The sequence below is a fragment of the Rosa chinensis genome, chromosome 4 (assembly GCF_002994745.2).
Source record: "Rosa chinensis cultivar Old Blush chromosome 4, RchiOBHm-V2, whole genome shotgun sequence".
Classification (NCBI taxonomy): Eukaryota; Viridiplantae; Streptophyta; class Magnoliopsida; order Rosales; family Rosaceae; genus Rosa; species Rosa chinensis.
In genome coordinates this window covers 32,982,110-33,054,198 of record NC_037091.1, presented here as the reverse complement: position 1 = coordinate 33,054,198, position 72,089 = coordinate 32,982,110, and the positions used below count along the sequence as shown (strand labels likewise).

The 72,089-nt window shown below is 40.7% G+C and overlaps 1 protein-coding gene and 4 long non-coding RNA genes across 6 annotated transcripts; 2 read left to right on the top strand and 3 right to left on the bottom strand.

Moving 5' to 3' along the window:
• Positions 1-8,927: 8,927 nt before the first annotated feature.
• Positions 8,928-10,361, bottom strand: LOC121052436. Its single transcript, XR_005809070.1, has 3 exons — positions 10,178-10,361; positions 9,432-9,824; positions 8,928-9,034 (listed from the first exon to the last, which is right to left on the bottom strand). It is a non-coding gene; the product is annotated as an uncharacterized LOC121052436 (long non-coding RNA).
• A 1,902-nt stretch (positions 10,362-12,263) lies between these two features.
• LOC112196175 lies at positions 12,264-13,825 on the bottom strand. The gene is made up of 4 exons (XR_002935018.2): positions 13,701-13,825; positions 13,444-13,484; positions 12,923-12,972; positions 12,264-12,332 (listed from the first exon to the last, which is right to left on the bottom strand). It is a non-coding gene; the product is annotated as an uncharacterized LOC112196175 (long non-coding RNA).
• Positions 13,826-23,039: 9,214 nt separating this feature from the next.
• On the top strand, positions 23,040-24,709 carry LOC112196579. The gene is made up of 4 exons (XR_002935278.2): positions 23,040-23,364; positions 23,439-23,723; positions 23,820-24,057; positions 24,332-24,709. It is a non-coding gene; the product is annotated as an uncharacterized LOC112196579 (long non-coding RNA).
• Positions 24,710-25,758: 1,049 nt separating this feature from the next.
• Positions 25,759-28,173, bottom strand: LOC112197726 (chitinase-like protein 1). Its single transcript, XM_024338529.2, has 3 exons — positions 27,672-28,173; positions 26,967-27,126; positions 25,759-26,553 (listed from the first exon to the last, which is right to left on the bottom strand). Exons 1-3 carry the CDS (start codon positions 28,066-28,068, stop codon positions 26,145-26,147), a joined length of 966 nt encoding a protein of 321 aa, XP_024194297.1. The 5' UTR covers positions 28,069-28,173; the 3' UTR covers positions 25,759-26,144.
• A 14,652-nt stretch (positions 28,174-42,825) lies between these two features.
• LOC112201023 lies at positions 42,826-44,211 on the top strand. 2 transcript variants are annotated; one of them, XR_005810529.1, is made up of 4 exons: positions 42,826-43,013; positions 43,133-43,164; positions 43,235-43,285; positions 44,093-44,211. It is a non-coding gene; the product is annotated as an uncharacterized LOC112201023 (long non-coding RNA). The 2 variants fall into 2 exon arrangements; XR_002936546.2 differs by lacking the exon at positions 44,093-44,211 and having other exon boundaries at positions 43,235-44,064.
• The last annotated feature ends 27,878 nt before the right edge of the window (positions 44,212-72,089 follow it).

The following is a 72,089-nucleotide window of genomic DNA, read 5'->3' as shown; positions in this document are numbered from 1 at the left end:
GCTTCCGGGCTCCAGAACTGATTTTACCATGGAGCGAGCGAAGAGGCATGGAGCTTATAGCTTCTCCCATGCTCCTGATGCTATGGATGCTCAAAATTGGCTGAACAAAATGGAGAGGGCCTTTACTCAGATTCATTGCCCAGAGGACCGAAAAGTGGGTTTAGTAGTGGACTTTCTTGATGGTGTGGCTTTTGATTGGTGGGCTTTTACTAGCAGGGAATTAGGGAATGATGGCCCAATCACTTGGGAACAGTTCAAGGAACATTTTACTGGGCGGTATTATGGTACAGCTATCCGTGACAGAATGAAGTATGATTTCCTACATTTAGAGAAAGGGGACATGACTTTTAATGAGTTTGAGCAGCGGTTCACCCAGTTAGCTCAGTTTGTACCTGATCTGGTTGTCACTAAGAGCGAGCGGATCTACAGGTTTGTTGATGGATTGGGAGGTAATTATCGTGTGCAGTTGACAGTAGTGCCATTTAATACTTACCCTGAGGCAGTTAATGCTGCTCTGCTACTTGAGACCATGTTTCTATCTGGTGTCCAACCTCGAGATTTGGGTGGCCCCAGTCAGGGTCCATCCAAGAAGGCTGCTTCTACCTCTGGGTCCGGATCTTCAGTAGGCAGTGGACAGAGTAGTGGATCTAGTGCCGGATCTCGTTTTAGACGCGGGGGGCGTATCAGGAGATTCACTCGGGGACAGTCTAGTGGACGCCAGTTTGGGCAGAGCAGGGCTGGTTTTAGTAGTCAGCACAGGACTCCAGCTAGTCAGCCAGCCCATTTTGGGCAATACCAGCCAGTTGGGTGCTTTGAGTGTGGACAGCGGGACCACTTTAGGAGGGATTGCCCTCTATTGACCCAGAGAGTTGCATCTACCCCTTTTCCGACCGCTGGTCAGTCATCTGCCGGTACATCTACTGGTGGTACCGTTGCTTCTACTAGCGGTACCCGTATCAGTTCAGCAGCTCGTGGCAACCCGCAGCGAGGTAAGGGTCAGAGAGGACGTCCCACCACTCATGCTAGGTTGCATGCCATGACTCAGCAGGAGGGTTGCGACTCATCTGATGTTATTATTGGTACGTTGTCTGTTTTTGGTCAGCCTGCTTATACTTTAATTGATCCTGGTGCTTCGCATTCTTTTATGTCAAGTAGATTTGCATGTTTTGCAAATGTGCCATCATCGCTTCTTGTTGGTGAATGGTATGTATTATTGCCTGCGGGAGCATCGTTTAAGATAGAGTGGGTTTTTAGAGGTTGTGGTGTTTTGATTGAGGGTGTTAATTTGGAAGTTGATTTAATTCCTTTAGATCTTGTTGAATTTGATGTAATCTTGGGGATGGAGTTTTTAGCGACTCACCGGGCCAATATTGATTGCTTTCGTAAGATTGTGGTCTTTCAAAGTCCAGGGAAGCCAATAATTACCTTTCAGGGTGATCATAATGTTCTAGCTTCTTGTATGATTTCCGCTTTGACCGCTGAGAAGCTGTTGAATAAGGGGAGTCAGGCTTATTTGGCACATGTAGTGGATACCAGCAGGGGGGAGTTGAGTATTAGAGAGATACCGGTGGTTAGGAAATTTCCAGATGTATTTCCTGACGAATTACCTGGTTTACCCCCTATTAGGGAGATAGATTTTACTATTGATTTGCTCCCTGGCACCACACCCATATCTTTGGCACCATACCGGATGGCCCCAGCTGAATTAAAAGAGTTGAAGACTCAGTTATAAGAACTAGTGGATAAGGGATTCATCCAATCTAGTGTGTCCCCTTAGGGTGCCCCGGTTTTATTTGTTAAGAAGAAGGATGGCTCTTTAAGGTTGTGCATTGATTATCGGAAGTTGAATAGGGTTACTGTGAAGAATAAATACCCTTTGCCTTGTATAGACGATCTCTTTGATCAGTTGAGGGGAGCCAAGGTCTTTTCTAAAATCGATTTGAGATCAGGTTATCATCAGTTGTGGATAAGGGAGTCTGATATACCCAAGACTGCTTTTCGATCACGTTATGGCCACTATGAATTCAGAGTAATGTCGTTTGGGTTAACTAATGCTCCTGCAGCTTTTATAGACCTCATGAATCGAGTGTTCCGTCCTTACCTTGATCATTTCGTGATTGTGTTCATCGATGACATCTTGGTGTACTCTAAGGACGATAGTCAACATGCCAAACATCTAAGAATTGTATTGTGAACCTTGAGGGAGGCCCAGTTGTATGCGAAGTTCAATAAATGTGAATTTTGGCTTAACAGCATAGGATTCTTGGGTCATGTTGTTTCTGCAGAAGGTATTAGTGTGGACCCTCAGAAGGTAGAGGCGGTGTTAAATTGGGAAAGACATACTACCATGACAGAGATACGCAGTTTCTTGGGTTTGGCAGGTTATTACCGGCGATTCGTACAAGATTTCTCAAGAATTGCAACTCCTCTTACTAGGTTGACTAGGAAGGGTGTGAAGTTTGTTTGGTCAGAAGAGTGAGCAAAGTTTTCAAGAGCTCAAGAGGCGTTTAACTAGTGCTCCGATCCTAGCTTTGCCTGATGATAGTGGGGAGTATGTGGTATACAGTGACGCCTCAAGGCAAGGCTTGAGTTGTGTTCTGATGCAACATGGAAAAGTGATTACCTATGCCTCGAGACAATTGAAGCCGCATGAGGTAAATTACCCGACACATGATCTTGAATTAGCTGCAGTTGTACTTGCACTTAAACTTTGGAGGCACTATTTATATGGAGCTCGATGTCAAATCTTTACGGACCACAAGAGTCTTCAATATTTACTTACACAAAAAGAGATAAATCTGAGGCAAAGAAGATGGTTGGAGTTGATTAAGGATTATGATTGTACGATCGAGTATCATCCAGGAAGGGCCAATGTGGTAGTTGACGCTCTTAGTAGGAAATCATATCCTTCCCTGTTACCCTCCCCTTCCTTGTCACATTTGAGAATAGTCCGGGTTCCACTTCTTTATGAATTGCGAGCTACAGGAGTTAATTTGGAAGTGACTAATGAATCTGCAGCCTTAATAGCCAGTTTCCATGTGAGGCCAATCCTCATTGACAAAGTACGAGAGGCGCAACTGCATGATGAAGCTCTACAAGAATTGAGAGAGGTAGTGGAGAATGGAGCTAGAGAAGATTTCATTGTCAGAGGGGATGGAGCTTTAATGTGCGGGAATAGAATCTGTGTACCCGATCAGGATGATCTTAAGCAGGAGATACTAGAGGAGGCTCATAGTTCTGCTTATGCCATGCATCCTGGTGGAACCAAAATGTATCGGACTCTTAAGGAATACTACTTGTGGCCTAACATGAAGAGGGAGATTGCAGCTTATGTAAGAAGATGTCTAGTGTGTCAACAAGTGAAGGCAGAAAGACAAAAGCCCTCAGGTTTATTACAGCCATTACCGATACCAGAATGGAAGTGGGAGCACATTACTATGGACTTCGTATCAGGGTTACCACGTACTCGTAATGGTCATGATAGCATTTGGGTAATTGTGGACCGACTTACTAAATCTGCACATTTCTTACCTGTCAGCAAGACTTATAAAATGGATAAATATGCAGAGTTATACATGAATGAGATTGTGAAACTCCACGGCACACCCGTCTCTATTACTTCTAACCGAGACCCTCGCTTCACTTCACTAGGCCAATAACCTCAACATACAACACTTTTGCACAACGAAAAAAAAAAAAATTGTTGTGTGATGAGGGAAAGTGAATCATACAACATGTTTTAAAAACTTGTGTTGTATAAGGTTGTTAAAATTCTGAAGTTTTTAACTAGAAGGTCTTTACACAACACTTACAAGAATAATTTGTTGTGTGAATGAAAAAACAAATAGCGGCAGATTTGCCTCCTAACTTGACTCAAATTTCGCTCAAAATTAGTACCACATAGTACAACAGAATAGTTATATCTGTTGTATGAAAGTTGCATGCAACATATCATACAACAGTTTTTTACTCTATGTTGTATGATCAAGAGGGAAAGGTTTGGATGTGCGCGCTTATATTCCCAAAATAGCACTCATTCCCCCCAAAACCTACAAATTTTGATTGAAATATCAAATATAGCTGGTGGTGATTGATGATCCCACAACTAAATGACTTGTTTGTGTTGTATGAATGAGTAATGCCTAACCTAGAGCCAAAACTGAAACTTTGATTTCACATAAGCGGGAACATTTAGAAGGCTGTGCCTTCATTCCATCACTTGAAAAAAAAACAGAAAAGAAAAGAAAGAAGGGGTCATTGAACTCTCACGTTCTACTCTCTCTCTCTCTCTCTCCAGATCACTCCTCTCCCTGTCTCACTCTGAGTCTTCTCTCACTCTCTTCTTTACCCAGAAATCATAGTCTTCCTCTCTCTTTCATTCTGAAATCCCAAATAGGGAAACCCCCAATCTCAGATTCCCCAAAATCAACCAAATCTCTATTGGTCGAACCCTCAATCTGAAACCCAAATTTCATTGACCTAACTCTCGTCTCCACAATTAGAGGATATACACCGACAAATAAGATGAAATTCATGGAAATCCTACTTCGGCTGCTCTAGCTCCTTCCTGGGTTCACGCACATCAATTTTAATTCCTCATGGTAAGACTACTTTGAATTGCCGATAATCTTTGGCAAGGCTTCTTCTTTTAGGTTTTTTTGTTTAATTCAGATTCTTTAGCTCCGGTTAAAACAAATTCACTCACTGCGTATGGGTAATTCTTTCTCATTCCTGATCTGTCTCCCACTTTTTGTTCCGGCAGATCTGTATGCTTTTGGTTCTGGGTAACAGTTGTTGGCACCGGTTCATAACTCTCCTCTGGCTTGCTTTCACTAGTATTTTTAAATTAGTGAAAGTTGGCCGCTGCCTCTACATCTCTCTATTTCACCCAAACCCTCGTTTTCTCCCATAACCCCTCTCTTTTTCTCTTCGATCTCGATCTCACCCACCAAACTGCGATTCGAAAAATTTGGTGGCCACTGGATTGACTTGGATCAGTGATTTTTTTTTTTTTTTGGGAACCATATTCAACGGCACGGTCACTGGTGTTGAGCTAATTCCTCTATGCTTTCTTGTTCTGCAAGCTGGGCATCTTGCTAAGTTTTATGAGTATTGCAAGGGCTTGAATCTTGCTAGAACTTTTCAGTTTCCAAGATATGGATCTCAGCCCCAGGTCTGAAATCTTAAGTTCGGCAAGTATGCGGAGCGTGTCAGCGTCGGAGCTCCGGTGTATCTCTCTGCCGTCCTTCAATACCTGGCTGTTGTGGTGAGTTTTGATTTTTCTTAATTTTCTTAAATACTTCCTCAATTGGAGTGTTGTTTGTGGATTCAGTGTGAGAAATTTGGGTTTTGGGAATTTGGGGATCTAGAATCTAGGGATTTTGTCTCTGTGTTGAATTAATGGATTTTCAAATTGCGAATTTGAGTTTCAAATTGATTTGGATATTTATCACTAAGATTTGAAATTTGAGGGGGTCTCAAGGTTTTGTTTTGCATTTCAGGGGTCTTTACTGATTGAGCTTATTCAGCAGATGCAAGTACAAGGTGTGCATGTATGGTTTATTTGATGCCTCTCTTGTTGGTCCTTTTCTTGCTGCTGTTTGAGATTCATTAAAGAGAGGTAAAAAAGATGACTTTGCCCTTTGAATTATTTAGGTAGAATGATATTGTTCACGTTGTTGAGATGATCAAGTGGAATATGTGAAATCTAACTTGGTTTAGTTTACATTTGAATTGTTATCTGGTATGTTATTCATGATGTGATTTGTTCATATGCTTGTTGAACTGTTTTGGTTGCTTTTCTACTTTGATTTCTGGGCTTTTGGCCTTCATGAAGCCGAAGCAATGTTAATATGACATTTGGCTATATGTAGGCATCAATGGCATCTAGGAAGTGATCGAAAGAAGAGAGGGGAAATTGTCAATATTAGTTATAATGCAGCTCACTTTCCTTCTTTGCCTCTATACACTCTTTATTCTACGATCAAAGCGTGAGTTTTCTTAACTATCATTTAATTTGGTTCATGCATATTTTCCTTCTTGGATTAAAAATCTCTTATCAGTATGCTACTTAACTTTCTAGTGTTTGGCTATGAGAGATCTGGTTTGGCATTGGTTGATGAGAAATGTGAGGAAGTGTATGAGTTACTGTAAAGTTAGTGGGTTTTAGGTAGTGTTAGTGTTAGTGTTTGGCTTAGTTAATTGAATTGTGTGATAGTTGCTTTCAGCCAAATTATTGGCTTAGTTTTTCGATAGTTGCTTTGAGTTGTGTGATGCTTAATTGGTTTTGTGAGGGGTGAACAATGCTGATTATGGTGTCATTGGTTGCTGAGAAATGTGAGAAACTGGACATATACTGTTAAGTTTTTGGGTTTAGATACTGCTAATATTTGGTTGAGTTGATTGAGTTTTGGAACATGTGCTTTGTGCCAAATTATTGGCTAAAGATTTCAGAAGTATCTGTTCTACCTGCTCCTTGTTTTTAGTTTTTTTTTTTTTTTTTTCAAAGTGTATTCTGTTAGAGAAGTGGGTTCTTGCTCCCTATTTTTAGTTTTTTCAAAGTGTAATTCTATAACTTTGCAAACTGAATTAAAAGTGGGTTCCTATAATTGGGATTTAATTGTTTATTTTTTTAAGAATCGTTTAGTGTATAATTTAATTGTGATTCATGATTATAGGTTAGGTTTCCTATAATTTCCTTACAGGGGCTAGATGCCCATAATTGGGGAGCTGTCACCGGTAAACATCAAATATCGGTGATTTGGGTATGGTCAATCCTTCATACCTTTTTGTTTTCAACATTATAAGAAATCATGAGTGTGTTTTGTGTATTTTATGGTTATATTTAGTAGCTTTACTGACTGCTTTTGGCTACTCAAAACTTGTGAATGTGTTTGTTGATGATCTTTGTTTCTTACATTTTAAACAGAGATAGAAATGAGTTGGGTGCTCTTAGTTTGCTTACCACTTAGTGGAGTTGCATATACGGATTTGGAATAGTCAATTGTTCTTGATTTGCATAGTTTGTGAATTTGGTTTCCCACTATATATATAGTTGGCAATTGCATAACTCTCAGTATGTGAGTGAGATTCTCTACAAACAAAAATAAATTAAAACTTGTTTATGGTCATGAAAGTTGAAAACTTTGGTACTAAACTAGGTGAACTCTTGTTTATGTTACTTCCCCATTTCATTGAGAGCTTAGCCTAGGATTGTGGGTAAAGTCCCTAATGCGATCTCAGTTGTATAGAAAGATTTTTTTTTTTTCCTTAATCAGTACAGCTTAAGGTTCTGGATAGGGAAAAGAAAGCTAAACCTCTATGAGGTTGATTGTAACTCGCTGTTGGTGGTGGGGTTATTTGGTTAGAATAAAATAGCAGGACTCTTGAAGATTACAAATGGCCAGTAGTGGAGGTGCTTTGAGAAAGAATCAGATTATGCTTCACTATTTGGACTTTGGTTTCTATAGATTTGAGGATTTTCTTTTCCTGCTATATGTTATAAACAGCAAGCTGCTATCTATTTATGTTTAAATGGGTGGTTCCTAGCTTCTATTAAGAGTGGAAACTAGTTATGTTGATCTTTAGTAGTTTCTTCCACTATAAAAATGCAGTTTGATTTTGTGTGTGTGTTTTTTTTTTTTGAATAAATTTGATTTTGTGTTTAGGTTTATGTAGACTAGTGATGGAGTTTCAAATTGCAATTTAGAGTACATTTTTAGTTTCCTGTGGAGTAGTGCAATACTGCAATATATATAATTAGTGAAAGTCTTTATTCAAATGATGTGGAACTTGATATGTGCAAGTTAGGCACACCCTTACTGATGTTTTTTAAAAGGACCATCCTTGGCTAATTAAAATGTTTGTAGTAGCATGGCAAACACTTGGTTTATGAACTATGTGAACTCTTGTTTATGTTACTTCCCCATTTCATTGAGAGCTTAGCCTAGATTTATGTGAAACTTGGTTTCTGGGTTCATTAGTTCCATGAATTATTGCCTAACTAGCTTTTAAATATAGCTTTTAATTCACTATGCCAGAAAAGCAATCAGACGACAGAGGATATCTGTCGTCTGATTAAAAAAATTTCTGTTGTCTAGTACGGTGCCGTCTCTTGGGGCATCAGACGACAGATTTCCTCTGTCGTCTTATTTATCAGACGACATAAATTTGTTAGGTCTTCTGTTGTCTGATGAAATCGAGACATGAGGCTAGTGAATTCAAACGACAGATAAATGTGATGTGATCTGAAAACAAATAACAGTTCCTTGTAATTTCTATGATCTAATGCTTATTCCAAAGACAGAAAAATGTGGTTTGAATGCTCCAAAGTAGAAGATATGAAATCTTATCTGTTGTCTAAATGGACATATAATAACATTTTAGTGTTGTTTTATTCACATTCCAATAACAGTTAACTGTCATTAGTATTCAGTTTAGATTACATTGATCTATCGTCGTTAGTAGCCTACAATAACATTTACATGTTGTTTGAGTGCACATGTAACAACATATTTTTTCTTGTTTATGTTGTTCTTAGATATGTCCAACAACATATTTGGATTTTATTTTGTTGTTGCTTTTTATTTCAGATGACAATTTTTTGTTGTTTGAATGCACAAGTAACAACATATTTTTCCTTGTTTCTGTTGTTCTTAGATATGTCGAACAACATATTTGGATTTCATTTTGTTGTTGCTTTCTAATTCAGATGACATATTTGTATTCTCATTGTGCCACAACTATGTAAATCTGGAAACTACCCAATGCATTCATCAAATATGGAATCCATTCATAAAAATACCAATATTTGATTAATCTGTTACTGCAGCTATACATACATCCAAAAAATGAACTCAGCAAAAGAAAGTTGAATTTGGGCTAAAAAGAAAACTTTGTTCTAACTGCAGTTAGTACATTCAAATGAATCCCCAAACATCTTCACATGCTTTGCCGAAAAACAAAATTCACGGTGAAAAAGTCTTTGAATAAGGGGGCTAGTGTGGGACTACTTCTGTGGTTGAGGGGCAATCATCTGCAAAATAGAAAGAACCATTTAGTTATATCAGCATACCTGAAGAAGAACAACCAAAGTCCACAACCACTTCAATAATCAAAATCAAAACTTTTAATAATGATACACATATCAGAAAATGCGCATATACTTAGGATTGTGTATAAATCAAAGCTTACAAGCCGATCTATCAACTTAATATATAGAGACCCACTTGCCTATCTCCATAACCTCTCTTCTTCTTATAGCTAGCTTTTATAGAGAAAAAGAAATATAAATAGCAGTTAAGAAGTTTTATAGTTGAGAAACTATCACATAGTTACAAACAAAATGTCTAACACCTGAAGGAGCATTTGACTTCGCGGCATCTACAACAAAAGACAGAAAATTAAAAAAAATATGTAAAAAACTTGCTCACCTTAGTAAAGGGAACATTATCGCCCAATATATTTCCAAGCATCACCATACGATCAGCAACCCAGAAAAACAGAATATCGTGCCTAGTTTCAACAACTGAATTTGGATAAAAAGTTCTTAATCCGGCCAGCCCAATACCGACAATGGGAAAAGACCAGACGAAAACCACCTGTCAAGCACATCTGAGTCCTGTTCTAATCGAAACTTCTTTCCCTCATATTTTTGATCAGCCAATGCTTGAGCCTCTTCCTCACTTCCTGCAACCACCCATCGCTCAAATTTTTTTCCAAATTCTTCGTTGTTATCACCCTAAAAAACAACATACCGTGCCAGAACACGGTGACTCCACCAAAGTTGCCTCGAGACACACCAATCACTAATGTTACGAAGTCATCTGTAATTATAGAGAGCAAAACAAGTAAACATGTTCACATTTCCATTTTTTGAGTAAATATCCCCTAAAACAAAAAAGGCACTCAAATAAAGAATAACAACTGAAGTTAGAACAAGAACAAACTTAATGCAATATAAAAATTGGACACACAAGGTGCATGAAAAAAACCCTAAATACATCAGCAATTCCTCCTTTCTCATGGTAAAAGGATTACAACTAAAGGTAGATTGTAGAGACCTCTAGATACTAGGATTACAACTAAAGTCACTGTAAACTGGTTCAAATCCTTTACGTTCTTGGCAATGCATATAAACTAGAAATTTCATACAGCACAATAAGGAAAAAATGAGCACCTCTTCCATTCAGCAGTATACTGTCTTGGGATAATCTCCAGCTTCCTATTTTCATCATCAGCGACAGCATTGAGAGCTTCATTTCCCATATCGCTGCATTTAATGTACCGCTCAGGCTTTATGATAGGCTCCACAACATCTTTACTTCTAGAGCAAATTCTAAGACACATCTCATTGGTCTTAGTTTCTTTGAAGAGGCCCTAAATGCAAAGAAAACAATGTTGATGAAACAGAGACGGTGTTATTGCATATGCAAGTGATGACGTTTATAAGTGAAACAATGACAAGTAGATGATCTTAAACTTCTGTTACGTGCCTGGCTCTGGAATGAAGGGCATGCAGGGTCTCAATCAGCATGCAAGAATTGTAATTGGTCTAGTTATTGCAGTGATTTGATATATAAGTCAATGATGAATAACTAATGAAGCCTTACTTTAAGGTGTTACAAAACACAGATGAAACGAAGCAAGAAAAATTGATTTGCATACAAGGATCTGAGCATTTACCTTATTAAAGGGATGCATTCTTTCTTCCATCCAATTCAGCAATGCTATAACAAGCAACAACACAAATCTGAATCCTTGAATTCATAAACCACAGCACCAAATCCATAAATTCAAAAACAACAAATTTCACTACCAAGACAAAACCCGAACACCTTAATCTATTTCAATATCCCCCAACCCAAATCAAAGAAAGACACCTAACAACTAAATGGAATTTTAGGAAACCCCAAATCAATTTCTAGAAAAAAACCCTAAAATAGAAGATTGAACCCAACCAAAAATCCATGCTCGCATACAATCTCCTTGATAAAAATTGTAGACTTAAAAATTCTATTGCTAATTTCACAAAGAAACTCATATAAAACAACAAAATCGCAACAGCCATACCTAAAAGTTAACAATGCTTTCCGCTACGATACTCAAACATTTCCTGCAAAAGCAACATAAGAACAAACATAAATTACAAACCAAGCCAAAGTAGACAGGAAGACCCACCTTACCAAATGAAAGTGAGCAGAAATACCATAATACAGAAAGCAGTGACCATAATACCATAACACTTTCTAAATCTTATGTTTATCTGTCTGCAACATCCATTGCACACAAAGGTTTTCAATAAGCTTTGAACTTTCTCAAAGTTATCGCACTCATTCAAGCCATAAAACGTAGAAGCCAAAATCTAAAAAACATAAGAACCTACATACCGAGATTACCTTTTAATTCAAATATTGCAGCCGCTATTGCAGTGTTGGGCTCCAAGATCCACAAACATAAACTGATAAAGACACCCAGATTTGCCCAAATCCGCACTCTAATCATGAGAAGAAGAAAGAATCGCAAAAACATTAACTCAGAACAAAAACAAAAGCATCACCAATAATTAAAAAGATGAAAATCAAAATAAGTTGGTCTTATTTTGAATAGGTAATGTAACATCTAGAAGTTCAAAACATAAAAATGCAATAAGTTTTGACATTTCAGATAACTAAACAAATTCTCAACTCTCTAATATCATGTAGCACTTTACGTGTGTTCTAGAGCGGGTGAATAGGACTTGACATTTGTTTTACTGAACCTACTTCTTTTACTCTTTTAAACCTACACCACTAGTTTTTAACCCTCTTTCTTTTGAATCAGCCTTTTGTAGTTAACTCTCAGTTGGTGCTATCAAATATGAAGGATCTACTCAAAATTTCCTGTTTTTCTTGGAGTATCAATTTACTCAATTAGAGATGATAATAAATTTCCAAGTGAGCATTTACTGTACAGTGGTTTCTAGTTGATCAGTATATAAAATGCATCTCAAATTGGAAAAGAAATCAATTTTCACATACACATTATGCACTTATGCTTATCGAAAATTCCACATCCGTCACGCTTTTGCTCACTTCTCTGAATGTAGGTACTGGAATAACCACTGCTCTCCATATTTCCTTTGTAAAAGCTCTCATACTCATCAACTTCCTAGTAAGGATTTATCTTAATCAGAAAATTAAGATTTTGAAACTCCAAACATGCTGACATTACGAGGAAAGAGGGAGGTAACTTATGCAGAAAATAAGAAAAGAAAAGAAAGAAAACCTGTAGGCAGAGAATCGACTCCAAGGTTCTTGAGAACACTCAAAATTGCCTGCGAGCGGGCTTTCCACCTATGGTAAGCATAATTAACACCATGTAGTAGGGAAACACAGTAATTTGGCATTACAAGTGGGTAGGCAAAAACACAGACCAGGTGTTATATACAAGAAATTGAACCCAACTTTCTACCTTATAATAGGTCTCACTTATTATTGCAGGGGCATAGGGTTGATTATGTGCAATGTATAACTACAACTCAAGTTAACTAATATTACATGTAATGTCACGTTGAAATCAGTTTCACTCAGCTGCACAATTCATCAGATAACCATAAGGTAAAAACTGCACATTTGGCAGAGGTTTTGAGCTCCATATTGAGTTGTGAATCGGGGTTTGAGGTGGAGGAGTTATCTTCAATGTCAGAGTTTTTGGAACGAGTTCTTTTAGTACTTTCCAGACCAGATTAAAGATTGTGAGACCAGATACATATAAGCCAATTCAAGCTACATCATGCTAATTTAATGAAACAAGCAGATATCATATAAGCTAACAATTTTTTTGATACCCAAAATAAATATCAATATATGACAACTATTGAAGCAATTAGTTCACCAAAAAGACACAAAAAAGTAAAAGGAAAAACTGAAGTTATGATTCATACTTGAGACAAGAAGATGGAGAGTGGGGAAACAAGGAGCTCTTCACATACGCCTACACACGTACATAGAGTATTAATAGATAAACTGTTAGACAAAGGATTACAATAGCTACGCATCAAAATGAACTATAGTATAATAGAAAATAACATAACTACTAAATTCAGTGGAATAAAACCAAATCTACATCACAAAGACACAACAGTTCAGCAGGAATGAGTAGGAGAGAACATAAACAAATTCATCAGAGTTTTGTTATACAAATCCACCATATCATGTACAATAAAGCCAATGCTTTGGTGTATAGATTATTACTTTTGCGAACTAGATGGTAAATCCTACAGAAACCTAAATATTCATCACAATGATAACTTCCATTCAGCCAAAAAGTAAGTGCTTTCTGAATTACATGGATTGTTATTCATGCAATACCAATCATATAAACAAACACCAAAACCATTAACTAAAATAAAAAAAAACAGAGAAATTAAATGAGAGAAAAAAATGTAGTCAGTGACTCTCATACCTGAGCCAAAATGTTATACGACACAAGACTAAACCTGATACCTGCAACATCAAATCACACAACTCAATATTTTTGTAAGAGAAAATGGAAGTGAAGCTGACCAGTAACAATAAGCAAGCCAGATAAAAGTTGCTTAAGAGAAACAACTCTCTTTCCCTTAAAACTTCCGGCCAATACAATCAACACTTTCCCGGGTGTAATACTCGCCCTAGAGAGAAATTGAATCAAATTAGTATTGCAAATTGCTTTCATATTACCTTATGAATCACGAAGGCATCCAAAATTAGGAGGTCATTGTTAAAGAAGGAAGCCTGTCATGTTCTGAAAGCGAGTCAAAGAGGAACCAAACTAGCACTACCTCTCTAACCAATTCTGCAAAAATAAAAATCATGAGCAAAATCAACCAGAAAAACCCCAAAACCAGAAGAACCCTAAAAGCCCAAATTAAAAAAACATTGTCTTTGAGAGAAAAGCCTTCCGGGGACTGGATCTGAACGGAGGGTTAAGCAGGAAGAGGAAGAAGAAGAGGCGGAGGCGATGTAGAGGTAAGGCCGTCCATGGCCTGGACGGTGTTCTCTTTCATGGCGTCGCCGTGGTACTTGACTACACTGGTCTTGGCCCTGAACCTCTGGATGAAGGGTAGGGATTCAGAGAGAATCTAGGGAGGCTGCAGGGTTTTGAGAAACAAATTTATGGGAGAGATGGAGACAAAGAGAAAGGGGATTTTGTTGGTAAAGGAGAGAAAGAGAATGGGAGAGCGAACGAGCAGAGATGGGAAAAGAGAAAGAGAAGAGCCATGGAAAAAACGCGAAGTATTTGGCAACCAAGCCAAAAAGAAAAGGAAAAAAATATAACTTACCTTATTCAGACAACACAATTTCTTAACTGTGTTGTTTGAATATCACTCTATTGACTATTCAGCTATAGGGTTTGGGCATTTGAGAGGGAAAAGCCTAAAACTTGTTGGAGGGAAGTCTGAAATTTTTGCTAGGGTTCAATATAGAAAATTTTCATCTTTTCAGACGACATTTAAGTGTCGTCTGAGTCTGACCATATCTTCAAAATGAAACAAGCATGGTTTCTCATTGTATTCAGACAACACATTTAATTTATGTGTCGTCTGAGTTTAGTCTGAAACACTCAGACGACAGAAAATGACCATTCTGTCGTCTGAACTCTGTTGTCTGATAGCTTTTTTGGCATAGTGATTACAGATTTTATCTTAAGTGCAGGTTTGGTGGCAGATTAAATATAGCATTGAAGAAAATAACAAGATTTACTTTTCTTAGTTACTGTTTGATACTATAGACAATGAGGTAAGTAAACTGTAAATAGTTTTGGATATTAGTTTATGCCTTCTTTCATTGCTTGGATTATATATAATTGAAATGGTGAATAACTGAATCAATGTATTGTGTAGGTTGGAGTTGCGTTTTCCATGGTTTACATATTTGGAGCTCCGGTCATGTTTGTTGGGTGTGGGCAGTGCTACACACACCTCAAAAAGTTGAATGTAAAATCAATTGTGAAGACTCCTTTGGTTAGAATGCTTTTGTTCTTTTAATGTTGGTTTGGATGATTGGGAAATGCTCCCTTTTTACATTTGAAGTTTATAGTATGAGTTCGATTAATCATTTGATGTTTGCAATCAGTTTTGTTTCCAATTAATCAATGTTCATTAGGTAAAACTGAGCATTAATAATGCACAAAATTCAGGAAATGAAAATGATCATACAACCGATTTTAATAAATGGCAATCCAATGTTGTCTCAATACACACAATTTGGGTATCTATAGAATACATTTGTATATATCACACAATGGTTTTACAAAAATTATATCTTCTCATTTACAATCACACAACTGTAAAAACTGAACTACGTTGTCCAAAACTAAGTCTTACAACGACCATACTCTACAACTGAAGTGTGAGAAGAAATCAGACGACAGTGAAATTCAAAAAAATGTTGTCTGACTAAGCTTTCCAACAACAGTTTGGAAACAAGTTCTGTTGTATGAAGCATGCACCTGCCATGCGCAGCATGGCTGCAAGGCAGCTGTGCCTGGCATCTGCCTAGGGAAGGCACAACGCTGATAACAAAAAAATGTTGTGTGTTTGTAAGTCATACAACGGTGTAGAACCGTTGTGCCATTTTTCATCACACAACGTGTCGATACACAACGGACATTGTCCATATCCCACAACGGAAAATGTCTGTTGTCTGTTTCGTTTTTTGGCCTAGTGCTTCAAAGTTCTGGCGTGAGCTGATGGAGGCTTTGGGCACTCAGTCTCAGTTTAGTACCGCATTTCACCCGCAAACAGATGGGCAAACGGAAAGGACCATTCAAACATTGGAAGACATGTTGAGAGCTTGTGTTTTGCAATTCAAGGGGAATTGGGATAATCATGTCGCATTGATAGAGTTTGCGTATAATAACAGTTATCACTCCAGCATTGGCATGGCTCCTTATGAAGCCCTTTATGGCAAGCAATGTCGTACCCCTCTATGTTGGAATGAGATAGGAGAAAGGAAACTTATTGGTCCAGAAATGGTACAAATTACGACTGAAAAGATTAAAGTGATCAAGGAAAAACTTAAAGCGGCTCAGAGTAGACAAAAGAGCTATGCAGATAACAGAAGGAAAGATTTGGAGTTTCAAGTAGGTGACTGGGTATTCTTGAAGCTATCTCCATGGAAGGGTATTGTAAGATTTGGGAAACGCGGGAAGCTATGCCCTAGATACATCGGACCGTATGAAATCACGGAGCGGATTGGTGCAGTTGCTTATCGTTTAGCACTACCTCCAAAATTATCCAAAGTACATGATGTCTTCCATGTCTCCATGCTTCGCAAGTATGTTGCTGATCCCTCTCATGTTCTACAAGGGTAACCTATCCGATTGAGGGAAGACTTGACATATGAAGAAAAACCGGTTCAAATACTTGATAGGAGGGAGCAAATACTCAGGAACAAAACTATACCCTTGGTCAAGGTGCTTTGGAGTAATCATATGGTAGAAGAAGCTACTTGGGAACCAGAAGAGCAAATGAGACGGTAATTGGACAGTTTACTCAGTATTTGGACGGTAATTGTCGAATACTAGAATTAACGATTTACTCACTATTTGGACGGTAATTGTCGAATACTTTCAATTTTTACTTTTTATCAATATTTTAGTGGCCCTAAAAGTTGACTTTTTGTTCGGGTCAAAATTTGAGGAAATGTTCTTCATGAAAGTTGTAGAAGACTTTTAACCGAACGCGTGCATATGTGGTGCATAAAAATTGGACTTAGTATGTGAGAGTTATGGCCAAAAATGTAGAAGTTACTGTTCATGGTAATTAATATATATATGGAAGTTACTGTCGGTAGATTTCCATTTTCGGAAAATCTACCTAGCCCCGGTAACTCTCTCTTCTCCTTCCCCGACTCTTCCTCCCTTTCGGCCCGATCTTCCCCCTTTGATTTCTTCCCCCTCCGGCCGACCCACGACGCAATCCGGCTATCCCCAAGCTCGTCTCCTTCCCCTTGTCACGTCTGTGGAGGTATTTTGTGGAGATTTGGCCGGAGGAGCTCGATTTTGAGCGGGGAAATTTATTGTAGTAGTTCGCCATTATTGTCGATTTCCGGCGATTCCGGCCATCTCCGGTCACCGAACCGGCGTCGAAGGCTCAGTTTTCGACGGAGATCATTTCGCCCTTAGCCTCGAGCCAAGATTTGCTGTGTAGAGGCCCAATCGATAACCTAGGGTTCTTGAATTTCTGGCGTTATCTTCGCCGGCCAAATTCGACCACTTCCATGTAAAATTGGGATGTGTTGTAGTTGAGAAAATTAACCAATCGGTTGAGTTGTAGCTATACATGGAATTTGGTAGCCGGTGGTGGAGGTTGGTACCGGCGCGTGGCACCCACGCGCCGCCACTGTTGGTGGCGCGTAAGACTGTTTTTGGCCGGACTTTGACTTCTGTTGTTGAGATAATTAATCAATTATACATCTAGTTTCATAATTGCAGCTTTGGGATAGAATTGGAGATGGAATGAATATGAATTTTGATGTTGTTCAAAGGTGGAATTGTTAATTGAATTGCGAGGAATCCATCCATCAGATTTCCTTGATTTGGCCCTAAAGCCCATACCTTAAGGGAATAGCATTAGTGAAGAAGATTGGGAGGTTTTGGACAAATAAAGATATTGTTAGGGTTTGGTTTCATTTATCGTAATTTAGTTTCCATCCAGTAATTATGGGTTTACGAACGTTATATTGTACAGGACGTGACGAGGATTCCCTCGAGGAGGGTTCGGATCGACGGCAGGCTTAGCCATACACTGTGAGTGGACTTTTGTTTTCGAATAAGTGATGCATGCATTTATTTATTAAAGTATGTTCTATTTGATTCACATATTATTTTCCGAGCATATAAATTTGATTGCGAATTATCTCGTGGATTTGCTTCTAATGATGATTTTTGTGAAGTATTTATGATTTAGATCGGCTGTGAATTTTGGTTATTAAGTTGTTATGCTCGGATTCGAATTTATAATTGATGTTGATTTTCGACGAATTGTTCTTGATGTGGTTTCCGGATTTATATTATTTATATTATATTTATATTTGTCGATTTGAGATTTTATCTTCGAAATGAGATTTCGGTGGAGTAAATCTCCACATTTATTTATCAACTTTCGAATTTGGCATTGGGAATGCCTTAATGATAACCTAATTATTCTTTTAGCGTGTGGGACACGCTGTTGGTTTATACAACTTTTTACGAGAATTTCCGGGTAAGGTTAGGAATCGTACCCGTGTTTTCTTTATTCATGGGACATGGGGAAGCCTTAAGGATTTATTGGATTTTAATAGTTTTTACCCACCATACCTGGGTAGCTATATTTTATTGCTAGCTAGCCTATTAGTACTCCTCCCTGCTTATTATGTGTTTGTGGGTGAGTAAGAGCAGAGCATGGGATGCTCCAGAGTGTGGGACACTCCGACCCGAGCCTGGGAGGCTCCCTTCTTTCGTATGGTGAAATTTCTTCCCCATATTTTATTATTACTTGACTAGCGGGGCTAGTCCGATTTCTTTTAACCAACGGGGCTGGTATGTTTTCCATGAGTTTTGAATTTAAAGGAATACGTTTTATAAATGTTGCATGCATCGAGATTTTATAATTTAAATTTGTGGGAAAGTATAAACTTTTCTTCCTTATACTTCTTTATTTTGTCCACTCATGCTAACGTTTTATGTACTTTTCCCCTGGGCCCTTTGGTTTCAATTGCCCAGATCGCAGCGCTTTGCCATCTATCCACAGTAGGTTATTTATTAACCTACTTCATGTATTATATTTCGAGCGTGTTCTTTAGATTGCTCTGATTACTTTAAAAAGGGTGGATTTATACGTTTGTATAATTATGAGTGTATGGGAGTTGTATAATATTGGAGGAAGTTGAAAGATTTGATTTGCTGGGTTGTAAATTATATAGGTGGTTATGTTTGTGTAGTACGATGTTTATACTCGGAAATTTTCAGATTGTTGCTTGGAAGCAGGGTGGCTTCAAGCATAGAAATTTATTATACTTAGAAGTGTTTTCAGCAGGTTTAGGGTTGTCCATTTTTATGGGAAGTTCTGTCGAATTTTTCCGAAAAGTGGGCCCCGCAGGTCCATCTTGGAGTTAGGAAGGTAATTCCGGGGTGGGTCCTGACATCTTATTGCTTGCAAATGGGTCTATCGAATTAAATATAATGCTTATGGTTCTATTAAGAGGTATAAAGCTCGCCTTGTTGCCAACGGCTTCACTCAAGCTGCTGGGATTGATTATCATGATACTTTTTCGCCCACAGCAAAGATGATTACTGTTCACTGCCTCCTTGCCATTGCTGCTTATCCAGGTTGGTCTCTTCACTAGCTTGATGTTAATAATGCTTTTCTTAATGGTGATTTGCAAGAAGAGCTGTACATGTCTCCTCCTTCAGGTGTTCGGCGACCGGGGGAGAATTATGTATGTCGCCTTAACAAGTCCTTATATGGTTTGAAGCAAGGATCTCATCAATGGTTTGCCAAATTTACATAAGCAATTCTTGCTACCGGATTCACTCAATCAAAGACTGACTATTCTCTTTTTGTTCAAAAGGTTGGTAATTCCCTCACATTATTATTAATTTATGTTGATAACATCCTCATTACTAGGAACAACCTTGACTCCATCAAAGCTCTCAAACAATTTTTTCACACCCGCTTTCGCATCAAAGATTTGGGTGAACTGAAATACTTCCTTGGACTTGAGATTGCTCGTTCAAAAAAAGGCATTTATATATCTCAACGCAAGTATGCTTTAGAAATTATCAAGGATACCGGATTTTTGGGTGTAAAGCCAATTGATTTTCCCATGGAAGAAGCCAAATTATCAAATAAAAGTGAGCTACTTAAGGATCCGGCTGCATATAGATATTTGGTTGGACGGCTTATATATCTTACAATTACAAGACCCGACATTACCTATTCTGTTCATGTTCTTATTAGATTCATGCATAAGCCGCGTCAACCTCATATGGCTGCTACACTTCGGGTTGTCAGATTCTTGAAATCCTCTCCTGGCCAAGGTTTGCTTTTAAGTCCAATCGCAATTTGAATTTGAGAGCTTTTTGTGATCCAAATTGGGTGGGTTGTCCTAGTACTCGCCGGTCTACTACTGGATATTGTGTTTTCTTAGGAGATTCTTTGATCTCATGGCATACCAAAATACAAAAGACTATCTCATTGTCTAGTGCTAAGGTCAAGTATAGAGCAATGGCTGGTACATGTTGTGAACTCACTTGGCTACAATATTTGTTTGCTGATTTGCATATGCCTATTTCTAGACATGCTATTTTGCATTGTGATAATCAAGCAGCTCTACACATAGCCGCAAACCCAATTTTTCATGAGAGAACATGTAATATTGAAATGGATTATCATTTTATTCGAGACAAGATATTGAATGGTTCAGTAAGCACCCGACACGTTGGTTCTTTACAACAGTTAGCATATGTATTCACAAAGGCATTGGGCCAAGACAAGTTCAAAGCCTTGTTATGCAAGTTGGGAGTGCTTGATATTCACTCTCCAACTTGAGGGGGAGTGTTAAGAAAATTATGTAATTAATATTGTAATTATGTATATCTTTAGGAGATTATTTGTAATATTCCTTGTATCCCTAACTTGTAGAGATTGATTTGTTGTACAAGAACCTAGTCTGTATATAATCTTCTGGTATCAATGAGAATATTATTCCACATCAAATATTTTTCTGACAGGAACCCCACTTTTTATTCTGATCGTGCTCGACTGGATTGTCTGGGTAAGGTTTCGATCCATTTCTTTATTCTCATCTATGGAATGAACCTTATATTACCATGATGGCTAATCGTTTTGGACAATGTGAGAGGATTGATGAAGCTACTCTAGATTGTCATAAATACTAATTTGCTAAAGTATGTGTGAAAATTTCTCTTAGAAGAGCACAGCCTCATATGCTTCATGGGGGAGTGCTAGGCTCACATTCACCTTGAGTACTGTATCAGCCACACTCACTTCTCTACTTGCCACGTGTATGAGGAGAAGTTCTTAGAAAATATGATCTTTCAATTTCCATCCTTTGCTCCTCTTCAAGTTATAAAATAAAAATTACAAACTCTTTATCTTCTTCTCACCCGGTAACAAACTAACAACTCAATCCAATTTATCTTTTCAAATATTAAAATTTTTTTGTTCCTTCTCTAGTACTCCATCTTCTCTCTCTCTCTCTCTACAGAAATCTCTTACCCAGAAATGGAGCACCTTGATCTTCACATCGAGATAGCTGAACTTGATATCAAATATATATTTAGAACTTGATCCGAGTACCTTGATCTTCAAATACAATCTGGTCTGGAATAATTTTGTTGTATCTTAGGCTCTTAGCAATCAAATCTTAAATATAGATTGAATCCTACTTGCAAAAAACAACCTCCTGCAACTAAATTGACATAATCATCAAGTTAATCCAAACAAGCGTTTCCTTAATCTCCTTCTTTCCAAATCTTCAATCTGGATATGACCAAAAGACCAGAAAAACATTTAACAAATTACATATAAGTCATTGACAAAAGATAACTTAACAAATACATCATTTAAAGATTGAATTAAATATATAAAGACTAAATCTTACAAATAAGTACAATTTACTCTTCACTTGCCACATGTCATGAGTCAATTTACTTTTTTACTCTTAACTATTTCTTTTGATTTCTAATCCCTATAAGGATTAAATCTTACAAATAAGGACAATCTGCTCTCCACTTGCCACATATCATGAGTTAATTTACTTTTTTATCATTAACTACTTCTTTTGACTTCTAATCACTTTATGTTACTTTTTTTTTTCCTAAGAATAATCTCTTTATGTTACTTTGTTGCCATGTGTCAATAAGACATTTACAATTCCAATCTTCATGCATGGATAACTAAAAAATGGAAACAAACGACTCATAATTTCTTGCAATGCAGATTGCATAGCAGCCTAAACAATAGCAGCACTAATAACAAAGCAACCAAAATCAAAACGCAAAACCATATATGGTGAGACACAAATTGTAAATAACTATGCCAATACCATTCAACCTATTGGCATACGCGCATAATTTACAATGATTGAAGAGTACTTGTGAACCAGAAGATTCAAGCCAATTCCTCTACCATTGATTTACCATAATTTTCCTAAAGTTTTCAGGATTTTAAAGTAGCACCTGTTCTTGCTCTTCAATTTCAATTTTGAATCCTATTTCTGATCATCATGAAGTGGGTCTGGGTTGTTAACAATACCAGAATCAGGGGAAACAAAATAAGAATAAGAAGCAGTACCTATAGAGGCAAAGACACAACATTTGAATCAGACAAGCAAAGTTGATTAAACTCGACCAAGGAAGAGTTCATACTCAAGGATAACAGAATTGAATAGAGAAACCCAGAACAGCCGCCGGAAACCACAAACATAGCGACAAAGAACGCTACCCAAAAACACCAATTGTTCAAAACACCAGCAAAACCAAAAACTAATTATAGCACGAGGTGGAGCACAACGAGAGGATAAATTTTCCTACCTCATACACCGCCGGTGATTGCCGGATTAGCCGAAAAATTCCCAGAAACCGACTGAAGATTCAGGCTTCACTCCGTCGTCGCATGGGAAAGCCGAGACCAGAAATAGATCAGTGCTAAGGAGACGAACCAGACACCGGTGGTCCGCAGTCATTTGGTCTCTGGAAAAGGAAATTTCGGTCGGGTCTTCTTCCAGGTCGCTGGGTCTCGAAAATGGGTCGAGTTGTCTTGATGCTTCTTTGGTTTGGGGTGTTTGTAATGAAACTAAGCATTTTTGTCTTTTTTCATTAAAATCAGGAGTCAGGCTTGCATCATTTGGATTTGGGCCTGAGCTCATGTCCTTATTTGTATAAATCTTTTTGAAAATAATTTTTTTGTGTTTACATCTTTGGTCATGTGCTACTATGTAATTTTCTATAAAAAAATTACCCACCCAATGCTGCGCCTTCGTCTTTGATCTCATCAAAAAGGCAAAAAAAAATCCATCTTCGTCTTCAACCTGCAACCTGCCGCCACCACCAACCTCTACCTCTTCGCAACCTCTGATGATCATCACCTAAAAATTAAAGCAAAACTTTTAACTTTAGGGTTAGCAGGAGGCGGCGACTGAGGCACAGAATAATTACAGGCTCATCTCTTCTTCTTGACTCATCACCTTGGTCGCCGTTGGCATCGACGGCGTTTTAAGCGGAGGCAGCCAGGAGACTGCTGGGGTGGAAGGTGGCTGTGTCAGTGAGGACCTCGGAGAAGTCGAACCGTCGAAGCTGGAGAGGGGGTAAGAGAAGATAAACAGTGCAAGTTGATGAGTGAGTATATATTTAATTTTATTTTCTAACTTATAGAGGGGTAAAGAATGGAAATTGAAAGTCATATTTTTTAGGAGGGTTCTCTCCTCTCACGTGGCAAGTTAAGGAGTGAGTGTGGCTGATACACACTCGGGTGAGCGTGAGCCTAGCATCCCCCATGTTTCATGTACTGGCTAACCCCTGTGATAATGTCTCAACACCGATTCATATTCATTATGAAACCCTTTTTTGAGACATGCTTCTATTATGGTCTGCTAGAGGTGCTCTTGGAGACTGCCTGGAGCATACTGAAGATCATTGCTTCATTATGATGGATCGACTTTAGAAAGAAGACATAACCTATCCTGCTAATATGCAAGGTATTGCTAATTTGGTTTCCAAATTACCCTTTGGAGTCATGATTGTCTTTCCATAATCTCAAGCTGCTTCAGCCTCTCATTTCCATGACATGCAAGGTGGTGATTTTGCTCAAGATGCTTATGATGAAGCTCTCATGGATGGCAAACTGCTCAAAGAAGGAGAAACACATCCGGCTCTCAACTTAGATTTTATAATTCTAAAGAACTTCCAATCTTGATTTTTGCTGAGGCAGCTAGTGGTGGAGCCTCTAATCTTGATTTCCCACTAAGGCATGGTCTTAATATGATTGTAAATGAGGAAGAAAATCGATCTGGACCAACTCAGTACACTCAGGTACCTCCTAATGAAGTTATTACAATATCTTCTGATGATGAAATATATGAATTCTGTTCAAAGGCTGTTATTATTCTCGGTTCAGATTCTTCTAATAGTATGCATTCTGAATCTGCTGATAATGATCCTATTCTGCCTCTGCGCTTTGATCATGACTACTGTGCTCAAACGTCTACTCTTGTTTCTTATTACCCTAATGACATGCATGATCTTATTGATTATGGAATTGCAAAGCCTGATCCGCTTATCCCTGAACATTACATTTTAACTGCAGGAACAGAATCAAGATTATGTTATGGAAGGGAAAGAGAATATGGATGAGAATTTTGAGCCAGCCCTATCTGATCATGGCCTTCCTAACCAAGAGGATCTTGAGCATGCTGCCATAGCTTCTCCTCCAACCAATAAAAGTCCTAGAAAAAGCAGCAGCAATTTTTCTGACAAGGAAGCAAATGATCACAATGCCTCCTCTAATGAATCATCTGCTTCTGCAACAGCTGGAAAATGAAGATAGCAGGATGAAACTGTAGGGGCTGTGCTAAGGATCGTTTTCTTAGCCAAGCCCTCTTTTCGCAAAAAAAATTGTCTTTGGATATTTTTTGTATGTTGGACACTAAGCTAACTGCGACTGCTGCTACTACTTTAATTTCTAAGTTCCTTTTAATCATGCTATGTTTATTGAATCATCTGGGCAATGTGGTGGTATTTTGCTATTTTGGAATGATGATGGTTTTGAGCTTACCCCTGTTCTTAAGCATGATAGACATATTCATTGCAAATTTTTAGATACTTCTAACAATAATGCGTACGTAATTACCTTTCTCTATGTATCCACAATTCCACATAAACATTTACAACTAAGTTTATGGAATGAACGTAGAAATCTTAAACCTAATGATTCTATGCCTTCGATGCTTATCGGAGATTTTAGTTGTATTCTTACTCTTAATGGGAAGCTTGGGGGTGTTCAACGAGTTACCTCTTACATGATTAATTTTATGAAATGATTGTGGATTAGTTTCCCTACCCACCGTAGGAAATCAATATACTTGGAGCAATAATCAAGACTTGCCACGACCCATAGCATGCAGAGAACAAAATGACATTTGGAAAACCTGGTTCTAAAAATCCTAATGAACTAATTAACAACACCCACACCCCACCCCCCACCCCCCAAAGGTTCAAAAGAATCATAACCAAACAATTAAGAAGCTCTCAATCGACAAAAACAAAATTAATAACAACAGTACCTGATCACAAAAACATTCTTCAAAAATTAAATCAAGAAACTTATGACATTGAGGTTTACCAGTCTAATGTCTACTGCAATCTGAGTCTTCCTGGTTGGGATCGAAAAGGATCTGGGTCGTAGACCTAGTTGATCCGGTTTAGGTGAAGTGTTTCTAAGTACGAGCACAATGGCGAGAGAATTCTTCAAATGAAGAAGAAACTAGGAAGGAAGAAAACTTTTTTCCTACAAGAAGACTTGCATCCTAGAAGAAGATGAAATGTTATTTAGTAAAATGCGTCGTTATCATAGAAGACGTGAAGAAGAATCCTCCAAAAATTTTCCATTTCTGAACGCAAAAGTCACTCATGTTTTCCACTCAAAAACTCGAGTTCAATTTCTACAGCTAGTGCAGATAACTTGAGATCCAAGAAGGAAAAAAAAAAAAAAAAACTGAGAACACACATTTGATCTCAAGAAAAATTAAGAGGAACCTTCAGGTAACTGATACAAAACTGACAAGAAACTGGTTCATATATATTACATTTTACAAATTACATGATCACACATTTCGACCTTGTAAAAGAATAAAATTCAAAATCAATATAGCAACAACAAACTATAAGAACAAATAAATACCACTTTATGTTTCTCACCCATATGTAGCTTCACACATCCACATTCCAAATAATCATATTAACATCTAGCTTGGACACGTTCATTTATTGATAACCTGAGGGAGAAACAGTCCTGGCTTAGGATGGGAAATTGATTTTGATTTTGATTTTTTGTAATTTTTTTTTATCTGAAAACATAAGGGATGGATGCAATAAGATAGGCTCTCGCACCACTTAAGAGTTCAAGAAGATGCTTTGGTAATTGGATTAAATGCAAGCTGCTCAGCACAAGTTAGCACTTCATGGGGACCTGCTTCCTCACGACCAACACCCAAAAGGTCGAGGTAATACTGGTAATGGGAAACAATGTTGTTCATGGCGTCAATGTCGCCCTGGCCACAAACTTGCTCCCCATATAGAATATTCATTGTTGCGCCAAATCCAGGAAATCGCTTGGACAATGTGTCATTCTTGGTAGGCTTCCAAGTACCAACGAATGCTTCATGGGCTGAGGGTTGCGATTTCTTGATAGGAGTCATCCACCTCCATATTGCAGCCTGGAAGGCAAGAGTAGCATTCTGCTCAATGTATTCTGGATGGTTCAACAGATCAACCTTCAATGCTTCCCCAGCTGCACCGTAATTGTAGTTCCTAGGATGTGATCAACAAGAGAAACTTCATGAGCATCGTCTATTCAAATTTATAATCTACAATTTATTTTACAACTTCATATGCAACTGGAATAGGTAAATCTGGAATTAACTGAAGTATAAGTTTAAGACATTTCTGTTTGGCCTAGAAAACAGTCACTGTTTTTCTCCACAAGTAGATTGTACTAGCTTGGAATATGTAGCATTTAGCTTGTGAAGTTACTAAGCTAATCTAAAGGCCTATGAGTATCTCAATGAATCATTTCATCTATGAAAACTCTTACTTCTAAAAATGAAAAACATAAAGATCATTTGGTTAGTCATTAAGCAAAAAAAATGGTTGAAAAAACTGAATACACTACAAGGAAATCCTCATTTTTCAATTAATTATACAACAAAAGAAAGCACACAAACCAGTAGATAGGCAAAGCACCACGACCGTAGTAGTCAGCTCCAGGAGAGCAGGGATATGTGTATTTGTAGAAGTCATCACAGTATGACTGCATGGGACTCATTTCCCTGTTATAGCAAAGCCCCCATGCCAATGGTCCTCCAGTGGCCACACCGTAACCACCTAGCATAATCACATCCATTAACGTCATCGATCATAAAAACAATGATATATGCACATATGAGATTCAAAAAGAGCTTAACGTTGTTTCTGCAGTCTACCATTCGTTATGGATAACAAATTTGGTTTGTTATCGTATGACTAGTTTTTCCACTCACAGCCGACAAAATATATCAAGTTCATGAGTCAGGTCTATGAGTTTTGTTTCTAATTTAGCTTTCTAATCCAGCAACCACTGTCCTACTCCTTAGTTTGTTATTGTCATAATTAAAACTACTATTTCTTCAAAATAATCAAAAATTGAGCTTATACCTAGTTTTTTCACAGATGACATATGAAAAGCAACAAAAAAGAACACAGCAAAACTCCAGCAATTTTGTTCTTCATATGACATATGCATCTTTCTCGAAAAACTATGTTGCAAGTAAACACCAATTCCATGTTTCTCTCAAAACCATTCACTCTAACTTAACACACTCCAAATCAAACCTGTGTAATTCTACCTAAACTGGGATCAAATTGAATGTACACAAGTGAGTGTGACTTACAAGAGGTCTTGCTGCCGACGTGTCCGAGAAAAGCAGCGAGCTCCTTCATCTGCGTAAGCTTCCCGCCGGTGGTGCAAAACCCTTGTGGTTCGAAAACCGAGGCGGCGAGAATGAATGACTGGAAGTCCCAGAATCCAACGGCGTGAGCCACCGGCGCGTTCCGGTTTTTGAAGAGCTCCTCGAATTGGTAGGTCTGGAAGACATCGGTAACGGTGAGATTGCAACAGTACTGTGACCACCCCTTACACTCCCACCCTTTGTCGCACACCTTCTTTCCTTTGACCTTCTTCACCAGCGTCGGGGTCGCCGACACCTGGTCGTCGAAGGCATTCACGCATAGTACGCTGAGCAGCACCACCGCCACCACCGCCGCGGAAACCAACGGAGAGGTCTTCATTGGTGGAGAGAATTGGAAGGGGCGGTTCAGATCTGATGGGCTTGGGTTGTTTTTTGGAGAGGAGGGAATTAGTGATTCGGTGGTTCTGTGTTTTGGGTTTTGTCTCAAGGCAAGTGTTGGATGGAGTGTCATTTTCGGGTTAAATGGCGTGCAAGTTTGGGGGAAATGGACGGTGGATGATGGGGGTGTGGGGTTAGGGGAAGAGAATAGCTGTTTGAGGTTTAATGGGGGAAACAGGCTGGAAATATTTTGAAGGGGCTGACCCCATGAAGCTCCACCGACAGCGGCAAATAAGGGTGAAGTGTCGGTTCTGCCCTTCTTGGCAGACTGCATTGAATAATGAATATGCCACCTAAATTAATGACATGGTACATTACAAGAAATAAAAACAAAAAACCCAAAATCATTTCAAACTACTAGAAGGAATATAAAAAAATCATATATATCTACATCTACAACTACATGCGTCATGTTCATTCGTTAATTTTTTTATTTTTTTATTTTTTAAGAAAGGATTGAAACGTTAATTTTTTTTTTTTTTTTTAAAAACTAGATTACATCATTAAAAAATTACACGAAATAAGTTGAATTAATGACACGATTTAAAGTCAACTTGCAAACTAGCAAATCATCTGCTTAACTATTTTCTACTCGTCATTAAAAAAAAAAAAAAAAAAAAGTATGATGATGATTATTTTGAACCAAACCCAAATCTGGATGCTAATAGATATATTCATCTAAAACCAGAATAAGCCGTTACATACCATTCCACTTCCATGTAAAGCCAGATATATTCATCTAAAGCCAGACTGCATTGAATAATGAATATGTCACCTAAATTAACGACATGGTACATTACAAGAAATAAAAACAAAAACCCAAAATCCTTTCAAACTACTAGAAGCCCAGAAGGAATATGTATTAACAATATATATATATATATATCTACATCTACATCTACATGCATCCATCTTTTTTTTTAATCAAGGAAATAGTATATTCATTACAAACTAGAATAGGCTGTTACATACCATTCTGTTGTCATTTAAGGACATAGACAAACAAGAAGATAGTGGTAGCACCACAAGTGGTACATAGAAATAGGCCTACTCGTTATACATTCAAATACGTAGAGATAGCGGAAATCCTCATTCGGTACTACTTCAGAGGCGTTAGAGAGACATTGGGTGCATATCAGTGCTTAGGTTCCTAGATACAAGGAAATTATTATATATGACAAAGCTAAAACATAGTAAAGGCCTAGAGCAACAATCCCAACCCAAAATAGTAAGCCCAAGAGCATCCAAAGGAGTAGTCCAACTCCAGAGCCCATCAAGCCAGTCTGGTCTCAGCCCATCCTCCCCTGACGACATCTAATACGCCATAAGCCCTCCGCCAGAATCGCTCTGTTCCAACTCGTGCCTCCCCGATCTAAGTTGCCGCAACTTCCTGCCACTTCGACCTAAACCTCGCCACAGCACACGCCGGCCTGAAACACGCCAGTCCACTGCCTCACCCTTTGCTCACCGTCAATGCAAAACCCATGCCGTCTGTATTAATCAGCACAACCACGTCGTCGGTCGAGATGCGGCCAGAAAACACAAGCCGAAAGCTTTCTGCGACTACTTCGAGCGCAACCACCCATGTAATACCCTGGAAATTCATTATTAATTTCTAATGATTTTTTAGAAATTATTAAGTTGATTGTTGGGACGATTTCCTGGTTCGAGAGTGGAGCGAAAGTGTTTCGGACGAATAATTACTCGAAAACGCTTTATTTTGAATGGGTTAAGGGTTGACTTTTTATATATTAGGATTCTGTGAAAACTTCCTTCATGGAAATTGTAGAGCGCGTCGATATGAGTGCATGGACATGTGGAACGTGAAAATCGGAGTTCGTATGAAGAAGTTATGATCAACGAAAAAAGTTTCTATTTTTGTTAAATAGGAAAAAAATCCGAAAATATCAGAAAATACCAAAACTTTCCATTTTTGGAAAGCTTTCTCTCTCTTCTTTCCTGAGCCCAAGTCAGGGACAGATTTTCGCAGATCGATTTCTTCCTCCTCTAGCCACCGTTAGCTGCTACACAAGTTGCAATAGCTTCGCCTTACCTTCCTCTTGAAGTCTGTGGTAGCATCTGAGCATGAAACAAGGGGAGGAAGGCACAGCAAGGAGGCAAAGGATGGCAATGGCACAGTGTCGGACCCAAGTCAGAACTCACAATTCCAGCTACCATAGGCTGCGATTCTCGAGGGCTTTTGGAGCCCAGAGGACGTAGAAGCTTTCTCTCAAGGTGGCTTACAACGATTCAACTTGTGGTGATCAAATTTTGAAGATTGGGGTTCTAGGGTTCATCGATTTTCTAATTTTTCGAGGTAAATTCCGACCAAATGGCTTTGATTCAGACTTTATGCTAGTTATGAATGTTGATATACATGTTGAGAGGAAGAGTTTGGCATAGGTCTCGTCACCTAATTCGGATGTCGGCGATGGTTCTGCCACTTTCTGTGGCGGCAATTTTCAATAGCTTCCAGCCACCTCAGGGGGAGTTTCTGCCCCCTCACTGTGACATACTCATTGATACGAGCATTTCGATATATAGTTTGTAATTTTTGGAAATCGTATGAGCAAGTTATGATTTTTAGAGTTTTTGGTTCGATCGGTTTTTGATCCGTGAGGATTCGGCCGTCCAATCGGCTTGTAATTTTGATATATTGATCGTATAAGTATTCTGGAGACCCAAGGTGGTCTTGGATGAAGTTTCACCTCGATTGGCATTACTTTCGGGATTTTAGTGCAAACGGGGTTCGAACTTTAATCGTTTTCGATTCGTGTACTAAATTAAGATCGTATTGTACTTAGGAGACTGACAGAGCGTGTTCGATACCTTATCTGCTGTAAGAGAAGACGCAACAGGATTTAGAGGTGAGTAAATCTCACGTGGTTCATTTACGAACAAATTTACTTAATATTCGGAATTAATTGATAATTGTAAATTGTTTTCGGAAATGAATATTTATTTTAAATAATATGAACTCGATCGACTACGGTTCATAGAATTGCGGTTCACAGGTATAGAAAATGGATTTTAAGTATAAAAATGAGTTTCTCGATGTTTTTGTGATTGTGATCTATAGTTGGTATTAGTGGCATTCTTGTGTGGATGACCACGTGTGTGTATATATATATATATATATATATATATATATATATTGATGGAGTGACATTGTGATGTGCGTATGAACTGTGAATAATTCAGAATGTTGATTTGTGCGTTTACTCTTTATGGTAATACGTTATATCTTGGAATTGTTGATTTTGTCGTGTTGAAAGAGTAATCGAATTTTGGTAACATTGAGTCATGTGGACTTTTAAATGTTTGATCTAAGGATCTTTTATCACATTGCTGATCGAGGCAATCATAAATATCGTAGGTTTGAACCTTGGCTGAGGTGACAGACTACGATTCAGTTAGAACTCTAATCTGTCTGCCATAGTATGACATGGAGGTAACACGTGGTTACTTGTGACTCATGAATACGCATTTTTAAAAGAGAGTTTCAAGTGGTTTCTTTATTTTATTGTCCGAAGAGGGACTTGATTTTCATATTATGGGTGAGTGGAAATAATATGATTTTTATCACTTTAGTGATGTACGTTACCTTAAGGGGTAAGGATGTTGAGTTTTGAAAACGAGTCATGTTGTGAGATCATTTATTTAGAGTTAATGGGTGATCATCGACTGTAGAGTGAGTTGTTTGACTTCTTTATCTATTTTCCTTTTCATTCTAATTGTTTGATTTTAAATTTAATCTCCAGAACTAAATTATATGCAGGGATTACTATTGTTTTAGTTTGTATACTGTTGGTGATTTCCTGAACTAAATTTTCATGCAGGGATTACCAGTTTTCATTTAGGATTATTTGATTTGTCATCAATTGAAGCTGCAATATCCTGTCACAAATGCACAAAGCATGATCAAGATTTCTCTAGGCACATAACTTCTGCATATCATTCCTTCCCAATAATAAACTCTGAAATCAAGCAGCTTAGTAGCTTACCAAAGTTGGACATGAGAGATGGGTGTGCATCTGTAAGTGCCCACCGGAAGAGAGAAATTTTCTTCATAAAATACAGTAACGAAAAAAATTAATAAACAAATAAAGAGAAATGGAAAGCATATCCAGATTTATACAACACCTTAATCAGCAAGTCCTTTGTTTATTCTTCCACATCGTGATGGCAATGGATCAATTATTAAACCTGGAATTAGAACCATTCAATAAGAAAACCAAACTCAATTGCTAAACTAATAACCGAAATTATCAGAGTCAAAATTACCTTCTTGCAGTGATGTTGTTCCAATGAGAAATCCGAAAGTCCATATATATAGGAACCCAAGGCATTTGAAAATGGGGCAACATGAAAACCAGAAAAACGCATTATTCAAACTAAAAAATCTCAAAAATTCATAGAAATGGAACCAAACTACAATTCCCTTTGAACTAGCAATCAACTTAACCCAAAGTAAATTGTACCTGAGACACAAGAAAGAAAATAGGAACGACTAGATAGAAATTGAAGGTTAGACTTTTGATCTCTCGTGATCACAGAACCTACATATAAAATAGAGCATTATTAGCACAGTTGCTCACAGCAATACATGGACTGTAATATCACACTGAGATCCATAAAACCTAAAGTGATTGAGTTTGTTTTTCTTGTAGTTGACAGAATTACAAAGTAGGAGATATTTATACATCATATCCCAGCCATTGAAGAAACTGAAAGTAAAATGAAATCTGCAACTGGACAAAATGGGGGCAAAATAAGATAATGGGTGAAGAGAATTCTGAAAGGAAAATGGGTTTGTACCAGTTTAGGGTTGCACGCCAATTGCTCAAGAAATTGCCCAATGAAGCCCGAACACAGCAAAAATTTTGAGCGGGGGTACTCTGGCATATCTCAAGTTATAAATGAGAGCTGCTGGTCTCACTCATAGGAGAGGGGATGCAAAGGAGCGTACCGGATTGTGGGCTCATACGGATTGGAAGATCAAAATTCTTGCTTGGTTGCATGCAGTTTAGATCTAACTAGGATAGGAGTTTGTTTTCGGGGCTTTGATGGTTAGATTGAGAGAAGATCGTGTATTTGGAAAACCTTTTTCCTTTTTTTTTTCCCCGAGTGTGCGATATAAGCAGTATATACGACAACAAATGCGACATTACTTAAACTCATATAGTAAATAGTTTCATGCTATTATTTAGGAGGTAAAATGTTTATACTCGCGACACTTTAGTGTGTCTATCGCAGAACCAGTGTCGCTAATGCACCTTTTTTTTGTAGTGTGTGTTGATTGTTGTCCTTGAGTCGGAAAGGCGTTTTTGTGATTATTTAGGTTTACTTACATGAGCTTGCAAAAGCTTACCGAGTTTGTTGTTTCAACCCGATGCACTATTCCATGGTGTAGGGGTTATTGTGCAGGTCAGAGTAACAGTCATCGAAGCTGAGGTTTGGTTGCTATTGTAGCTTGGACGTTGAAGTGTACGTTAGTTTTATTCTTTCACTATGCAGTAAGTGTGTTTACTTATTGAATTGTCATTCAGTTTAATTTGTAACCTCTCTGTAGATTAATATGTGACTCTAAAGAACGAGTCTGTATTGATGTTGGTGAGCTCGGTTTGTTTTATCGCTTAATTTTAAATAAAGAATTTTCTAAGTGTTTTCTTGTGCTTGTTAAGTTATCGCGTTTTGGATTCAAATTTCTTTATTGGAAATTCAGGGCATGACAACCCATGGAATGCTCTCAAACCATATTGGATCGAATACTCGTTTGGCATCAGACCCCAAGATGTCGGCTAGGCTGGAGGCTAGCACCAGTCAAGCACTACTGGACGAGGTCGAATACTCAAACGAAAAAGAAACCGGACTTTGGGTTTTTAGGGTTTCTCTTGAGGAAGAGGGAAACGTTTTTTTATATATTTTTCATCTGAATCGGTGTATTCGACCTAAGATGCATCCATCTTGTTCAATCGTTAATATATATATATATTTTTTAAGAAAGGATTGAATCGTTAATTTTTTTTAAATAACTAGATTACATCATTCAGAAAATTACATGATTAATAAGTCAACTTGCAAACTAGCAAATCATCTGCTTAACTATTTTCTACTAAGTCATAAACAAAAAAGTACGATGATGATTATTGAGAAGTTATGCAAACATATTTATTATAAGATTTTTTTGGATTCATGTAACCTATAGGGGTTTTCCTTTAAACGACTTCTCTTTTCTCTTTTAACGTTCCGCAAAAAAAGGATCTAGAGTTCAGAAGTAAACAGTTTCGGTTTCTTGGCTTGTCTGACAATGCCTCCCCGCTAGCGTTGGCCTCCGGCCTCATCGATGTGGTTTGGAGGTTGCCAGACAGGCTGCTATGTTTTCTCCGGTGGTGGGTGAGTCGTGTTCTCTTCCATCTTCTACCTGAGTTGGTTGCAGCTTCAGGGCGACTTTAGAGTTCTGACTAGAGATCTTTTTCTCTCGTTTTGTTATTCCTGATTGGGTTGCTTGCTGGAGGTTAGGGTTTTCTGTTTTTGAATGGTGGGTAGTCATGGGTGGTAGATCAGAACAAGTTTTTTGATTTTGATCTTTGGCAAGGGGTGGTGGTGTGCGGTGGACTTCTGGCGAAGGCATGGATGTTGGATGCAGTCTGGGTGGGAATTGTGGAATGGTGGCTGGTGAATTTCAGATTATTCATGTATGCTTGGATCTGGCCTGAATATCTGATGATCGCTATCGACAGTCCTCTACTGGCTTTACTGGGAAGTATGGTGGTTCACGAGGCTCATCATCATTATTATTAGGGTTTTTGTTTAGGTTTAATCAGTCCCTCCTCCTTTGAGTGTGGGTGTTGGTGGTTTCTTTAGGGTTTTGTTTTGGTTTTTTAGGTTCTTGTTTAGGTTTTATCAGTCCCTCCTCCTTTGAGTGAGGGTATTAGTGGTCTGGACTAGTGGTTGTGCCATTGTTATGGTGTCAGCTCCAATGACTAGTTGTTTTAATTTTGCTGTGTTCTTGTAGTCAATGTAATGGGGAGCTGCCCCTACACATATACTGGCGGTATTGGTATATGGTGTCGGAAGGGGTTAGTCTCTTCTTGAGGTTGATTATAAGGATGTATCGGAACTCTTGGAATAAGTTGATGTTTGTGGTTAGAGTTGGGCCCATATCGGCTCATGGTATCTGTAACCACCGATTCTATATTTTGGGTATGAGTATGTCCTCTTCTCTATTTAGAGTAGTTAGGATTTTACAGTGTCATTCCCATCGCTGTAATCTTTTGGATTAATGAAATTTCTTTTATTCTCAGAAGAAAAAAATAATAATAAAAAGGGTTTTACTCTAGTACTCTTCTTGGCACACTCCAATATATATCACCTAATTCTATGTTATAAAGAAATCATACGATGATATTAATATCATAATTGGTGTACCAAAAAAAAAATTAATGGTAGAACATCGCATTAAGCAAAATATAAAAAAATTAAAATCAAGAGATTGGTCATATTTTAATTGTCACATATTCAATCTCGTGTAATCGTGATATGAAGGAATTTATCCAACCTTCTAGGGGTCAAGGACACCTTTTTTGCTCCATCTTTTCATTATATGAGTCATCTAAAGCTTTGGAAATTTAGAATCAAATCCTAGAGAGTTGGAATGCAACTCACACGCTTGAAGTGATACATCCCGGTTCTCAAATTACCGGTTTACTGGTCATTTGGTTAGGCGTACATGGAGTTGAGGCATAGTTGTCACTGCTTCCGCATTTAGGATCTATCAATCATTTACCCTCTTTACTTTTTATTCTTGTATACCTTTTGTTTTAGAATTGCTCTGATACCAAATTGACAAGACCCTCCTGGATTTCACCCTGAAATCTGAAGTGGCCCTTTGGAGCCCACCTTAGAAAAAATTCTACCAAAAATTTGGTGGAACTTTCTCTAAAAGTTGACTACTTAAAACCTGTAGAAAGACATTTACACTTCTAAACAATCCATCCTTATTCTCCTGGAGCCACCCTGCTCCCAAAATCACAACATTTCCTATTTCACAAGTACAAATCGCAACTTAATAATAATCAACCCACAGGTTATCAGAGCAATTCTAAAACAAAAGATATACAAGAATAAAAAGTAAAAAGGGTAAAGGATCAATAGATCCTACAATGTGGAAGCAGTGACAACTATGCCTCAACTCCATGTACGCCCGACCGACCGAATGACCAGTAAACCGGTAACTTGAGATCCGTGACGTATCAATTAACTGATAGAACCCAACCCGAATCCTGAAATCCCAAGTAGCCCTGTGGGGGCCACTTTTCGAGAAAATCTTATAAAAAATTTGGCAAAACTTGTTCTAAAAATGGACAACCCAAACTTGTGAAAAGAAGTAAAACCACACTTCTAAACATTTACACCCTCAACTCTTGGAGCCAACCTGCTCCCCACAATTAACAACTCCACCACGAGATTTAAATACATCCAAAGATGTCCAAACTGATAATTTAAAAGAGTACTTCCAACAATTCAAATTGACAACAATATCCAGAAATTCTAAATCAAACCAAACCCATATCTTACTACAACAACAAATAACATCTCATGGTTATCAGAGCAGTCTAAGGAAAATAGAAAAAGTACACTAAGTAGGTTAGCAAGTAACCTATGAATGATAGATGACAGCGGTGGTTCTAAGCCTCAACTCCTAATGTCAAACAGCTACACTGCAAACTGGGCATTTGAAAAACCAAGGGTCCCAGGGGAAGGCATTTGAAAAATGTTAGCGTGAGTGGACAAAAATGAATATTTCTTAAGTAATCGAAAAACAAAAAATGACTTTAAACTTTCCCACGTTTATTCCTTCAAAGAGTCCAATGCATGCAATAGTTAGCAACAAAGCATTTCAGAAACAAAACCTTGTCAAATCAGATCAGCCCCGCTGGTTAAAATATAAAAGTATGGGGAAGGAATGTCACCAAACGATAAAGGGAGCCTCCCAGGCTCTTGGCTCAACTCACCCATGAACACATAGTAAGCGGGGAGGAGTACTAATAAGCTAGCTAGCAATACCCAGGTATGGTGAAGAAAATATATCAAAAACCAACAAGACTTCCCTAAAATATCACAAAGGAAAGTACGAGTACGATTCCCAACCATACCCGGAAATTCTCAAGAAAAGGCATATTGGCATGTCCCAGACGCCAAGACACATTCAAAAAGAGAATATCACATCAGAAAGCCAGAACCGGCCCTACGCGCTACCAACAGTGGCAGCGCGTGGGCCGGCCAACCCCTGAACCGTGTATCAATACCTATGCTAAATTCTTCCTTACAACATCTCCAATAACTTTCTCAACTACAACATTGATCAATTTTAAGTTTAAAGGCCGGAATTTACCTAGAAAGCAAAAAAGGGGATTTTGAAACCCTAGAATATCAATCCTTCGATTCGTGCTCCACACTTCAAATTGGACCGAGAGACTTTGAGGGATGGTTGTATGATCTAAGAGCTCAAAGACCCAACAAGAATTGTTGTCGGAGGCGGCAGAAAACTTGAGTTCTAACCAAAAATTTGGAGCGATGGCGCTGCCTTTTTTCTCCTCCTTGCTGCACCTTCCACGGCTCAAACCAAGTCACCAAACTACCCCAGACATGAAGAGGATGAATAGAGCTTTCTAATGGTACCTGTGATTGCAAAAACCGCCGTCGGATGAAGGAGAAATCGGAGGTAGAAAATCCCCGAAAAATCGAGGGAGAGAGAGAGAGAGAAGACTCGCGGGGTAGGTTTCCGAAAATGAAAACCTACTACAATAAATTTCTTCGGGATTGTTGTGCTTTGAATCAATGGGTGCGCCCTTTTCTATTCTGATAGTATGAAATTTTGTGGGGAAATTTTATAAGGAGGGGAGAATTGTTACGCCCCAACTCTCAAGTTACCAGTTTACTGGTCATTTGGCGGGGCGTACATGGAGTTGAGGCATAGTTGTCACCGCTTCCGCATTGTAGGATCTATCGATCCTTTACCCTCTTTACTTTTTATTCTTGTATACCTTTTATTTTAGAATTACTCTGATAACCTGTAGGATGAATGCTATTAAGTTGAGACTTGTACTTGTGAAGTTGTGAAATGGGAGATGTTGTGATTTGGGGAGCAAGGTGGCTCTAGGAGAATAAGAGTGGATTTTTTAGAAGTATAAATGTCTTTCTACAGGTTTTGGGTAGTCCAATTTTAGAAGAAGTTCCACCAAGTTTTTGGTAGAATTTCTTCTAAGTCGAGCCCTACATAGCCACTTCGGATTTCAGGGTGAAATCCAGGGCGGGTCATGTCATGAAGTCTCAGAGAGTTGCTTTCAACAGACCGGTGATGCGTAGTCAAACGTTGTCGTCGGATGGGATGTTTCCATTCATGGAGTATAGGGACAAGGCTCGTGGGCTTGATTGGGACCAAATTTGGAAAAGGGTGAGACTATTGGGGCTGGGTTGATGTCTCAAGGAGAGGTAACTAGAGGTGAGAGGTGGCTAGTGTGGTTGTTTATAGTCGCAGATAGGGAGGATTGACGCTATCGTTTTCAAAAATGAGGCTGGGTGTTCGAATAGGTGGCGGAGGGCTGGGCATAGTGCTGCCATCCATCAGGTTTGCTTGGAGTGGCCACCATACAGTGTGGACCCTAATTTGATCGACTCTTTTTTTATCGGGTTAGGGAGCGAGTGTGAAGCATCTTGGATTATAGCCCAGATGATAGCGAAACAAGTTTAACGGTTGGAGGATCGATGCTTGTATTCCATATTGTAGGATACTTATTGAACCTACTTGTATCTTGATTTCTTTTTCCTCTTTTAAATTGCTCTGATAACTTGTGGGACAAATGTTATAAAGTTTGGGAGTTATATTTGTGTATTTGAGAATATGTTATATTTCGGATTTCAGTTAAATATTGTGGAGTTGTTGGGATTTGGGAGCAGGGTGGCTTAAGGAGAATAGGGTTGGTTTATTAGAAGCGCAATGTGTTTTCTAAAGGTTTTGGGTAGTCCATTTTATGGGTGACTCTGCCGAATTTTCGGTAGAGTTATTCCTGAAGTGGGCCCCACAGGGCCACCTTGGATTTCAAGATAAAATTCAGGACAAGTCATGTCAGAGGCACCCGTTCTGATTTTTCCATTTGCTTATGTTTGTTTTGATTTTCTAATGAGAGCAATATTTGCTATGTTTTTAATGCATTTCTCTCTACATTTTACTTAGTTATTTCCTTAATATTATCATTTCTAACTTAGTTTTCGTTTGTAGGTACTTTTGAGTCTAGAAATGGAAGGCAAGAAGTTATTGAAGAGAAATGAAATTTTCTTGATTGAAGTAGATATATAAATCATTACAGAAGAGAACACATATAAATAGTACAATTGTGAGCAAGCCTAGTTGCTATCATACAATAAGATCACATGTGATTGTTAAAAGAGATGTCAGCTGTGCAGTTCAATATGTGGTGCTTGGTCTTCCTGGTCTACAATATAGCAACTAGCTTTGTCTATTGTACTTGGCTGAGAGAGCACGAGTTGTCTCCCAATTGTCTTATGTTGGAGTTTTTTGTTCTCTTGTGCAGCCTTGTAATCTTATGATTTTCTTCTGATAATGATTTCATCTTATCATCCCCCCGCAAGTTGATGCAAGATGTGAAGCAGTCAGCTTGGAAGTTAGATGACGAGAACTATGCCTTGGAAGACTGTGTGAAATATGTTGTGGCTGAGTTTGGCATAGAGGTTTGAACAAAGCAAAAAAAGGCAGAAAACAAAAGCATGGAACAGAGAGACTAAGCCAAAGTAATATCAAGAGAAGAGCAGGATATACAATCCTAACAAGAAAAGAAGAGAGAGTTTACAAGCATGGGAAAAGGAAACTGTAAACAAAGGAAAATAAAGGATGCGAGGAGAAAGAGGGAATAGAGACTTAAAAACAGAGAAGATGAGAAAGGAGATGGACTAGATTATATTAAAGATGAGTAATGTTTTTGTTCTTTTAGGGTGACGAAGAAGTGATTGCCATGGTAGGTATGAGAAGAAAACCATGAATGAAACCATGAATGAGCAGGATAAAGAGAAGAAGAATGAGATGGAGAAGCTTTTAAAAGAGAGGTAGAAGAAAATAGATATAAGATTGCTGAACAAGATGATGAGGGAAACTCATAACTAGGTGAAGATTGAGGAAACATAGAAGAAGCAAAGCAAAACCATAAGAGACTGACAGAAAGACATAGAGACAGAAACAAGTAAACACAAGAGAAGAGCATGATGCATGGTGCTGTCAAGTAAGAAAGAGAGAGAGATGCTGCGACATTAATGCAAAAGAGAGAGATGTGCAATTGAAATGTGAAAGAAGATTGCGGTTGCAGCTGTGCAGCATGAGGTGGAGTATAAAGCTGGAAGAAAAGCTCATATACCTAAACGTGAAAAAGAAGAAATTTAAAATGGGTGCTTCGTGAGAGAGAAGAATGAGTTGGGAGGAGAGAGTAAAAGAGGAATGTGGTTACTATTCTCCAAACAACAATCTAAGGTTAATGGAAGGAAGCTGTGGAGGAGAAGGGTTGCTCGGATTTGATGGAAAATTGAAACATGGTGCTTCTGCCATGATAATTGAGAATGAAAAACTAAAGTGAAAAATGAAAGATTTTAGCTTGAGCACATAACATGAATTAAACAAGGGAGTTAACAAAGTAGAAATGGAAATTGAACTAGGAGGAAGGATACATGGATGTTGCAATTGGTTTTAGACCTGTGGGTGTATGGAGTAAATTTACTCCATACACCCAGGGAGAGTTTTGGAGTTCACATGATCAAGAGCTGTTAGGCAAATGGCTCTGATACCATGAAGAGAAATGAAATTTTATTGATTGAAGTAGATAAATCATTACAGAAGAGAACACATATAAATACTACAATTGTGAGCAAGCTTAACTGTTATCATACAATAAGATCACATGTGATTGTTAAGAAAGATGTCAGCTGTGCAGTTCAATATGGGGTTGTGCTTGGTCTTCTTGGTCTGCAATGTAGCAACAAGCTTTGTCTATTGTACTTGGCTGAGAGAGCACAAGTTGTCTCCCAATTGTCTTGTGCTGGAGTGTTTTGTTCTCTTGTGCAGCCTTGTAATCTTATGCTTTTCTTATGATAATGATTTCATCTTATCAGTTATAAGCGCAGAAATGACCAAGAAATGGAGAAATGAAGTTTTCCTAGTTCGACTAGGGAAAGGAATCCCAGTTGAAGTAGGAATCTCAAGTCAACTAGGAGTGAGCTCATGGAAATGATGATCGGAAATGAGAAATGAAGAGTCCTAATTGGACTAGGAAACCTGTTTGTATTAGGAATCCTAATGATACTAGGATACCAGGGAAGGCTAGGAGATGTTGTAGCTTCAAGATGACTTAAGATTGTACAAGAATGTTCTAGAATGTCAAAGTTTATGTCACGTATAGATGTGCTTCGAAATGTCCAATTAAAGAAGCCTGGCCTAAAGATTGAAGCATGTGACTTGCATATGAGTCCTTGTCCTTGTCTCATAATGTCTAGAATCATCCATGACGTCTTGGAGGAGTCCTTGTCCCATAATTGTTGCTTTAGCATTGACAATTAAAAGAAATACAGGAAGATTTTGGCAATGCATCAAAAAATGAGAGTTTTGGAGAATATCTACTTCATGTGAATTATGGAAAAGAAAATAAAGAGAATAAATATTGACTCAGGTTTCCTGATTGTATACGAGTTGTATGAAGTCCAAAATGAGGGAAGATACAAGATTATTTTGTCAATGAAGATTACAAAGAAGATTCAAGATTGTTCTCAACTTCTCATGGAATATTTTAATTGGTTGAATGACATCATGGAAGTAGATTTCAGTCTTAATACCTAAGCTAGCCGTGCACTATATATAGGGAGGTTTGTGAAGATGTTATACACACTATAAAATTCAAAATCAAACACACAAACTCGTCCCCTTCTCTGAGCCCCCAAAAATTTTGTTTAATTTTTAGCATGTAATTTTTCGTCAATAAGATTTTCGCAAGGTGATTTAAGTGAAGAAATCGATTTTGGAAATTGTTTTGGTGTCGAGACCACCTATTGGGCCGACAATTTAAGTTTGGGCCAATGTTCTTTCATTTGGGCCTAAGACGAAGTCAAGAATTGATCTAGGAAATTTCCGACAAAAAAATGAATAAAAGAAAAGTTATGAGCTCTGTAGACCCCCGTACTTTTTCTTGTTATTTTAATTTGTCGCATAACGTATGAAATTACGTATTCATAAGGTACGAATGTATTCGAGATTAGATTAAGATTTTGAGGCCATTAAAAGGATTAAGAAATTAGAGAAAATCCAATTTGGGTCTAGGAAACTATTTTTAAAGTATCGAGGCTTAGGACAAGCCCGGAAAAATTTCCCGAATGGATTCGGTGAAGTGTCGGAGAAATAAGGATGTTTGAAGATGTATTTTCGAATTGGGCTTGAGGAAATTAAAAGGAAAATGAAAATAGAGCAGCCCAAGCCCATTGGCCCAACAGGAGGGGCAACTTAGACATTTCATAATTAAATTTGGGGAGAGGTATAAAAGGAAAACCTTCTCTCAAAACCCTAGCTTCTTCCTCATTTTCTCCCTTTCCTTTCTCTCTCTACCCGAGAGCTTCTCTCTCTACCTCTCGCCCGAAATCGCCGCCGCCGCCGTACCGCCGTCGCCGGAATCCCAATCCTCACCAAAATTTCCAGATTTTCTTCTCTTCATCCCCTCTTTCCATTTCTCCAACCAAAATCAAGAAATTTGGCCATCCAACCCTCCAAAAACCTTAGAACCCGAAGCTAAATTGGGGCTTTTTGTGATTTCTTCTTTCCAAGTTCAAATCAAGGTATTATCCATCCTAATCTAGCCTCTATTCCTTCGATCTATACATCTTTCTTATCAAATTCGAGTTTTGATTTCCATTTTTGATTTTTGGTGCATGAACCCGATTTTCCCTAAATCAAGAGGCTAGGCTATGGGTTTGGCAAGGATTTGTGGTAAGGATCTATCCATGCAACCTTGTTTCGAGATTTTTGGTTGTGGTATTGATGTTGGACGAATTTGTAGGTGAAGAAGGCCAATGAGGAGGATTAGGCCATGAGTTTTGAAGAAGAAAGGGTAAGGAATGGGTTTTGGACAAACCCTAGAATTTTTGGAATTTATTTGGTTGATTTTGATTTTGTTGAGATATTGTTGTTGTTGGAAAAATTGTGAAAATTAGATATTTGAAGAGAGTTTAATTAGTAGGATTTTATTGGTCTAATTTTCAAAGGATTGGAAATTGGTGTTGAAAATTTTGGTGATTATTGTTGTGTAGTTTTGGCCAAAAGAAAAAGAAAAGGAAGAAGAAAAGAAATGTGTTTGTTTATGGAAGAAAAAGAAAATGAAGAAAATGGTAAAAGTTTGATTAAATGAGTTTTACCTTGGTAAATTGGTAAAAAAGTGAAGAAGGTGAAAGTAAAGGTAAATTCGGTAAAAAGGAGGTAAAAGGTAAAAGTGTAAGTGTGGAGGTGAAATTCATGGTAAAAGTGAAAAGGTGAAAAAGGAGAAGTAAATTGGTAAAAGTGAAAGTAAAACTTTATTTATAATTATTTACTTATTTATTTTTAATAAATAAGAGATAATGGTAAATAAAGGAATTATTTGGTCAAAAGTCAAAAGTCAACTCCGAGAGTTGACCAAGGTTGACCGACCTCGTAAAACGTGAGGATCGACTCGACTTTGGTCGCTCGGATTGGCGAAAGTTTAGCGGAGTGATAAGGACGTTTTCCTTTTTTAGAAAGAAGTTAGTTTCCCAAATTGTTAAAGGTTGAAAGAAATAATTAATGGCCTCATTGAAATAAAAAGGATTTAGTGTGCGCGATTACTTAAAGTTGATCATGATGTTTACCTAGATAATTACTTACAAACTAAGTAATGGTTTAGGAAACACGATCGTTAAGGAAGCTTAAGCGGAAAGCGTCAGAGTGTGGAATACGCCGACATTTCCAGGTAGGGTGAGCTGTCCCTTCCTTGTTAGAGGTTTTTCTATATGTGGAATGCCCTAGTATAATAATATGTTGCCTGCAAGTATGTTTTTGGGTTGCTCATTAGTCGATGCCTCGTGATACATGTGTTTTCAGAACTGATAATTGCTAATTGCGAAAACCGAGGCTAGACTTGCATGTTGAGATACTGTACCCTTGTATGTTTGTGTTTGTGACTTGAAAGTGAATGGGACCTAGACGCGTAGATTCCTAAGGATCCCACGGTGTCGATAATCGTGAACCTCCGGAGGGGGCTGTGCTCCTATGTTTGTCGGGGAAAGGTGAGTACAGACAGTGAACCAGTCATAGGAGACTCAGAGCCAGAAAATGGACACTTTCGCTACTTGTAGTCGCAAGGACTACAAAGTAGTTGGCCGGTTCTCGAAGGATGACGAACCACGTCGGTCACCGATTTGATTTATATTGGCCGGCAGGTAAGTATCTCGGAGTTCCAAATTGTGTGAAACATACTGCATATGTTTTATAAAAGAGATAAATGTTTGTGGTTGCCTCTTATTAAAGTATTTTTCGATAAACGTGCACAATATTATGTAGTAAATATTTTCAAGTATATTATTTTCAAACCTAGCATGGTTGGGTCGGCCCCTATTGGGCATGCGAAGACGAAAGCTCACCCCTACTATAGTGTGCAGGTTTCGAGCATGTGGTCGGGAAGCGTACAGGGGAGGCACATGGCCCGGCTTGGCGCATTTCTCTTTAGTTTTAGCAAAAGGAAGGTTTTGGTCCCTTATCGGATTTTGAAGTAACTTGGTTATTTATTTTCTCACTAATTTATTTGTTTATTTGTTTTCTATTCGCTCATTTACAAAATTTCGAGAGACCCGTAACCCTGGGGCGCGTCTCTCATACTTGTTTTCACTTCGTGATTTGTTATTTTCCAAATTGGACTCCTATTGTAAGCCCAAATCTTTTAGCTCACTTTAAATTCCGCTTGCGAAAATATGTTGTTTGGTTGCTAGAATGTTTTGTGGCTTTTGTCCAAGAAAGTGTTTTGTAAACCAACAACCTAAACTCAAAAGGCCTTGCGGTTTCGGGTTGATGAGCTATCGAGATGCCATTCGTGACATGTCGATTTCTCATTGGCTCGGAGTCGCGGCGCTGTGGGACCCCCCTCTCGGGTCACCACACCTTCTCCTCTCAATATTTCGGCAACTTCATCTCCTTCAAAGTTCAAGATCGTGAAGCATCTCTATCTCCATTCAAGATCCTTGCCATGATCCCCATCCATTCCATCACCTTTGAAGCTTCTTGAGTTCTTGAAGGATTCAAAAGTGTAAACATGAACACCTTATTTTGTTTTCAGTTTTGCTTTGTAAAACAATTTCGGTTTCTAATCCTAAAACGATTTCAATTCTTGTTATTGTTTGGTGATTTGCGATTTCAATTCTTGTTATTATTTAGATATGTAGTTTTCGAATACTATGAAGCATGTTTTAGGTTTTCAAAGTTACAAATTGCGATTTCAAAGTGTTTATGCATGTTTGTTAATTTCGTATGTGCTTCAATCCCATCGTTTATGTGTTAATTGATCTTAGGACGCATACTTTGATTGATGAGCATGTAATTGAATCCATATTAAGATTTCTAGCGTTCTAGGTCTTACTAATTAAAGTGGAAAAATTATAATTCCTTAGGTAAATTAACAATGAGTCTTGCATGCTTGATTAGCGTTCTAACTTGTGTTCTTGGATTGAATTGATCAAAATTCTATATGTGCTTAATGCATTGATTGTGTTCTTATTAATGATTAGCTACAACTAGTAATTGCATGCTTAATATGGTTAACTATGGTGCATTCATCTAGTGAATTTAATTAAGGAAAGTAAAAAGGACTTTGTATGCGTTCATCTCTGTTCTTGATTGATTCCTTGCTATGACATATTTTGATTCGTGATTGATGCTTTGAAACATTTCCAACATGTTAATTGTAGTTAACTCTATCTAATTTCATTCCATTCATAATTATCTACTTGATTATGTGTTTTGATGTGTCACATGTATATAATTAGTTGTTAAATTAAAATTAAAATGCAAAAATCCCAGACCTTTGCAAATCGTAAATATGTGTATATATTCTTTGTTTTATTTGTCTAATGCTTTATTTTTTAGGAATTAATAAGGTTCTAATCCCCGATTGAGAATGATCCCTACTTATTCTTACTAGATTGATAGGGTTTTAAATTGAACACTAACTTTTGTGCAGGTCAATTTTTGGCGCCGTTGCTGGGGATTAAATTCTTTTTATTTCTTGAAAAATAGCGTTGGAAATTGTAATTTGTAAATAAAATATTTTTGTAATTTGTGTTGATTGTGATTTGTGGGAGTTTGAGTTGAATTTTGAGTTCGAAGTGATAACAGAATAGGTGAAAGATTCTCTTATTAATGTTGGCTTCCCCCTCCTTTTTCTCTCAAGTAGGCGCACGTTAGTATCACATGGTGTCTAGGTTGATTACATATGAGAAGTGCTAGCAAGTGTATACTCTCGCAAGCGTACGAACCGTGTCAAGATAGGGAAGTATTAAGCCTAAAATTATCGTACCACGGGGATTAGTGGCTAACCCACAATCCTTGGGTAGTCGGGACTAAAGTCACTAAGCAAATAAAGGAAATAAAACAAATAAAAAGGCTAATCTAAGGCACCAAGCCTTAGCAATGCTCGGCTTTGGTTTTCAACAAAGCCTAATCAAAACTAAGAACCTAGTGGTGGATCTGCACAAATGAGTGGAATAGTTCAATGTTTGTGAGTTGATTTTAACTTAACAAAAAGTAATGAAATGTAAAGCAATAAAAGTAAAAATGAAATGGAAACAATAAAAATGAGAATGTCGGGTGTTAGGGAGGCTCCTTCACCCAAATCTCATGTGTTGGAAGCTAATTTAGTGTAAATGCAAATCTCCTACTTTGGCGGTAGTCGTATCAAAGGCGGTTCAAGGCTCAAGGACCAAAATTCCCTTTCATGGTATTCCTACTCCGATTCAAGGGTCGTAGAAACTCACTTGACATGAATTAGAGCCGGTTTAAGGGTCCCTAATTCACATCAATAGGCCTAGAGATTGATGAATTAGACTACTAAGCGACTCACCCGCGCAATCACGCAACGAATGTAAATCACCATGCTTATAACCCCTCGAATACGAAATTGAAGGTTTCTAACTTAGGAATTAGAGGGGCTCAAGCCTCTAACTCCGTCCTAGATATGCTCAAAATACACACCCTAGAGTTGACTAAGCTCCTAGACATGCATTTTAACCCAACAAAAATAGATATAAGCATCCATCATATGAAAATTGCATCATTATATTAAATTAAACATCTTTTACACAAAATTTGGGATAGGGCACACAACCCTAACCCCCAACAAGGAAATTATTCACAACCCATAATCATAGACATCAAAATTACAAAATTCAAGTAGTAGAGAAGTGTAGGAGAAAACAAAAATAGTCACAAATAGCTAAAAAGCTAGCATGACTAGTCTTGAATTACAACTCCCACAATTACCCAAATCTTGAATCTTGTAGAGGAGAGGCCTTTGATGAATCCTTGAAGTTTTGGGTGAGTAATCCTTCAATTCCCTAAACTAAAACTAAAACAAAATGTAGAAAATGGTGGAGAAGGATGGGAAAGTGAGCAGCCCAAAGGGCTGCCTCTGTTGGTATACACATACCTCCTAGGCACAAGTATCAAAAGCACAAGACTCGTATTGGCAATATACCAGCAAAATAACTCCCAGCCGAGGGTTCCGATACCCCTTGAGGCGATTTCGGGATCCCGAGCGTCCCACACCGAAAGAAACGGAACTAAGCTCCCACAAATCTGCTACATTAAGGTCATCTCCAACAACCCAAAGAGGTAACTATTTACTATCGCTTTCCATTATCATTATCTTGTTTGATACTGACTTAGGCATCAGAACGTGGAAGGCCAGCACACCCGGTCTTCCCTCTGACATTCGTCTGTTTTGCAGATAAACGAGACCGATAGCGATTGTAACGAACTGATACAACCCGTGTTCAGTTGGACCAGACTCCTCTGGAGACAACTGAAACATTTGGCGCTAGAAGGACTCCCATCGCTCCTTGCTGTCAGGACAACACATCGATGGCTACTAGCAATCCCGATACCAGCAACGACGATCCGCCTTGTGAGGCAACGACCCCCGAGGTGCAATGCATTCTCGAGGTTTAGAGCCCGAACACCGAGACTCGATCAGTCATGACCACCGATCCAACCACCGCGCTACAAATAGCAATGCGCGACCTCATGAAGACGCGTGCACAGGTCGAGGTCGAGCGAGCAGCTGCCATGGCTGCCTATCGGGAGGTCGAAAATATGACCAACCAAAACCGCACCCTACGAGAAGCACTCCAGCGGTAAGTCGTGCGGGACGACGCCTCAGACAAGGCCCACCAGCAGGAAACCCCGATATCGACCATTGGAGGTGTCCCCACGCCGGGATCAATCCTCACTGCGGATCCCGCCATCGGCCTCCCTGGCACCTTCATACCCCCGGGAGCTACATCGGGAAGCCCCACGGGCCCCACACTTGGCGACACTAGTACAGGACCTCAAGTGGTCTACATGAACTCCCCAACAGGCTTCCGATTTGGCCTGGACATCAGGCACTAATACGGTTGTCACCACTAATATACCTGCTGCCGATCCCAACACTCGGTTGCTGTTGCAAATGAGCGAGGCCATCGTCTCCCTACAAACGTGAATTGAGAATGCCGAGAGCAAAACTGGCTGGCAGCCGATCACAGCCAGCTTCTAGGGCAAGGTGGGCCCGTTCACCCCTTGGATCCAAGCTGAGAAGTGCCCCCAGAAGCCAAACCCTTCAAGATCGAGAAATATAACGGCACCAGGGACCCATACCACCACCTCGAAATCTTCCAATCCTTACTACACGGAACTCGATATACAGACGCCATGGCTTGCTACTCGTTAGATGAAACCTTAACAGACGAAGCCTTACGATGGTTTCTCAATCTCCCCACCAACTCCATTAACAGCTTCCAAGAGCTCGGGGACAAATTCCTACGCCGATTCATTCTGTGCGGCAGCGGATATCATACGACACCCCACATATTCCGGCTCAAGCAACGACCGAATGAGCGATTGCGAGACTTCGTACGCCGTTGGCAAAAGCATGCTACGCAATGCCACTCCCTTGACCAGGTCCTAGCGGCCTCAACATTCAAGCAAGCACTCCAGCCAGGATACTACCTACTTCAAATAAACACCAATCCTCTCGCGACGTACGATGACCTGCTCGATGCCGCCACCGCTTTTGCAAAGGTAGAATACGATACCTTTAGCCGCGATACCAACACCAATGTGCATCCAGTCGCTGTACCTCAAGCGAGTCACCTCGCCGAAACCTCTGACAGCAGGAATAAAGACACCAATAGGGATTAAGCCGCCCAACAGAACGATAGAACCCCGCGAGACCGGCAAGGTTACAGCGATAGGAGGGACAAGCAGTACAGAAAAAGCCCAGAAAAATTGAAGTACAATTCATCCAGTAATCGGTATCGCGATGCACCATATAGCAATACCCGACAAAGGGATTAGAGATTCAAGGCACCTCGATACGAGATATGCACCACACTTACGGCTTCTTATGACGAGATCTGGAACAACCACAAAGACATCATCCTGCACCCACCACGACGCAAGCCCGGTCAGGCCAAGCCACGAGACAACGACAAATATTGCACATACCATGAAGAATCTAGACACCCTACCAATATATGTTGGGCCCTAAAAAATGCTATCGAGCATCTCATTCAGAGTGGCCAGCTCTCACAATATCGCACCCCCGCCACAGGCGCTAACGCCATTGAAGTCTAGGACAAATTCTAACGATACACAGCGGGGCCCCAAAAGCACCCGAGACCCACCATGCACAAAAGTGCCAATACCCTCGGGGCCAGGAGATATTGGGACTCAGCCACGGCTGCCACACCACACAGGTGGAATGGAACTCGATAGCCTTTAATCACGGCGAGGATACCATACGGCAGCATTATAATGACCCTTTCTTGATCACCATGGTCATCGACCACCATCGGTGCCACCGGGTCTTGGTCGATAGCGGCGCAGCAGTCAGTGCCATGTTCGGCAGTTGATACGAAGGCTTGAACTAGGATAAGAAGAAACTCAATTAAGACCACGAACCCTTAATCAGCTTTGCAGGAGAAATCACACAGCCCTTGGGATCCGATAACCTCCGGATCACACTGGGCAGAGGCGGCACCATCGCCACCATGACCGTACACTCCAGCATCGTAGACTGCCCCTCATCCTACAACGTCATACTAGGACGAGACGCCATCTGGGGACTCCAATGCTTTGTGGTAGGGCACATGATAATGATGAAGATACCAACCCCGGGCGGCATCCTCACCGTCAGAGGCAACCAACAGCTCGCGAGACAATGCAACTCCTTGACTGTCGTGAGGGGACACGGCAGACGAGAGGCACTTCTAACTTCAGACTTGCCCTCTTCCTCTGACAAGCCCGATGATCCAAGGGAAGATCCTAAAACTCCAGATGATCGCGATACACGCAACAAAAAGAAGGACAATAAGCACAAGCTCAAGCACCCGAGACCAGATGCTTTGGAAGACCTGATATCGGTCTCCATTTCCGATGCATACCCAGAAAGAAAAGTTAAGATCGAGTCCAAAACGGATCCACAGTTCCAAGCGGAGCTAATTGCCTTCCTCAAGACACGACAGGAAGTGTTCGCATGGTCGTACGCCGATATGCCAAGAATCTCGCTAGAACTGTTGACCCACAAACTCACCATCTCACTAGACGTTCCCCCAATTCGCCAAAGACGAAGGGCTTTCACAGAAGAAAAATACAAGGCGATCCAGGCTGAGGTCAAGAAACTCCAGGACATAGGGTTTGTCCGGGAAGTCTCCTACCCGACATGGGTCTCCAATGTCATAATAGTAAAGAAGCCCAACAGAAAAATGGTGCATGTGTGTCGATTACACCAACTTGAACAAGGCTTGCCCAAAGGACAGTTTTCCCCTCCCATTGATCAATCAGTTAGTTGACTCCACCGCAGGCCACAAGCTCTTCAGTTTTATGGACGCCTTCTCTGGCTACAACCAAATCGCCATGGAACCCTCCGATCAGGAGCACATATGTTTCACTACCGATAATGGTTTGTACTGTTACAAGGTAATGTAGTTTGGCCTAAAGAACGTCGGGCCACATACCAGATATTGGTTAACGCTATTGTTTGAACCCAAAATGAGCATTTTGGCCTGACAAGGCGTGTCTTGGAGAAATTGAGCCAATGTCCGTGGCTCAAGCTATATATTGTCGACAAGTTCGAAATATATTATTTAGAGGCTAAATAAAGCCTACTTGCAGAATTATGGAAGATTATACAAGTTGCAAGAAAAGGCACGCCCATGCGAATATTCATACTCCATTCAATTTAGGAATATGGCATGCACGTGGGGAAGCATTCAACTACATTTCATGGTGGCCAACATTGGAAAACCTATCATGATTCCATTAGTGCTTAATTGGAAAACCTACCATAATTCCATTAAACCTGCCATAATTCCATTAGTGCTCCATAATTCCATTAGTGCTCCACAATTCCATTAGTTCTCCATCATGATTTGTTTAAGGCCAACCACTTTGGCCCGACAGCCTATATATAGAGGCTACGACGAAGTAACAAGACATACAATTCATTCAATCAATCTCCACGATTATCCAAGCCTCTCCAAAGCAACCCCTCTCCTTCTCTTACCGGTAACCACACTCCAGTCCCAAAATCCTCAAGAGCCGATTGTCAGTGCCACCAAACCCTCTGTCAACATGCTTCGGTCCTAGTCTCCTCGGGAGCTGACTGTAGTACCCCGAATACAACGGTTACGGAGCCAGCCAAGCAAGGGTAACACCCTAGCAAACCAACCAAGCTAAAGTCATGCTTTTGCAAGTTCTCCCCACTTCCTAGTGATTTTCACTCTGCTTGATCTATGAAGTCGAGTATCGATTGCGTGATTTTGAAGAAGCTTAGCAAAATCCCTCACCACGAGGCACAAAGAATCCAGCGACGAGGTTAGTGCTCTCCTGGTCCACAATTGTTTGAAAGAAGTCAGGTCAAGGGACACCCCCGATGACTGCACCCGAACGGTGCTTGCACGCCCGCGTAGGAAAGAGACTGTTGACCATCTGCAACAAAACTGGAGCCAAACATTTTGGCACACCTGGTGGGACTACACCGGAGTCTTTTTGTATTCACCATCATTGGGATGCCAGGGGAAAATCTTTACCAAAGGAAATTCCTAAAGTAAAAAGATGGTCAATAGCACCATTGAGGCTGACAAGCTCGCTCCGCTTCCCATCCTAGATTATGCAAGTTTTGAAGAAAAGGTCATAATACTGGGGGGCAATAGCGAAAGATATGGAAAAGAGATAGAAAGGGAGCTTGCAAGTATTGACCGCCAAATTCGGTGGAACGCTCAGCAGGGCAAGGTGCTATATGATCAACTCCTTGTGATTGTCATTGGCGAGGACAAACAGGTCACTTCTCACAAAATAAGAAAAATCAGAAAAGTACATCGTCTTCTTCCTCTGTTCTTCTTCTTCGTCTGTTCTTTAGCTTAGGGCTTAATTTTCACCATGATCAGAATTTTCAACATGGTATCAGAGCCCATGGAGGCCTGACCATTGCTTATCGCCATTGTTTTCCGCTGCTCTCTGTTTCGATTCGTCAATTTCTTCTTGCTCTTCATATTAAAAACCCTAGAAACTACAAGAGAATCAAGATCGTGTTTCGCGTTGCAATCGTTTCTGTACAATTACTCGTCAAATACCAAGGATTACTTTAGTGTCTTCATCATTGTTATACAATTACCAGAAGTAAAGTTCGTTTCTGTGGTTGTTCATCCTCAAGATTTATAATTTGTTCGAAACAATTTTCCTTCAAGATTCAAACTTGTTCGCACACGAAGCTGTGCAATCGAAGCTTTCTTCTTCAAAGTTATCAAGCAATCGAAGCTTTCTCTGTCAAATTCAAGATCGAAGTTTCAATTCTGAAGATTTCAATGGGTTCTCCGACTCAAGTTTGCAACTCAGTTCCTGTTCGTCTCGATGAAACCAATTACCCAACTTGGTTATATCTAATGCAACATCACCTGCGCGGCCATGGTCTCTTGAAGTTCGTTGATGGATCCTATCCTTGCCCGCCTCAATTTCCCACTGGTACTAATGGCTCTCTTACTCATGATCTTTCTGGTGCACATGAAAAATGGTTAGAGCAGGATAGTTTCATCATATCTATTATTACCAGCACACTATCCCCAGAAGCACTCACTCTTATTGTTGGCTGTCAATCTTCAATGGATGTATGGCTTACTCTTAAGAAGCGTTATGCTAGTACTTCTGAGTCACATATAATGCAATTGAAGTCTTCTTTACATAACATCCGAAAGGGACCTGATTCCATTGAAAAATACTTGTTGAGATTTAAGAGTGTAAGAGATAAATTGGCTGCTGTTGGGGTTCATATGTCAGATCAAGATGTAAAAGTTCTTATTCTTACTGGTCTCCCTAGTGAGTATGGACATACTAGACAAATAATGAGGGGAAAACCTAATATTGATATGGAAGAAGTTAGGTCCTTGTTGTTATCTGCGGAAGTTGAAATTGAGCTTGAACGTAATTCATCACCATTGTTGTCACTTACTGCTTTGCTGAGTTTCTCGATCTTCAGCAAGTTTAAGTGTAAAAAGGCTGTTTCTGAGATTGAATTTCCTATAAGAGGCGATCAATCTAAAGGCGAAAACCTTCGTCTTGATCAGTCTGTTGCAGAAGAAGAAATCAGCTTGCCCACTGGTAAATCACAGCCTTGAACAGAGGCTGCATATGGAGAAGAGGATCAACAAGATTGTTCTTCTGACAAGAAAATTATCTCTGAACAAATAGCTGATTTCTTCACTGATCAAGCCAAATACATGGCTACTGGTCAGATGCATGGGGGGGGGGGGGGCAAGATATGGCCCATGATCATCCTTTTGATCAAAAGAAGCAAGTTCATGATCAATTCAATTGTGACTCTGCTACTGGACGTCATCATGACCATACAAAGGGTCAAGAGCATGGTCAACATGACCCACTCAATTATCAATCAAGATGGAATATGGTGGCTGGACATCATCATGATCATGCAAAGGGTCAAGGGCAGGGCCCACCTTACTATCATCAATTTAGCCTTGGCCATGCTGGACTTCATGGTGGAGTTAATCAATTAAGCCATGGCCAACTTAATTATCAATTAAGTTGTGGTCTACAGAAGCCAATCTATGGCTTTATTAATCAATTCAACTTGAAGTTCTTCATATATTCTTCAAGGCCAAGCGATGGCTTTGATATATATGGAGGGCACATCTACAACCCACTTTGCATGAATGGCCAGAACAATTATTCTAGTGGCCAAGTTGTCCTTCGCGACTGTAAATTTGAGTATCATCGATACAAGTTAACTCTTGTTTACAATTATCCAGCTCCAAATTTCTTGCAAAAGAAATTTGTCTATGATACTAAACAATCCATAGAGGCGTCTTAATATGATGCCTGGAAAGAATATAGAGGCAAACAAATATTTGATATGCCTATTTTCGAAGAAGAGATCGATTCATCGAATTTTGGTGATTCTAAATTTGATCTCGATACGGAGCCAATCTATGATAAATATGATGATAATTATAATTTGATTCTTGGGTTTTGTGGTCAGCGAGAGGGGCATCGAAGCCAACCCCGAGAAGGTGCAAGCAATTTTCGATATGGCACCACTAAAAACAAGGAATGAAGTCCAATCCCTCACCGGGAAGGTTGTCGCTCTCGCCCGATTCATATCACGCTTAACCGACAAGTGCGCCCAATTCTTCAAGCTCCTCAAAACTCACCATACTAGAAACGATCAGCTGGGGACCCGAGCATAAAAAAGCTTTTAAAGGCCTCCGAGACCACCTGGCATCAGTACCCACTCTCTCCAAACCTATCCCAGGAGAGACCCTGTATATTTACCTCGTCTCCGCGATTAGCACCGCCCTGGTTAGGCACGGCGAAAGGACTGCAATGAATTGCCAGTCTATTACACAGGCAAAGGATTCAACGATGCTGAGTCTAGGTACTCCGATATCGAGAAATTCACCCTCACACTCCTCACCGCTGCTCGAGGCAATATTTTCCAGCGCACACTATACATGTCTTGATCAACCAACTGTTGAAGCCAGTTCTCCAGAACCCGGAATCTTTGGGAAGGTTGGTAAAGTGGTCCATCGAACTCAGCGAGTTTGACATTCATTACATGCCGCGTACGACCATCAAAGGGCAAGCCACTGCCGATTTTAATTCTGAGTTCATACCCCTAGAAGGTGCAGCATCCTCGAACGAGACTGTCTTGGAAACCCATACCACCCCCATGTGGACTCTTCATGTCGACGGATCCTCCAACAGTAAGCTCAGTGGCGCCGTGGTAGTCTTGACTGACCCGGAAGGGAACACATATGAGTATGCGCTACAATTTAAGTTCAAGGCCTCAAACAACACAACCGAGTACGAAGCGCTAATCGCTGGCATCCAGTTGGCCAAGGAGTTAGGAGTCACGAGACTGGCAATCTTTAGTGATTCCCAGTTGGTCGTCAACCAAGTAGGCGGCAATTTCCAAGCCAAAGAGCCACATCTATCCTACTACCAATCCCTCGCCAAAGCCTTAATCCAACGATGTCTCGCCAGCCATACCATCGCCTTGATTCCCCGGGTACAGAACAGCAGGGCAGACACTGTCGCCAGGTTGGCAACGTCGCCCCCAAACACTGACATGGGAACCATAAAGTTGGAAATCCTGGACAAACCGAGTATCGATAAGCCATTCTCGGAAATATTCTTGACCGAGAGTGAGCGTCCGCCTTCGTGGATGGACCCAATTATCGATTACCTCTCCAAGGGTATCGAGCCCAGGACAAGATTACCACCACCAGGCTCCGTAGAAGAGCAACGTTGTACACGGTACGATAGGGAAAACTGTACAGGAAGGGAAGATCCTTCCCCCTGCTGAAGTGCATCTCCTTGGAAGAGGGATAGCGAGTCCTGCTATCGCTGCATAGCGGAGTCTGCGGTAACCATGTTGGTGCGAGAAACCTGGCATTTAAGGCACTACGTACATGATACTTTTGGCCCACAATCGAGCAAGACAGGAAGCGCATCACCAGTGCCTGCCTTAAATGCCACCAGTTCGCCAACTCCCCTCTTGCACCATCGGTACCGCTCTCGATCATCATCGCTCCTTGGGCATACTGGCAGTGGGGTCTAGACTTCATCTGTTACGTCCCGAACCTAGAATTAACGATTTACTCATTATTTGGACGGTAATTGTCGAGTACTTTCAATTTTTTTTTACTTTTTATTGATATTTAGTGGCCCTAAAAGTTGACTTTTTGTTTGGGTCAAAATTTGAGGAAATGTTCTTCATGAAAGTCGTAGAGGACTTTAAACCGAGCGCGTGCATATGTGGTGCGTAAAAATTGGACTTAGTATGTGAAAGTTATGGCCAAAAATGTAGAAGTTACTGTTCATGGTAATTTATATATTTATGGAAGTTACTGTTGGTAGATTTCCATTTTCGGAAATTCTACCCAGCCCCCCCGGTAACTCTCTCTTCTCTTCCCCGACCCTTCCTCCCTTTCGGCCCGATCTTTCCCCTTCGATTTCTTCCTCCTCCGGCCGACCCAGGACGCAATCCGGCCATTCCCAAGCTCGCCTCCTTCCCCTTGTTACATCTGTGGAGGTATTTTTCGAAGATTTGGCCGGAGAAGCTCGATTCGGAGCGGGGAAAGTCACTGTAGCAGTTCGCCATTATTGCCGATTTCCGGCGATTCCGGCCACCTCCGGTCACCATATCGGCGTCGAAGGCTTGGTTTTCGACGGAGATCATTTCGCCCCTAGCCTCGAATCAAGATTTGACGTGTAGAGGCAGAATTGAAAACCTAGGGTTCTTGAATTTCTGGGTTATTTTCGCCGGCCGAATTCGACCATTTCCAGGTAAAATTGGGATGTGTTGTAGTTGAGAAAATTAATCAGTGGGTCGAGTTGTAGCTATACATGGAATTTGGTAGCCGGTGGTGGAGGTTGGTACCGGCGCGTGGGTGCCACGCGTCGCCACTGTTGGTGGCGCGTGAGACTGTGTTTGGCCGGAATTTGACTTATGTTGTTGATATAATTAGCCAATTATACATCTAGTTTCATAATTGCAGCTTTGTGATAGAATTGGAGATGGAATGAATGTGGATTTTGATGTTGTTCAATGGTGGAATTGTTAATTAAATTGCGAGGAATCCATCCACCGGATTTCCTTGATTCAGCCTTAAAGCCTATACCTTAAGGGATTGATATTAGTGAAGAAGATTGGATGTTTTGGGCATATAAAGAGAATGTTAGGGTTTGGTTTTGCTTTTCGCAATTTAGCTTTCTATCCAGTAATTATGGGTTTACGAACGTTATATTGTACAGGACGTGAGGAGGATTCCCTCGAGGAGGGTTCGGATCGACGGCAGGCTTAGCCGTACACTGTGAGTGGACTTTTGTTTTCGAATAAGTGATGCATGCATTTATTTATTAAAGCATGTTCTATTTAATTAATATATTATTTTCCGAGCATAGGAATTTGATTACGATTTATCTCGTGGATTTGTTTCCAATAATGATTTTGTGAAGTATTTATGATTTATACCGGTGGTGAGCTTTGGTTATTAAGTTGTTACGCTCGGATTCGAATTTATAATTGATGTGATTTTTCGACGAATGGTTTTCGATGTGATTTCCGGATTTATACCATTTATATTATATTTATAATCGTCGAATTGAGACTTTTTTTTGTAAATTGAATTTTGTTGGAGTAATTCTCCATGTTTATTTATCGATTTTCGATTTTAGCATTGAGAATGCCTCATTGGCAATCTACTTATTTCTGTAGCGTGTGGGACACGCTGTTAGGTTATACGACTTTACGAGAATTTCCGGGTACGGTTGGGAATCGTACCTGTGTTTCTTTTATTCATGGGACATGGGGAAGCCTTAAGGATTTATTAGATTTTAATAGTTTTTACCCACCATACCTGGGTCGCTATATTTTATTGCTAGCTAGCCTATTAGTACTCCTCCCTGTTTACTATGTGTTTGTGGGTGAGTAAGAGCAGAGCATGGGATGCTCCAGAGTGTGGGACACTCCGACCCGAGCCTGGGAGGCTCCCTTCTTTCGTATGGTGAAATCTCTTCCCCATATTTTTATCGTTACTTGATTAGCGGGGCTAGTCCGTTTTCTTTTAACCAGCGAGGCTGGTATGTTTTTCACGAGTTTTGAATTTAAAGAAATACGTTTTATAACGTTGCATGCATCGAGATTTTTATAATGTAAATTTGTGGGAAAGTATGAACTTTTCTTCCTTTATACTTATTTATTTTGTCCACTCACGCTAACGTTTTTATGTACTTTTCCCCTGGGCCCTTTGGTTTCAATTGCCCAGATCGCAGCGTTGCTGACCGGCTTAGGAGTGGAGGCTAGCACCACCTTTGCCATCTATCTTCAGTAGGTTATTTGTTAACCTACTTTATGTATTATATTTCGAGTGTGTTCTTTAGATTGCTCTGATGACTTAAAAAGGGTGGATTTATACATTTGTATAATTATGAGTGTATGGGAGTTGTATATTATTGGAGAAAGTAGAAAGATTTGATTTGCTGGGTTGTAATTTATATAAATGGTTATGTTTGTGTAGTACGATGTTTTTACTTGGAAATTTGCGGATTGTTGCTTGGAAGCAGGGTGGCTTCAAGCATAGAAATTACTATACTTAGAAGTGTTTTCAGCAGGTTTAGGGTTGTCCACTTTTAGGGGAAGTTCTGTCGAATTTTTCCAAAAGTGGGCCCCGCAGGTACATCTTGGAGTTAGGAGGGTAATTCCGGGGTGGGTCCTGACATCATCGGCAAGTTCCCAACAACACCGGGATAGCTCAAATTCATCATCGTCGCAGTGGACTACAACACCAAGTGGGTCGAGGCCGAGGCTTTGGCCACAATCACGGTTGCTAAGGTCATTAATTTTCTATGGAAGAACATATACTGCCGATTTGGAATCCCTGAGACAATCATCACCGATAACGGTGCTAAGTTTGACAACGATACACTTCGGGACTTCGTTGGCCAATACGGCACGCAGATCCGATATGCCTCCCCCGCACACCCACAGACCAACGACCAAGTCTAAGCCATCAATAAAATAATCAAGCAAAACCTGAAGAGGCGGCTAGACGATGCCAAAGGCCTGTGGGCTGAGAAGTTACCCGAGGTCTTGTGGGCGATCAGAACAACTCTGACAAAGGCCAACGGCGAGTCCCCCTTCTCCTTGTCATTCAGTTCCGAGGCAGTGATCCTTGTCGAGCAGGAAGTGCGTAGCGAGAGAGTAGCTTTCTTCGACCCACTGACCAACTCCGAGGGGTTAAACCTCGACACTGACCTTCTAGAGGAGCGCCGAGAGTGGGCACACCTACGCAACATCAACAATAAGCAACATATCGCCCGCTATTACAATGCCAGAGTCATACCTCGCCTCATCTCCGTCGGGGACTGGGTAATGAAGGAGAAGATGCCAACCCTAACGAACTCATCGAGGCTACCTGGGAAGGGTAATACGAACTCATTGAGGCCGTCGGACCTGCTACCTTCTACTTGAGGGGAACAGATGGTATCACCCTCCCACATCCGTGGAATGCCCAGCATCTCCGATAATACCCCAAGTAGGGCAAGGGATCCAAGCTCACCTCCACAGCACTATCGCACCCCCCCCCCCCCCCCCCCCCCCAAAATGCTTGTAAGCGTCAATATTATCTCCTTTTACCTTTCTTAGTCATGTATTTTGTAGCTACCTTCACATGATATTATATGCTATGATTTTACATGCATATCGAATGCTCTCGTAATGAATGCAACACTCCTAATCGCCACACCCACCCAATGTATCAAGAGAATGTTAACGCTTATCGCCTTCCGACCTATGATCGGTCACATCTCTCCCATCATTATTGCCATAGGCCTTACGATGGCCACTATAACACGCAACAGGCACGAGCACGCCGTACAGCAATCCCAACTTATTGCCTACGCACTTAATAATGATAATGCGATATTGCCCACGGCTGGTTTCGCTGATATAGCACAATGTTGTCCCTCACGAACCCTTGCGCTGCCAGTTGCGATCAAATGAATGAATGAATGAATGTTACGTGATACGCCGACAATGATTGAATGAATGATAATGCGATATCGCCTACGGCCGGTTCTGTCAATACAGCACAATGTTGTCCCTCGCGAACCCTTGCACTGCCAGTTGCGATCAAATGAATGAATGAATGAATGTTACGCGATACGCCAATGAATCAATGAATGAATGCTACGCGATATGCCAACGAATGAATGAATGAATGCTGCGCAATACGCCAACGAATGATTAAATGAATGCTGCACGATACACCAACGAATGAATTAATGAACATCACGCGATACACCAATGACTGAATGGACGTTAACGATATGCGATACTCCGCCACCAACGAATCCTCCTATCACTAAATGAATATCACTGCGATATCAATGAATGCTTGTATGTTTAAAATACATAAACGCTACGCAGTACTTCGCCATGAAGCAACTGCATAAATGATGGACAATACATCGCCACAACTACAGTTGTCACCACGCGACACATCGCGATTCATGGGCCCCTCATGTAAGGCAGCGACGGCTAACGCCGACGAGATCCCACGCCAAACGAAGTCACTCAATGTCAAAAATTTGCCACTCGCTATCTCCGTAAATATCGATATCATACTACACCCTAAAATGCGGTGCCCACACTCAAACTTCACCGCAATGACAAGTAATGCGCGATACACAGCTCATACATAAATAAAAGGTGATAGCACAATGTAAGACGATACATACTCCAAAAGGAATGTTTATTATAAAGGCTTTGCGGCCAATAGCGCTATACAAAGTATCTACACAAATGCGATACATACATCATGCGTTACACTACGCAATCGCGATACCCGCCATAGCACATGAGTGCGATGTTCCACTGTCGTCGCCGACACCTCTGAATCCGATGCAAATCCCTCCTGATTCTTCAGAATTTGAAGAGCTTCAGCAAAAGATTGAAGAGGATTGATAGGCTGGCCGGGCAACGGTGGGAAAGACTGGGGGGCAGTACCGGTCCACCACTCTCTGCCATATCACCACCCGATCTCCATTGTTGTAGCCCGCCGCACCTCCTGCAATCTTAGTCCTTGGGTTTCTCACTTGGACGGGTTTTCAGTTCCGCAGGGGCACAAATTGCGTAATTCCCAAACGGCTGATGAAGCCGAGTCCTTGTGAGATTAGGCTATAAAGCCCATAACCCAAGATGAGATTAAGCTATAAAGCCCAGAAATCTGGAAATGCACACTGCCAAAAGAGACGAGAAGATTTCAGAAGTAGAAGCACAATGAAAAACAAGGAAAACGCCATGTTGAAAATATGATCAACCTATCTTGTAAGACCTCAGAAATTTGTTATTAATTCCTAAATGTTTCCTGGGATTAATAAAGTGTTCGTTTGTACGATTTCATGGTCGAGGGTGGAGTGGAATTATTTTTGGACGAATAATTATTCGGAGTGCACGTTTTAGGGGGTTACGAAGTTTGACTTTTTATACATTTAGATTCTGTGAGAACTTCCTTCATGAAAGTTGTGAGCATGTCGATACGAGTTCGTGGACATATGGAACGTGAAAATCGGAGTTCGTATGAAGAAGTTATGGCCATTGGAAAAAGTTTCCATTTTGGTTAAATAGGAAAAAAATCAGAAAATCTGAAGTTTCAGAAAAAGGAAACTTTTTCTCTCTCTTCGGTCCCGACCCCGGTTCGCCTCCTCACTTTCGCCGGCGTCGTTCTTCCTCCTCCGGCCACCTTTTGCTTCGATTCCAAAGGGAATCCTGCTTTCCTCAGTCCCCTCTTGAGGTCTGTGGAAGAATTAGAGCATAAAACGAGCTGTGGAGGGCGGTGCAAGGCCGGGAAGTTTGGCGGCGGCGATGCTTCGAACCCAGATTGGAGATCACGTTTCCAGCCACCATAACCGGTGATTCTTGAGGGCTTTTGCAGCCTATAGGACGTTGATGTTTCCCTCCAAGCGGCTTGCAACGATTCAAAGTGTGGAGGTCGAATTTTGAAGATTGTGATTCTAGGGTTCATCGGTTTTCAAAACGTGCGAGGTAAATTCCGGCCAAATGGATTTGATTCTGACTTTGTGGTAGTTATGAATATTTCAATTGGAGTTGAGATGAAGAACTTTGATGTTGGAACTTTTGTCAAATTTTGACTTTGGTTTGGTGGCGGTGCCGCCACTGTGGTGGTGGTTTCCGGCGACCTCCGGCCACCTCTGGGGCAGTTTCTGCTCCTCAGTGCGATCTACTCGTTGATACGAGCATTTCGATATATAATTTGTAATTTTTGGAAATCGTATGAGCATGTTATGAATTTTCCAAATTTTAGGGTTTTCGATTCGTTTTGGTTTTCGATCCGTGAGGATTTGGCCTTCCGATCGACTTGTAGTTTTGATTTGTTGATCGTAGAAGTGTTCCGAAGACGTTGGATGGTCTCGGATGAGGATCCGACTGTTGGATCGTCGTATAATTGTGTTTTGTGAATTGTGTGCTTTGTGTTGTATTGAGTGTGGCCTTGATTTGGTTAGGTGATTGATGATTTGAGTTGGCGGACGATTGTGAATCGTATCTTGGCTGTTAGAGAAGACGCAGCAGGATTTGGAGGTGAGTAAATCTCACGGTGTTTCGGTTGATAAAGTAGTTATGTTTTAATTTAGTATATTTAATTGTTAGCATGAAAAATCGTATTTATCAAAATAAATTATTTGTTTTAAAATATATGAACTTGATCGACAATGGTTCATGGGTAGGTTAAAACAATGTTTTGATATAAAACGATATTCGAGTAGTTAATTTATAAAACTATAGTTGGTATTAGTGGTCATTCCTGCATGAATGACTACGTATATATATATTTACGTGAAATATATATATAGATGGCGTGACATTGTGATGTGCGTATGAACTGTGAATTATTCAGAATGTGGTTTTGTGCGTTTACTCTTTGTGGAAAATTCGTTTTATCAGGGGCTTATTGATTTGTCGTGTTGAAAGAGTAATTGAGTTGGGGTAACATTTTGAGTCATGTGGGATTCTTTGTAAATGTTTGCTGATCTTCGAATCTGGAGTCACTGTGGGTGATCGTTTGCTGGTCTTCGGATCTGGAGTCACTGTGGGTGACCGTTTTCTGATCTTCGGATCTGGTGTTTATTTGGAGTTGATGGGTGATCTTCTACTTTAGTCAAAGTCGATGGATGAACATCAACTATCGACTTTAGTTTGGAGTTGATGGGTGATCATTGACTTTAGTGTGAGATGTTGGACTTCTTCATTGATTTTCCTTTTCCTTCTAATTGTTGAATTTTAAGTAATCTCCTGAACTAAGTTATATGCAGGGATTACTGTCTTTTGAATTGTTTGTTTTAATGTAATCTCCTGAACTAAGTTATATGCAGGGATTACTGTCTTTTGAATTGTTTGTTTTAATGTAATCTCCTGAACTAAGTTATATGCAGGGATTACTGCCTTTTGTATTGTTTGCGTTATTGTAATCTCCTGAACTAAGTTATATGCAGAGATTACTGCTTTTTATATTGTTTGTTTTAATGTAAATTCCTGAACTAAACTCTATGTAAGGATTTATATGATTTCTTTTGTTTGTTTTCATGTGATCTCCTGAACTAAGTTTCTATGCAGGGATTATTGATTTTGCTAAATTCTTATTGTGGGTACAGTTGTGGGTTGTGATATGTAGTGATTGATAAATGAGTTGGGGTGGCATGATTTTGGCAACCGCGTTATGTTGAGGGAAATGAGTATGATTTCCTGGTTGTGCCGTTGAGGCAAAGGAATAGTGATCTAATAGATTATGGGGACGTAAAATGAATTGAGAGACAGAGCATGTGGGTTTTTAGTTGGGTTGAAATTGTTGAGCCTGTTATTGATTAATTTGAACTTGACGTTTTGTTGTGATAATTGCATATTGTTTTTGTTAAGCTAAGATGGTGAAAGCATGTATTTTGTGGAATTAAATATTGTTGCTTTAATTATCTCACGAGCTGAGAAATTATAAGCATGAGTGACGTGAGTCACTTTAATTGAGTTTATTCATACAGGCTGAAAAGCTTACCGGGTTTGTTTTGTTCATTCCCGGTGCACTATTTTATGGTGTAGGGGTTTTTGTGCAGGTTTGATTATCGAGTGATCATTATCAAAGCTGAGGTGGACGTGGAAGGGTGCTCTTAGTTTTAAGTCTTCCGCTGGGTAGTGAGTTGTGGTGGGTGTGTTTACTTATTGAATTGTCATTCAGTTTGATTTGTAAACTATCTGTAATGTAATATGTGACTTTAAAGAACGAGTCGGTATTGACATTGTGATCTCAGTTTGTTTTGTTGCTTAATTTAAATGAAAAATTTTCTTTGTGTTTTTCTTGTACTTGTTAAGTCATCGTGTTTCAGATTTGAATTCCTTTATTCAAAATTCGGGGCGTGACATATCTCCTTGCCCCTGCCTATTTATAGGGGAATGCCACAGCCACTAACCGACTCCAGACGACCAAACTTCATGTCTCCTTAATGACCTGCATTAATGACAAGACGACCAATCGACAACGCCATAAATATATGCAACGCACGGGGGACTATCGCCCAACAATATCTCTTCCCCATAAACTTTACATGTTCCAATACCAAGCGGACATTCCAAAAAGTCAGACCACTCGGTCAATTGTTTAACAAAATTCAAAGCATTTACAAGAAAAGGAAACCCTATCGCTAGCACAAAACGAAGAAATACAGAAGCTAAGTCTCGCCCTTGGCACTACGCGTTTGCTCCTCTACTGGATCTCGCTCCTCCACCTCACCTCGTTCTCCAACATTCTTTCCTCACACCTCGCCGTCGACATCCACATGGGCTTCCCGCTCACCAGTAGCACCCCCCGCCTCGCGATCGCCAGCTTGTCCCGATACTTGCTCCGGTTCTACCTACTCCCCAATCACGATCCCAACACCTCGACCACCACTTGTAGCACTGGCTTGCTATCTCGCTGCCTTCTTGCCCTGCATATCCTACACCATCTTCTCCTGGTCAATCCAACCAGTAGCGATACCATCCCGAATCGAGTACAAGGCCCCATCCGATAAGGCTTTGTTCATCTACTCTTGAAAATGGGCCGACCGGAGGTAGAGATCCATTGCCTTGTCCGCCCCATCCCAACTGGCCTTGCGAAGCTTGTCCCGATGTGTCTCGGCAGCAGCGCGCAGGTGAATGCACTCTTCGGCAAAGCTACTCGACCGAGCCTGTTGCTTGGCTAACTCCTTCCTGATTCGCTCCATCTCTGCCTCCTTCTAGCCTGCTTCAAGCTCAACATCCCGTAGACGGTCAACCTCTCTTTGCAGATTACCAACCTGTCCCTCCAAATCCACCAAGCGATGGGATAAGGAGCCAAACTCTCTAAGGCCGCAGCACGAAGCTCTAACTAGGCATCGCGTTCCTGGACCTGCCTCTCCAAGTCCTGCAGATGCTCTTCAGCCTCGGAAACTCGGGCCCTAACTTGATCCACCAACCTCAAGCCGTCCTTCGCCCGGTGCAGCTTCCCAGTAAGATCCAGGTTCGCTTCCCTCAGTGGGGCAATGGCACCCTTGGCCTCTTGGCAGTGAGCCTCCTCCACCGTGAGTGATCGCTCCAACTCCATCCTTGTCGCGATCCAGTCATCGATTGCTTGCCTCATCTCTTCGTGTTCCACCTGACCTTGGTCTAATGCACCTTAAAGCTCACGGGCCCTCTCCCTCTTAGCTTCCAGCTCCCCTTGCAGCCGAGTTATCTCCATATCAAAATGAGCTACCAACTCGCTTGAGGAGTGGTAATTCAAGTTCACAGCCTGCATCACACACCATTGTCAACATATCTATGTGAAAGCAATAAGGAACAAGCAAACTCACAATGATACATACCCTCATCAACCTCTCCTAAGCCTCTCGATACCCCAGGCGCGAGTCTTTAGCACTCACGCGACTGCGGTAGCGATGACAGTTCCGCAGGTCAGCAACCATGTGAAGGATGGCGCCGTCAGTAATTCCAATCTCGCCTAGGGTGCGCGCAAGACCCCGACAACCTCATCGGGTGAACCCCACGAGCCCCCATTCGTGGATCTCGAGCGCAATACATTATCAACCCGAGACCTCTTGCTACCACGAGCGTCGATAGCCACGCCAACTGGGGGACTCCTGAGATGAAGCCGCGAAGCCGTCCTTTTCCTTGACCCGATCCCGGCCGTACAGGCACATGTGTCTGTGTTTCGGGCTCCTTCGCCCTCACCATCATGGGTCCCCGTCTCGGTAACTTGGCTGTTAGACTTGTCTCGCCAATAGCCTGGCTGGTCACCTCAGCTCCAGTGTCCACCGTAATTACCTCCCGCGAGACAGGATCGCCAACCTCATCACCAAAAACGGTCTCCAGTTGCTCCAAAACCACATCCTGCACCAAGTGAGCACGAGCACTGGTATCGCTCTGACGCCTCTCCACCTCCTCTAATAGCTCCTCGACGAAGATCTCCACCTCCACCGTTGGCTCCGAGGCCTGAGCTACGTCAATAAGACCCTCCCCTCCTACCGAGACCCAGGGGAACTACCTCATCACCTCCAGAGTCTCGGGGGACTAACGTTCGCCAACGCGCACTTGGGGAAGCTGGCCCACCTCACCAACCTGCATGGGCGGCTCCTTGGCATCTTGAGTTGGCTCCCGAGCACTGCCAACCTCATGCCCCTCAGCACCAGCTTCTTCCTCTGCCCGCTGATTGAGATACTCTAGCACTGCATCTGGAAACCTCAGATACATCTCATCGGGCAGCGACATACTCACCCGATGATCAGTCACACACACTTTATCAGGCAGGTCAACATCCACTCGCCTCGCAGTCTGCGATTCTTGCAGCAATCCCTAAATAATGGTATCGGGATCGACATTAGCGTACGGGGCGTCACTTTTGCTAGAAGCCTCATTCGGCATATCTGCTGCGAAATAAACATACAATGTCAGCAAGGATACCACGCAACATATGACACCACATCAAACAAAAAGAGAACCCCTCACCGGAAACCTCCCCAACTCAAACCTCTCATATATCGGGAGCCTACACAGATGATAGAACCCCCTCGCCCCCTTTGGAAATGCACCCATCACCCTCACCACACGCTTCCGCTCCAGCGTGGCCAAATCCACCTCCTGCCTCACTACGATGCACAAAAACGCTATTAGTATACACCAAAGGCACGAAAACCCACCAAAAAAGGCAATCACGATACTCACAGATGGGTTGGAACCGGGTCGGAGCCCCGTGCACCATATCTGGATTCTGCCACTGAACTCTTACCAAGCAAGGCCTCCCCTGCCAGCTCGCATAGATGTTTGACAGCAAGTCCTCAATAACAGCACGGCCGCGTGCTCTAAAATTTACATATCCACTATCACCGACTTTAGTCAAGTACTGCATCTTGAACATGGAATTAAACTCGCTGATATTGGGACATAACAACTTGCTAAACTTCCATAGTAGCAACACTTCCATTATTTGCCTTAGCGCATTGGGCGATAGCTACCCTACCGACATATTCAAGCAGGATAGCAGATACTGCAACTCCTCCGGTATGGGGAACGTCAACCCACACCTGAGCTGATATTCGTAAAAGCACGCCCACCCCACCTAGGGGTGGCTAAAAGTTTCATCATCCCTCAAAAGGACGCAACAAGATGTTATCTGGAATCGCCCAAGTGGTCCTCATCTCGGCGATCTTCTCCTCCGTCATACTCAGACCAGGTTGATCAATGGGCGTATCGCCAAGGAACAGCCGCCCCGGTGGCAAACGCGGGATCTCTAATACTTCGACGTCCTCCGCATCAGCTACATCTGACACCATGGGTTGCCCAACCCTACTCAAAACTCCACAGGATGAACCCTCGCCACTTCCTTGGGACATATCCTCGCCCCCCCTCAGGAACTCCCCACGACACTCCCGCGAGGAACTCCCCCATCACCTCCTCAGGAAGCGCCCTCGCCACCTCCTCGGGAACCACCCGTGGTGCCCCGCGGGGAACACCTCTATGGCTACTGCGAGACGCGCCCTCTCCCTCGCCACGAGAAGAGCCCTTTCTTCCACCACGAGATGCACCGACACCACCACAAGAGGCTCCTTCCCCTCCGCGAGAGGAACCGTCTTGCCTACCGAGACTGCCATTCTCCCACGCCATACGAGCGTTACAAATCACTGGTCAGTCATTTCTTATCTATCGCCTTCCTCAAGACTCCCCCGCGAAATGTCAAATCTTCAAACCCTATCCGGAGCAACCAAATGAGGCCCCGCTAGACCCGAAACTCAACCCCAAGCCTCCAACCTAGAAACCGTCGGTAAAATCTAACTCCCGAAATACGACCCCTCATAAGACCCACGTAGACCAATACCCTCAGACAAACCCAGAAAGGTCAAGAGATGGCTTGCCTGTTCACTCCTCTGATTGAAACACAGAGACAACGACGACCACCTCACGACCAGTTAAGCACTCCCCACACAACTACGGCCCCAATCTCACCAAGTTCTTATCTCAAGCTCCAACACGAACGCAGGAACAACAACCACCTCCACATCTCTCCTCTGTCCTTATATAAGGACCTTGAGAACACTGGGACCGTTGGACGTGCAAGGACAATGACCCCGATCTCACCAGGTGTCCAACATCCTTGATGGTTACAGAAGTCATGTGCCGTCGCCTCGGCTACTCACCACTCTGCCATTATTACATGTTATGGATCCCAGTACACCAGTCTTCCCGCAGACAAAAAAAAAAAAAGATCACCACACCTATCACAGGGGCATAGCCTATGCGCCAAAAGACGCAGGCAACCCCACCACTGATACGCGATAGCGACACAACGTTGAATGCCAACACGACTCACTCACCCCAGCCAAGACTCCTCTTAAGTGGGGACTTGGGGGATTGGGGGTAATGGTTGTACGAAAGCCACGTGGCATAAAACTCGCCTTGAACTTCCGATACTTCTACCAACAACAAACTCCCCACCCAAGAGAACTCTTGATCGGGGACTTGGGGACTTGTTGGTATACACATACCTCCTAGGCACAAGTATCAGAAGCACAAGACTCGTATCGCCAATATACCAGCAAAATAAGCTCCCAACCAAGGGTTCTGATACCCCTTGAGGCGATATCGGGATCCCGAGCGTCCCACACTAAAAGAAATGGAACCAAGCTCCCACAAATCTGCTACATTAAGGTCATCTCCAACAACCCAAAGAGGTAACTGTTTACTATCGCTTTCCATTATCATTATCTTGTTCGATACTGACTTAGGCATCAGAGCGTTGAAGGCCGGCACATATGGTCTTCCCTCTGACCTTCATTTATTTTGCAGATAAAGGAGACTGATAGCTATTGTAACGAACTGATACAACCCATGTTCAGTTGGACCAGACTCCGCTCGAGACAACTGAAATAGCCTCTGTTTTGGTGGTGCGGCTCCTCCTAGGGTAGAAGAGAAGAGGATGATTATATAGGGCTGGCTGGACTTCGTGGTTAAGAGGAAAAGGAATCAGAAGAGGATAGTTGGCTGCATGTGGTTGGCTAGAAGGAGAGAGGAACAAAACATGGTCTGGCACGTGGTGATAAGAAAAGAAAGAAGGGTTGGTCAACTTGATAATTAAGCAAAGGCTGAATTAATTTGCTTAATTAATATATCTAACACGTGAAGCATAATAGCCAAACCAATGCTAACAAATTAATTAACTAATCATCATTGATTGATTAATTGTCTTCTCTTCACTTCCCTTTGCTCCTGTTAATAACAATTGACGGTGTCGGGACTTTTGTCTTTTTGTCGAAAACTCTCATCTGCTCTATTTTTGTTCCAATTTCTTCGGGTTTCCGCAACTCCACTTATTTACTACAAAATAAATAAAAATAGATTAATTACATAATAATTAGTTTGAGGATTAGCATAATTCTAGTGTTTAAAGACACAATTACACTCATGGAAATGTGTGTAATCATTAAACCATACACATTCAACACTCAAGGGAAGAGGATCTTAAACAAATCTAAAGGAATCCACATCACCCACTCCATCACCATCACCATCACCACCATCCCATATGCCATCACCTTAAATCTTGTCCAACTCACGTTCCCATATTTCCTCACCACTTCCGCCTACACCATCTCCATCAATTGAAGAAGAAGAAATGGCAGGAGCTGAAGGTACTAGAGCATCAAAGATCTCTCTACGTCCACTATTAAAGGAGGATTTCCTCTTTCCATTGTTTTCCCAGCTGCTGTAGAGGGTAAGTCTGCCAATTTTGAGATCAAGAGTGGACTTCTTCACAGAATACCTACTTTCCATGGACTCTCCATGGAGGATCCTAACAAGCATTTGAAGGAGTTCCAGCTTGTTGTGAGGAGCATGACACCACCTGAAGCAGATGAGAACATATTCAAGTTGAAGCATTCCCCTTCTCACTAGCTGATAGAGCCAATGATTGGTTATATGAACTTCCAGATGGATATGTCACTTCTTGGGATGCCATGATAAAGGAATTCCTTGAGAAATTCTTCCCTACTTCAAGAGTTATCACTATGAGGAAGAAGATCACTGGGATTTAATAGGCTGAAGATGAGTCATATACTGCGTACTACGAAAGGTTTAAATCCCTTTTGGTGCAATGTCCCCAACACAAGTTCAAGGATGAAAGCCTTTTGCAATACTTTTATGAGGGTTTGCTCCCTCTTGAGCGTCAACTGTTAGATGCTGCAAGTGGAGGTACTTTTGTGGACAATACTCCAACTCAAGGGAAGGCGTTGATTGCTAATAGAGCTGCCAATGCTAAATAATATGAGGGCATTAGGACCACATCTCGCCAAGTGAAGGAAGTCACTATCAACTCAGATATCAATGCTCGATTGGATAAGCGCACTTCTCTTGTGTCTCAAGTGTTAATGCCAAAGGTTTAAGGAGTAGCTCAAGCTTGTGGGGTGTGCTATACTTAAGGGAACGTGACTGATCAATGTCCCAAATTGATAGAGAATGGTGGATGGGAAAGCGCCAACTACATAGGGTTTCATAACCAGAATCAAGGGCAAGCACATTCTAGGAATGATCCTTTCTCCAACACCTACAATTCAGGATGAAACCCTAGGAGTGAAACCCTTTGATCCTCTTTAAAAGAAGAAGGAAAAAAAAAAAAAACACCTACAATCCAGGATGGAGGGATCACCCTAACTTTAGGTGGAGGGACAATGATAATGTCCAAAATACCAATTAGTTCAACCTACAACAGAGGACCACAAGGAGCATTCTTTCAAAGACCTCAAGCCCCTCCTCAACACCAAGGAATGTCCCCAAATTATGACAAGATCATTGAGACACTAAACTCTTCAACTCAAGCCTTGATTCAAGGGCAACAGAACCATGGAAAGGATATAGCGGATCTCAAGAAGCAAATGGGACAAGTGGTGGATTTCATGACCAAGTTCCATGAACAGGGGAAACTTCCAAGCAACACTATTCCAAATCCAAAGGGAGGCTTTAAAGGTGCCAACAATTGAGGAGCAAAAAAGGCCACGTCTAGCTAAGAAGACGT

Excerpts from the sequence above, each read along its gene's own strand:
- LOC112197726 (XM_024338529.2), bottom strand. The coding sequence starts at position 28,068 with ATGAAGACCTCTCCGTTGGTTTCCGCGGCGGTGGTGGCGGTGGTGCTG. Across the intron at positions 27,127-27,671 it reads CGTCGGCAGCAAGACCTCTT|GTGGTTACGGTGTGGCCACT; the intron begins GTAAGTCACACT and ends TGATTATGCTAG. Across the intron at positions 26,554-26,966 it reads GGTGCTTTGCCTATCTACTG|GAACTACAATTACGGTGCAG; the intron begins GTTTGTGTGCTT and ends ATCACATCCTAG.